We start from the raw sequence: 62570 nt of genomic DNA, 5'->3' as shown, positions 1-62570 counted from the left end.
TTACAAATAAAGGGTCTTTCAAAAGGTGTACCCATATATTGTTTTAAGATGAAACAAGTGAACGTTTAGCTTATTTTGGGATTCACTACTTTTATTCAATTTGCAGGTTGTGAGCAATTATAAGTGAAAAATCACATCTTTCAACCCACCGAGAGCACACCTACGGGCAAAATCTTAATTGTTGAGAACATCGAGATATCAATGTTGAAGGTTGTTCAATAATACTTTGCGCTACAGCAGCAATAACCTGAACAGAACATCCAGTTTTTTGGTCTGCCAGTCTATCTGCCTTTTTCTATCGTCCACAGAACCAATTTCTTGAAACTTTTTCGCCAACATTTGAATAGTCAAACTCATTTGGCCAATTATCTTCCCAAAAAATTACGAATTTTGCGATATGTTGTTCTAAAAGATGGACAATTTTCGTAATAAGTTTTAATTAATTTAGTGTGTTTTTCTGTCGTGTAAAATTGTTATTTGTCTACTTGATAATTGTCAAAGATGACATGAAGAAATTACCGTCAACGAATTATTCATTACTGACATATAGGCGTCACTTTTGAGATACCCTTTATTTCTCCATTTTTTATTTGCAGAACTCGGAGAATGCTCATAGAATTTAAATGTAAACTCAGTACGCACATGCCGTTAATTTCCAACAGAAAAACGAAAAAGGCATACGTAAATTCGTTAAGATCTCGGTTAGTATAGATCTAGTTTATGTAACTAAACTCAATATTTTGACCAGCCTGTTATACGGAAAGCTGTGCTAGTGGTTAGTTAAGTTCGTACTCGACCATTTCCCTTTCTTTGTTCCGTTACTTCGGGCACCGAAAGGTCTCCATAGACCCAGCTAGGGTGCTTTAAATAAGCCTGTTGAAGTTACAGGGCATGAGTTCTTAACGCACGAATGGCAGCCTCACTGCTCAGGTGTCGACTTTGTCGGAGTCACGACTTCAGTCAGCGCCCCTTTTACAGAGATTACATCTCACTCACAGTTCTCCAAATTATCGAAAGGAGCACTTTACGAAAACATATTGTATTTCTGGATAACTGGAACCGGGTTCTAATGGATCTCTGTAAAGTCTATAAGGATGCACTTACGTGATTCCCTGACTTGGCGCCAGTTATTCGGCATGCCAGCTGACATCGAGGCCGTGTGGTCAAGAGGTCAAGAGTTACAAAGAAACGAGAGACTGAAATACCTAAAAACGAGGCATTTCGCTCTAAAAATTGACAAATTACGTAATTCGAAGGGTAATTGGGAAGTGAACTTCGAATAAGAGAACGAATTAGGAATGTGAGAGCTTACATGCCGTAGGAACATAGCATTACATATTTTCCCGTTTTCACTAACCGCTAACACAGATTTCCATATACAGGTTGGGCAAATTATTATGTTAAGTAAAGTTGCGTAATTTAAGCTTAGACTAAACGATATCTTAGTATAATGTGTTCTGTGCGTGTTGCCACATGCTTAACAATTATAGTATTCGCTTCGAAGTTTACTAACAGCGAACTGCGGAAATGTTGAGACGACGTATCTTATAGTGTCCACACTCACCGACGTAAACGTATGTTAATGAAAACTTCCCATGGTTTACGTGTGTGTAATGCGAGAAATTGTGATTTTTCCCATGAAGCCGTGTCAGCTGGTTGCCCTCTCCCACACAGTGTTGCCAAACAGTACATTTTACAATCATTAACCAAAAACTTAAAAAAATTTAAATTTGTATGTAAATAATTTAAAATCGATGTTTAATAATGTTAATTATAGCTAAATTAACTCTTTGCATTTGTTGGTTTTGGGCTTTGGTTTATTATACAATACAATAAAAAATTCCTATTGATAGAATAGTCATACGATAATGTAATACTTTAATTTCAATGCAGAATTTTTAAAATTAAGGAAATAACTTAAAAAATTGTTTTATATGATAAAAATGTAGAAAAATTCATGGCAATATGTATTATCACATTTAAGAAGAATATGAATATTTATTTTACATAGGGAGGTTTTCTCGCATTTTGTAGCTTTTATTTATTTTTTATGAGTTAAGACGAGTCAAATGTACAAACATAAAAAAGTTAATTTACATGATAAAAGGGCTAAATTTAAAGAAGCACGTGTCGCCGTGCAACAGCAACAACGCCTGAAAATTCTACCAGTAACTTAGGCGGCTTATAGACGGTTTTAAGACCGGGGTGTTTTCCTATAAGAACAAGTACGGCGATCTAGTGGCTGACATCCAGATCTGCATACTTAACTTAACTTACTTAAATTATAGAGAGAACACTTCTCGAACCTATTAAATAGTGACAGCTGCGCATGCAACAGAGAATGTGAAGATCTTGATACCCCAATCGTTGACGACGGAATTGTCGTTCCGCTACCCGATCATGACGAGGCGAGAATAGCGATAAGGCGCCTAAAGAACAACAAAGCCGCGGGCACCGTCAACCAACTGATTGGACCTTATCAGTGTGGCTTTAGACCTGGAAAGTCCACAATCGTCCAGATATTCACAATACGCCAAGTCTTGGAAAAAAACCCACGAAAGGAGAATCGACACACACCATCTTTTCGTCGACTTCACAGTACGAAAAGAAGTTATCTGTATGCCGCGATGTTTGAATTTGGTATCCCCTCAAAACTAACACAAGATGACGTTGCTCAACGCCAGCAGAACCATCAGAATTAGGAAGGACCTCTCCGAGCCATTTGATACCAAACGAGGTTTCAGAGAGGGTCGCTCGCTGTCGTGAGACTTCTTTAACCTGTTGCTGGAAAAGATCGTGCGACCCGCAGAATTTAATCGCTTGACATCATCGGCCTTAACAACCGCGATGTTAGTTCTCCAAACTGGAACGAGGACAAAACAAACAGTCGGCGCACTTGTCACTGTTGATAGTTATGATTTCGAGGCTGTAAAAGACTTCGTTTATTTAGAAACCAGCATTAACACCCATAATAATGTCAGCCTGGAAATCCAACGTAGAATCTCTCTTGCCAACAAGTTCTACTTTGGTCTAAGTAGGCAACTGAGTAGTTGAGTCCTCTCTTGACGAAGAAAACTAACATTCTACAAGGCTCCCATCGTGCCCGTCCTAACGTATATCGCAGAAGCGTCGACGGTGGCAACATCGAATGAAGCGACGCCTGGAGTGTTTGAGAGAAAGATTCTGCGCAAGATTTTTGACCTTACGATTAGATTAGACGAGACAAAGCACAGCGAATAAATATCCAGCGTCTTTATTGGCTGGGTCATGACGTCCGTATGGATTTAAATACTCCGGCGCAGAAAGTATTCGATGTGGTACCAGCTGGTGGTAGCAGAAGAAGCGGAAGGCCTCTTCCTCCGTCTCAAACGATGCTACTAGGGAACGACCGAACAGCGAAGGGCCTTAATCTTGATTCAATAATTAAAGGTTTGCTCATGAACCACTTTCTCGTTCTCTCTTGACAAATCGGCTCCCTCTTTCAAAAAACTGACTTGCTAACTCCAGAAGTGTTGGCTAAAAAAGGAGGAAAATTTAAAATTTTCGGAAAAACATTTCGTTTTCAAAAGGCTTACGAGCTAGAACTTGTACAGGGATTTGAAGCTTCAGGGTGTTTAAGTTTGCTTAGAAGGGGTTTGGATCAGATAACTCGCTGTTCTCGTGTTTGCTCCAACATATGTAAACTGGTTTCTTCGCATACAGTAGGATTTATACCGGCGATGTGTTAATGGACAAGTCGATGGATAAGGTGCTCAGAAACGTTAAGCTCCTTCACAAGGCCCTTCATTGAGCTATATACATACTACTCCCTTCCTCATAAAACCAGATATTTTTTGTTATTTTTATGAGGAGCTTTTTCATGGCAGAGATACTCTCGGAGGTTTCCCATTCCTGCCGAGGGGCGACCGCTATTAAAAAAAAAATTGTTCTTCATTTTGGTATTTCACCGGTTTAGAGCTCGACAACTTGGGGTATTTGCAGGAATTTTTTTTACAAAACAAAAAAGTAAAAACCATATTTAATTTGTTTTATGCTTTTTATTTTACTTCTTTTACATACAAAAATGAAAACAAAAATATTTTGTTTTTTTTTAATTTTAATAAAAAAAAAATGGCGCTGAAGTTGTCCTTCCCGAAAAATTTGACTTGGACGGTGTTGCCCATTTCGGGTCTTCTATTTATCTGAAATACAAAAACCAAAAAAATTATTAATCAGTATGACTGTAGCTACTGTAGCCTTATGATCTGAAAGTACTGGGAATGTTGAAATAAAACAAACAAGATTTAAATTTCAGGCAAATTTATTTTATCTCCTTCAAAATATGACCCGTCTGAAGCAACACACATGTGCCAATGTTTAACCCAGTCCTCCATGCCCCCTTGGTAGGCCGACGAGGGGATGGCCTTCAGCTCCTTCGTCGCATTCTCTTTGATCTCCTCTATCGACCGAAATCTCCTTCCACGAAGTGGTAACTTCAACTTGTTAAACAAAAAGAAGTCGCACGGGGCCATATCAGGTGAATACGGTGCTTGCACGTTGGTATTTATTGGTGTTTGGTCAAATAATCCAGCACAACTTGGGCTCGGTGCGATGGTGCGTTATCATCATGCAAAATCCAGTAATTGTTTTCCCCATATTTCCGGCCGTTTGCGACGTACAGCAACTCTCAAACGCTTCAAAACGGATAAATAATATTCTTTATTGACTGTCCGCCCGATGGAAGGTACTCATGGTGCACTAGGCCTTGGCAATAGAAGGAAACAGCTTTGGCGCGATTTTTTCGGTCTCGGCGCGTCTTCGAAGTGCCACTCAGACGATTGTTGCTTGGTTACCGTGTCAAATTCATAGACCCATGACGCGTCGCCAGTAATTATCCATTTCATGAAGATTGGATCACTTTGGGCTTCAGAAATTACGTCATTACACCGTATTTTGCATAAAGATCTGCGTCTTAAGGCTTGTAAAGTCCAGTTAACACAAGAACTCAAGCCGGCCGATCATCAACAACGTCATATCTTTGCTGATTGGGTCGTTAAAATGCATGAAAATTAGCCGGAATTCCATCGAAAAATCATCTTGAGTGATGGGGCTCATTTCTACTTCGGTGGCTTCGTCAACAAGCAGAATTTTCGGATATGCGGCTCTGAAAATCCAAGAGTTATTGTTGAAAAGTCTCTCTATCTTCAAAGTGTGACTGTTTGGTGAGGTTCATGGTCCGGCGGAGTTATTGGACCTTACTTCTTCGAAAATGAAGCTGGAGCAACAGTTACTTGCGTGTAAATGAGTTTTATGCGGAAGGGAGGAATATTTCTAATTACAATTGAAGCGGTATAAATTCCCTACCTAATAAACAACATTCGAAGGAGAATTAGAAAGGAGATTACTAACAATCATTTAGTTTGCTAAGAAGAAAAAGCTGTAGAGCGAATGTTGTCTTGACAAAGAGTGCTAAATTTGTGACCACTACTGTATGTACGTATGTTTGAAAAGATAGCAACAAAAAAAAAAAATTATTAACAACAAATTATTTAATACTACAATTGAATAATTTTTTTTTGTTTGCACAACCAAAATTTAAAGATACGTTCGGCCCAAAGTGTATTAATAAAGTGTACCAGATACCAGCGTACCTTATTTCGACAAATAAAAAAAAAACTTGCTTTCAAAAAGTTTGTTTACATTTCTACCAAATGAACTCAAACGTTTTTTTATACTCACAACTAAAGCACGCACTTTTATACGCTGAAAAAACGAGTGGCTACTTTTTTTATAATCGTTTTGGCTTTAATTTTTCAACAAACTGGCTTTGAGACTTTTGAGTGGGTTAATTTTCAGAGAGCGTCGACAAAAAAATTTCAAATATTTTTTATTTTCCAGAAGAAGAAGAGGGCGAGGGCGTCAGGCGAGTTAGTTACACTTTATGGTTCGGCAAAAATACGGTTTTTTTTGCCAAACTGAACTTTTGTGGCTGAAGATGGCCGAAGCTGAAGTGCGGTCGTTGTTAAGATGCTCCACAACCTTTTTTTAAGGTCAGTATTTTATTCTTTATTCTCAATTTTAAAATTTAAATGTGAAACTCGTCTCGAAAATATCTAATGTGATTTCAACATTACAAACTAACATTTTTATTGACGAAAGTCATGGTTATTAAAAAATTCTAAATATCAATTTATTGCATTGCAATTTTACATGGCAATAGTATTTTTGGGTGCAAGAATAAGTTTTTTTCTTTGCCTTTGGCTTTATTTTGCCAATAAAGAAGATTAGATGATTTCATTAATTAGTATTTAAAGCATTTCGAAAAAATTTCACATTTCTCTGAATTTCCTGGAAAATCAGCCATATACACGAAATTGTCTATAATTCTTTACGCAACAAGAAATTATTGCGAGGGTAATTACGATTACGTGGAAAGCATCTAAACGAACATCACAAATAGGAGAGAAGCTCGGCCAAACACCCAATAGGGGGGGTGCAAAAACCAATTATATATATCGGGTGTTTTTTTAGCTGCACGAGAGCTATCGATAACTATGATTTGACAGCTGAGAATGGTAAACTGTATTTTGACAAAAAAAAAAAATTTTATTCATAGATCACTGGGCGCATTATCGCTCGTTATTTCTTTCGAAATGAGGAATGGACAGACTGAATTATTGTTTCCAATGATTAATCATTTTAAGTTCTCAAACCCTTAAAAAGCGCCAGATACATATATAATTGCGATTTTCATAGTTCAGTTCTCAGTTTAAGTTGTATCATTAAAGGCCATCTAATTTTCTCTAAAAAATATATCTTTAACTATATACTTATGTATGGATATAGGTTAAAATAATCTCCTAACCTATTTTCGACGCTCCCGATTACTCATTACATATGATCATCCTCATCAAGTTTGGTATGCTATTGTCGCAAATGCGCTCCTTCTTAATATGCAAAATTGTATGAAAATTACTGCAAGTGAATGTGCTGAGAGATGCAAAGCAACTTCAACGCGTAAGAGACGAGAAAGCCTACAAAACATCAACCATATGGGAAGCAGGGAAAAAAGAAATGGAACTAGAAATATGTACATATGTGTACCAATGGCTGTCAATATATGACAACCAAATGGCAATGGAACACTTATGATTAACGAAATGAAACACGCTGCTGCACTGTGATTGGTTGTTGAGCAGCCATTTTCCAAAACACACCATCTCCGCACACACAAATCATGACTCCGCTGAAAAACGGAACGAGAAACAAGAGGGTGGTCTTGAATAGGCACGAAACATATTGTTTGTTATATGCACAGTTGTGTATGTATGTTTTTCTGCACACCAACGAAATGACACATCGATTCGTCGATGCGTGTTGAGTGTTTTGGTTTACAGTTAATTAAAAGAAGAAGGCAGTCAATCGGAACCAGTCGAACGGCCAGTCCGCATCCAGTTTATTCCGCGTTTGTGCTAAAACAATTTGCAATGAATTAAGTACTGTACAAACACATGCTCACATGCACAACAATAGCGCTAACTTACGATGAAGCAATTTCGAGAGTGGTGATTAACTAGTCAAAACAGGTGTGCAATTAAAAAACAAAAGTAAAAAAATTATAATAACAACTATTCCTGTTTAAATTACATACATACATGCGTGTATGACACTCATAAGTGGATAGTGAAAAGTGTCAATCGAATGAACAGTGCCGTCACCAATTACCAACAACAATATGTTACAACACCAGCAACAATCCCAGGTGTCACAAGGATACTATGACTACAACCAGTCCAGTCCAACAAATTTCAATAATTCTGATTCTCTGAATACAACACCATTTTCCGTTAAGGATATTCTGAATTTGGTCAATCAAAATGAGAATTATGAGGTTTTCGGCACATTAGAGAGGTTAGTGTAAGATGAGATGTGAATTTTGAATTTTTTTTTGTTTTTGTCTACATAAAGCGCCGGGGGAAACACATTGATGCATGTGAATGATATGCACACTCAACTCTTTTAATCATGTTAGAAATACATGCGAGATGTGATAAATTAAGGGGAATGTTCTGCAACTTTAAAAAATCGCGTAAGATGAAAAATTTTGAGAATTTTCTTAAAAATACGCGAAAAAAGTAATAGCTCTGTCCGAAAATAATTAAATTGTATTACAAAAATAGTTAAAAAGTAAAGTTAAAGCTCGAATCATAGATACAAATAACGTGCAATCGTGTCTGGATATAGTGAACTAATTACTACAAGGCCTGTTCCCTATAACAAAGTTAACATTTTTGGTTCCAGAACTTGCTTTATTTGCCAAAAACAAATATGTGTGTATGTATAGGGTGGGCCATGTAAAATTTGCTTTTTGAATGGGCTATAAATAAAACTATTCAATATTTTTTCAAACCTTTTTTTTTTATTTTGAAGATTGAACATTTGTCATTTATGAATGAAAAATAATATAGTTCAAATGACTGCCACGACTGGCTTTACAGTAGGCCATTCGATCAATCCAATTTTTAAGCACATTTTCGATTGTTTGGGCTCCAATTTCATGAATGACAACATCGATTTCGTGTTTTAAAGCATCAATCGTCTCTGGATGGTTCGCATAGCATTTGTCCTTAACGGCTCCCCACAAAAAATAGTCCAACGGGCTTAAATCACAGCTCCGAGGCGGCCAATTGATATCGGAATTCAAAAACGGTAGCCAAAAGTTCGAGGGCAACTTTGGCAGTGTGACAAGTTGCACCGTCCAGTTGAAACCAAATGTCGTCCATGTCATCCTCTTCAATTTTTGGAAACAAAAACTCGTTGAGCATGTCACGGTAACGCTCGCCATTTACTGTAACCGCGGAAGAATAAGAGGACTCACCACTTTGGAAATAGGTTTTCAATATTTCCCAATTTTGTTTAAGCGTATAGCGTCCCATTTCGTAAATGTCAAACCTTTAAGTAAATTATGAACACATTTGACATGTCTTTTGTGTTACCATTCTCAAAAAAATAGGTGGTTCAATAAGCAAACTCTATATGGCCCACCCTGTAAATGGAAGAGCTTACGAAAATGAGTACTCGCCGTTTCTAAGAGTCTTCCTCTAAGATGGTAAAATTGTCCGTTGAGAGTTAATAAATATTACGTCTTTTCTTGTTTATTTCCGAAATCGTTGTATTAGCTACTTCAAATATGATTTCCTCCAAGGATGAAACTAAAGGTAGAACTCCTTACCAAGCGTTCCAGGCGTAATAGCTTTCAGCGCTTTATTCAGCTGACAAATATTATAGCTGAATAAACCCTGAAAGCCTGAAAGAGTTCTAGCTTAACGCCTTTTCCGATTCCTTCAATAATTTTCCAATTTTTTCTTTAACGATCGGAATTTCTTGGAAGTCATGAGGGCTCTATGAGTTTATTAGCATACATAAACCTTTTTTTGGTGGATTTTTGGTTTTGTTGCTTTCTACTTCACATAAAGTTTTCAGTGTTCACTATGTCGACGATTTACTATATTCAGGCATGACTGTATAAGTGTTTAAATTTAAATTTGGAATACAAATAAGTTTCGCACTATTCATCGCTTCGAGCGCTTGATGGCAAGCGTGCACTTTTTTGCGCAATGGATTAAAATTGCTGTCATTCGTAGATATGCCAGATACTAGTCACATACATACTTATACAAATGTACATAGATATGTATGTCCAGCCCATCTGTGGAGTTTGAATGAAGAATTTCGTTTCTTCTGCTCATTTTTCGTTGTTACAAAGTCTCTTATTAGCGACTGTTTTATGGCTTCTCAAGTTGGTTATGCAATTCCTGATATCAGGCCACATAAGGCCTAAAATAAAAAGGTCATAAATAAAAATAATGAATAAATACAATATAAAAATCGTGAAGAAATATTTATGTATTTCCTAAAAAAGTAAACTTTCTTAAAATGCTTTTCAAAATTCTGTGTGGTTTTTTATTATTTTTGCAACACAATTAATCTATAATCCAGTTTTTCAGTCTGAGTTTAACTAACGTTCACAGGGGTACGCCGTAGGGTGGTGCCCTTTCGACCCTACTTTAGCTAGTTGCTACGAAGTTCTGATAATGCAAAATAAGGGTGGGGTTAAGGCAGTAGCATACGCCGAAAACTTGGTCCTAATGGTGTCGGGACCATTTCCCTTAGTCAAGACTGAGGTTTTGGAAAGGTTGTACTCAGTCGCTGGACTACCACTTGCGGCCTCCGAATCAACTCTGACAAAACTAAGCTGGCGCTATTTTCCAGAAAATATAAACCTCCGACTTGAAACCCTTTCGACTTCCCAAATTAAACAACCACGTTCTCCCGCTCTCATCGGAAGTTAGGTATCTTGGAGTGATACTTGATTCCAAACTCCATTGGAAGTTACACATTGAAAATCGGGTAAAGAAGGCCAGTATCGCGTTCTACTCCTGCAAATCTAAGTTCGGTAAAAAATGGGAACTCAAGCCACAGGTCGTGCTGTGCATGTACAATGTAGTAGATTTGCCAATTTTAACGTATGGATGCCTGTTTTGGCGGGAAGCTCATCGGACGGGCTATATCACCAAACTGGGGAGGGTGCAAAGGACTGCATGCATTGGCATCACCGGAGTGTGTAGAACACTGGGTCCTTAATATCATTTGGCACTTTCACGTTATTTTCATCGCTACTTAAAGTGCAATCAGGTTAAAGTCGGTTTGTCTTTGGAGAAAAACTCTTAAGGAATATGGTAGCATTTTTGGCTCATCGTATTTCTCTGAACTTCATACAGATCTCTTTATCCGCAAACTGGAGTTTGAGGGTGATGCCAGGGTAATCTTTCCAAGTAGGCAGTATTGGAACGAGCTGAAAATCTGTACCGAATCTGGTACCACTATCTTCACTGACCCTCTCTCAAGATGGTGACGGGAGCTGGTGCTGGGATTTTCGCTAAACAGCCAATTTATCTATTTCCTTTAAACTGCCGAACACTGCTAGTGTTTTTCAAGTCTTTGCGATACTGCAGGCATACAAAATGCTTAGGGAACGCGGGAGCGAGGAAGATACATTAACATTTTCTCCGAGAGTCAAGCCGCGACGACACCATAGTGCGGAAGGAAATTAGTAAACTCCTGTAAGGAGGAGATCAAATCTCTTGGGCGTGCAGGTAACATTTCTCTGATCTGGGTTTCAGGACGTAGGAACATAGAGGGAAATGAAATTGCCGATGAGGTTGCCAGGAAGGGGAGTAAATTGGCCTCAGAGACCTCCTACCCGGTCATCGGCATCCCTCTGACAGTTGTTAAAGAGGAACTGCACAAATTTTTTCTCAGGAAAGCGCAGAAAAGATGGGGCTCCATTTCTTCATGTGCTATTTCGAAAACCCTTTGGCCCCATACGATATACGAAAGACTCAGAAAGTCCTTTGGACTCCTCGTCATTCAATTTCCAAACTCGTAGCTGGGTTTACTGATCAAGGAAAAGGAAAGAAAGACAGGAAACAGTGATAACTGTTAACCAAATAACTGTGGGATAATCAGAAGATCTTAAAAGAAAATAGTTGATGGATATTTATTATTGTATTTATTTCATATTGGCCTTGCAGACCGGGTTGGGCCGCTGTTTCCTTTATAATGCGCCTCCACTTTTCTCTACATTCCGCTGTCGATCTATGTTGAGGCACGATCATCTTTTGTACATCATCTTCTACGTCTTGTGACCATCTTCGCCGCGGTCGGTCTCTCTTTTTCGCCCATTCTGGTTACGTAAACTTTGCGACTTTATAAGCTGCCTTCCATTTCGCCCCCATTAAAACACTGAGATCGTGGTTATACCGTATACAGCAAGTACCGTCTTCTAATCGTGTAGAGCCCAATGGTTTCCTAAGAATATTTCTTTCAAATCGCATCAGTAAATTTACGTCATTACTTTTAAGGATCCATATTTCACAATCGTAGGTTAGAACTCGTCTTATGATAGTTTTGCACATCTCAAGAGTTCTATAAGTTTGATATGCCCAAAATATGCTCTGTTAGCTGCCTGAATGCGATCTTGTATCGACGAGTCCGAATTATTATTTATGCTAAGTACTACGCCGAGATATTTAAATTTCTGTATGAGCTCAAAATTATAACTTCCGATTCATATGCGACTATCTTAAAAGGATCGTGTCATGTACTCGGGGTTTTCTTCATTCATCTTGAGGTCCGCTGGTCTTGTAAAATTTTATATTAGTTGTAATAGAATTTTTCGCAATTAGCTCTTATACCTAGTGAAAGCAGGGACCCAATTTTTGTTCTGGTCTTAATGAAAAATGTTCACACTTCAGGCCCAACCTCTATTATCGTTTCAGTTTAGAATAAACATTCATAATTTGTACTCATGAGAGGCCGGGAAGGAAGTATATAATTGGCGCTCACACCCTTTGTTTGGTATTTGTCCGAGCACTTCCTACTATTTGTGGCGTGCGTCTTGATGTTGTTCCACAAATGGAGGCACCAACAATTTTAAGCCGACTCCGAACGGTAAATGGATTTTTATGAGGAGCTTTTTCATGGCTAAATACACTCGAAGGTTTGCCATTGCCTGCCGAGGGGCGATAGCTATTAGAAACAACTTTTTTTATCATTTGTTGTTTCACGCACTGAGTTCCGAACCTGCGCTTTTAATTAATTACTTTTAAATAAATATTCAAAACGCAGCTCATTATAAACTCATATTTTTAGCTCACTTACGAGTATCACAGAAATTTCAAAGTCAATCTACAATAAGGAATATACACTGATAGCTTTTCTTGATATTGAGGAGGCTTTTAACAACGTCCTACCGGAAACCATATTACAAGCACTGACTGATTTGGGGATTTTTCGAGGCTCTGGTTGATTTTATCAAACAACATGCGAATGAGCAGATTTGTTACTGCAACCCTCGGAGCCTCAAAGATTCGGAAAAAAAGTTAGCAAAGGAACAGCTCAAGGATGTGTGCTCTCCCCTCTTCTCCCCTGTTTTGCTAAAGGGACTGGAGCCCACATCGTTGCCTAAGCGGATGATCTTGCTATTGCAGTAAGAGGAAAATTTCGAATTTTCCAAATTCGCTATGTGAAATTATGTGAGGACTATTAAATTTGGTTAGAAAATGGTCGAAAGCAAACATGTTAAACGTAATGCGAAACAAAACTGAATTCGTTCTATTTACTATGAAACAAAATAATACGGAGGTACAGGTAACCCTCCTACAACGCGGACAATAGGTTCCTGAAAAACTCCGCGTTGTAGGAGACTTTTACTCCATACTGAAATCAGGTTTAGGTTCTTATATTATAGGTTCCAATCATAACACCTTCATATAACCTACATAATCTTCTTATGCTGGAATCTGGTGCTGCAGACTACCATGTTTTGGGCCACGGCCAAGTCGATCAGCCTCTGCCCGTTACCGGATGTTTCGCTGTGCAGGCTGAATTTTCCGACTGTGGGACCAAAAATTCCTTCCTTGCCCACCCTGGCGTTGAAGTCGCCGAGCACGATTTTTATGTCGTGGCAGTGCTCATAGGAAAGGTCCAGGCGCTCATAGAAGGAATCTTTGGTGGCGTCGTCCTTCTCTTCCGTCGGGGCGTGGGCGCACATGAGCGAGATGTTAAAAAATCGCGCTTTAATGCGGAGTATTGCGAGACGCTCGTACACCGGAGTGAACGACAGTACTTGGCGACGAAGTCTCTCTTCCACAACAAATCCGACACTGAATTTAAACGGCAGCAGTAGTAGACGTCGCAAGGTCGTATGTTTTTCTTGCCTTGCCCCGTCCATCGCATCCCTTGAATGGCAGTGATGCCAGCCTTTACTCTCACGAGGACATCAACCAGCCGGTCAGAGGCACCTTCCCCATTAAGGGACCGGCCATTCCAGGTGCATGCCCTCAAATCGTAGTCCTTAATTTATTTGCAGGTGTCGTCATCAGTATAGGAAGTTCTCATCCGAGGCTTTGTACATCTTTTCATTAAGGGGGATTTTTAAGTGGCGGGTCCCAAACCCAGCGCACAACTAGCCATTCTGGGATGCTTCGCCTTCTCACGTTGGCTCACTCCCGAATGGGTGTTCGGAAGGTACCCAGAGGATACTTGAGCTAATCCCGGAAGTTGTGAGCCGTTTGAACCATATGTAGAAGAATTGTCCTGGCCACTCCCAAGTGAATAGCGATCAGTAACTTTTCCCACTTGCGTGGACTTCTACATATGGAACCATTCTCCTCGGGATCACCTATTATAATTTAAGTGTGTTTGAAACATTTTGCTCGTGGTCGTCCTAATTCAAAGTCAGAGCTTGATCCACCATCTGATTTATCCTTTTAGCGATTACTGGTTTTAAAAAATCTCTTATTGATTCTGTTTTCCCTTATTTCATAAGTCTTCATAGATTTCTTGGTAGGCAGACAAATTGTTTTTTAGATTTCTTTTGATCATTTCTGCTCTATCCCTTAGAGGATCGTTTTCTAAAACATACTCTTTCAACTCCTTCCCGAGATTTAAAAAAAATCTCCTCACTTTTTAGTGAAAAGTTATTTATTTTCTACATCGGGAATACCGTCAGAGCTATCTTCAATCGATAATGCTTCATTTTTCATTTCTCATTGCCAATAAATCCGCTTCATTTATTTCGTCATCCGTAAGTAATACTCGAATATCATCCACAGAAATTTCGTCAAATTCACCGCCTCTTATTACGTTCGCCAGTCTTGCTACGTTTCTATATTCGTCTTCTACTGGATTATCAACAGTTTCCTGAACTGCTATCTCCGGCAATCAGTTCTAAAAGCTTTAGATAGCTATACCTACAACTCAAAAAACCCTCTTAGAATGCCACAAGGCACTCAATAACCTGGCATCCAAAAACAATGTCTCATTAATTTGGGTACCAGGACATGAGGGATATGACGGCAACGAAAAGGCAGACTTTCAAGCCAAAAAAGGAGCAGATGTAAATTTCATCGGACCTAGTCCCATGTTTGGATTTAACAAAAACAGCCTAAAACAAAAAGTAAAATACTGGGCCAAAACTCTATTAAATCAGCATTGGAACAACGTTGAGCGTCTTAGACACTCCAAAAAGTTCCTAAGTTTCAACGCTAAAAGAGCTAACATGGCCCTCACGTTAAACAAAAAGAGCATTCGCACTCTCACAGGTGCCCTCACGGGTCACTTCACTTGCAACAAACAGGTACATAAATTAGGCATAACTAACACCAGCACCTGCAGATTTTGCTGCGAAGATGAGGAGTCTATAGAACATCTCATCATCGAATGTCCGGGGTTGACGAATAGAAGGAAAAGCTTTTTAAACATGCTTATAGATGAAGACCTTCAATCACTCCCTCAGAAGGAGCTGGTACAATTCATAAGCATACTTAACAGTCAATAGACAGTATAGGGTGCACAATAGATCAATATGGTCGCAGTGCTAAAGGCCCAAACCTTAACCCTTTACTGCCATTAACCATTAGAGTTGTTGTAGTTCTAAATGGCCGAAAATCAGGATAAGCTATCAGTGCACACTGTGAATTTGCACGTGTTTTGGATTGCGTACTAAAAAGCGTTAACAATTACAACTGCTTCTGCTGTAAAAATAGAGCAAAATGGGAATAAGATTCCATATGCGATTATTTCGTTTTGCTCTTTTACGACATCATATGAAGTCTGTTTCGCCTTAGACCCGTCGGTATAGATCAGTTTCCAGCCCATGGATCTGTACTTCGCTGCGATTTCAGAAAAAAATGGATTTATATTCTTCACGCGATGTATTTGCTTTACCTTTTAGTGCTAAATTGTTAATAAAGGACGTTCTTTAAGTAGCCAGGGGGGTTCGATGTTTACTGATTTGAAACCTTTGCAGCGGTAAGTCATTATCTTTAGCAAATTTGAGACAGAGGTGGATGGTTGCCGGTATCTTTGGAATACGCTTTCGAAGTGTAGCAAGCTGTATATCTTTTCGAAGTGCGTTGTTCGATGTTGTTATAAGCTTAGCGAAGAGGTTACCAATACAGTCTTCTGCGTTATCTGCGATAGAAGTTAGTCCACTTTCTGCAAAAATATTCTTCAGAGGAGTTGTTGGAAATGCTCGTATGTAGTTTGCTTTAAATGTTGCTATTATTCCTTGACCTAAAGGTTATAATAAAGATGTAGTGTTGTAGGTGTTAACTTGAATAAAAAGATGGCATGAATCAGTTGCATGAGTTGGAGTATTGTCTAAAAGTAGTAAAACTTTAAATGCCTAGTTCTTTTTTTTTTTAATAATTTTCTACGTCAGAAACAAAGCAGTGATGAAACCATGCATTAAATAAACTGGCAGTCGACTACGCTTTTTTGTTCGCTCTTCAATACACTGAAATATTGTTTTTGTTGCATCCTTCCAACCATACATAATGATAGGTTAATAAACATTGGCGCGGCCATGAAATCAGCAGATGCATTACTGCAAAGTAAGAATGTTATTCGGTGCTTAGAAACCTTAAAGTTAGGAGCTGTTTTTTCGTTTTTCGAAATAAAAGTTCTTGACGGCATCTTTTTCCACCATAAACCCGTCTCATCAGCGTTAAATATTTGATCTGGTAAGTAATCATGTTCTTTAACAATTTTTGCGAACCCTTATGGATGTTTTCTGCTGCCTCAGCATCTGCTCTTTCACCCTGTATTTTCAAACTGTGTAATGCATGTCGGTTTTTGAACTTTTCAAACTTTCCTTTGCTAGCCACGAACTGATGGATGTCGTCATCGATTGATGGTTGTCCTGCTTCCTTTAAATAATTGCATATTTTCAAAGCTTTCTGCTTAATTACATTTCCATCTAAAAGCAATCGCTTTTTCGTCATATCTTCTATCCATACCTTTAGCGCTCGCTCCATTTGTTCCATTATCTTTGCTCTTGGACGAGATGTGATTTTTGCGAGTACTGATGTTCCAGATGACATCGAACATCTTATTTTCTCTTCATTTTGTTTTATTGTTGATTCATTTCATTTAAAATGTCTAGCAATATTAGCTACCCTTTCTTGAATTTAATGAATACCAAAAACTTAAATTTTGGTTTCCATTGTGATACATTTTCGTTTTAACGACGTACCTTCCCTTCCTTATGGCATTTTTAGGGCTTAAATTACAATTTAATTTAAGCTACAATATATAAAAAAAAATGAAAGAAACTTAAAACAAACTCTTTTTCAAAATTTCATTTTCGGGAAGTCCCCTTTTTATAAATAGAAATACGGGGGTAAATATTGGAAAAAAATTGCGTTGTAACTTTGCCTTTAAGGGGTTACATGGGTTTCGTTGGTTCAAAAAATCGATTTATTTTTTTTTTGCTTATTAATTTCTACAACTTCTCAGGAATATTATCCAAAATTTTCAAGTCGATCCGAATAATAAATTCGGAGATACAGCCTTTGGAATGTGTGCGCTCCAAGCCACTTTTATAGAATGTCAAGCAAATTTGACCGAAATTTTCATTTTTTTGCAAAAATGTCTGCCAAAATTCCAATTATTACTTTTTTTTTCTTTCCTTCGTTCAAGCACGAGTTTATGGTCTTAACTAAAGCACTTAATTTTGTTTTTTCATTTTTGATGACCCTGTCAGGAGATATGTTGACAACGCGGACGCACCTTTTTTTCGAGGGGTCACCGAAAATGACGTCACAATGGAGGAGTTTAATTTTTTTCTTTGTAAATTTCAGAAATTATTCTTTAAATATGTATCTATAAGACAGAAAAAAGTTAGAATTAAATATAGGAATATGAATAAGTTCGTGCGGTTTTTTTGAAATTTGAAACTTTATTGACGTAAAATGGTTACAAATTTAATATTCAAAATATTGTCCATCGCTTACTACTACTTTTTCCCATCTTTCTGGCAATTCACGGATTCCCTTTGTGAAAAATTCGGTCGGTTTTGCCGCAATCGACGAATCGATCCATTTTTTGACTTCATCGTAATTACGGAAGTGCTGGTCAGCCAGGCCATGTTGCATCGATCGGAAGAGATAGTAATCGGATGGCGCAAGGTCTGGACTATACGGCGGGTGGGGTAGGACATCCCATTTGAGCGTTTCTAAGTATGTTTTGACCACTTGTGCAACATGTGGCCGAGCATTGTCATGTTGCAAAATAACTTTGTCGTGTCTATCGGCGTATTGCGGCCGTTTTTCTCGCAGTGCTCGGCTCAAACGCATCAATTGTCGTCGGTAGACATCCCCCGTAATCGTTTCATTCGGTTTCAGTAGCTCATAATACACAACACCCAGCTGGTCCCACCAGATACACAGCATAACCTTCAGGCCATGAATATTCTGCGCCGACGTCGATGTTGAAGCATGGCCAGGGTATCCATACGTTGCCCGACGTTTTGGATTGTCGTAATGGACCCACTTTTCATCGCCAGTCACAATTCGATGCAAAAAACCCTTTCTTTTGTGCCGTTGAAGCAGTTGTTCGCATGCCATAAAACGGCGTTCAACGTCTCTTGGCTTCAATTCATACGGCACCCAATGGCCTACCTTTCGGATCATTCCCATGGCTTTTAAACGTTTGGAAATGGTTGATTGATCAACTCCCAAAGTTTTTGCAACCTCTTCTTGCGTTTGAGCCGGATCTTGATCGAGCAATTCCTCCAATTCGGTATCCATGAACTTTGGCGGCGCACCCTCGCGTTCTTCGTCTTCCAAGCCAAAATCACCACTTTTAAAGCGTGCAAACCACTTCTGGCACGTTCGCTCAGATAGAGCATGCTCACCATAAACTTCCACCAAGATACGATGACTTTCGGCTGCTTTTTTCTTCATATTAAAATAATGAAGAAGAATTCCCCGCAAAAACACATTATTTGGCACGAAATTCGACATTTTCAAGTGTGGTAAAAATATTGTTGTTTACGCTTCAAATAAAAAACTTATACTGACGTTTGTGCCTTACGACAGTAGCTCTCCAATGAATGTTTGGAAATGTGGATCGATGGAATAATAATCAAGTTACGCCATCTGTTGTAAAACCGCACGAACTTACTCATAGTCCTATAATTTTTATATAGTAAAAACAAATATTGAAAATAGGCCTTTTTTTACCCGACGAAGCCCATGTAACCCCTTAAGAAAATCGCGTTGTAGGAGTACCGCGTTGAAGGAAATTTTCCGCATTTTCCGAACCGCGCTATAGAAGTACCGCGTTATAGAAGGGTTATCTGTAGTTCCTCAGTTACAAATGGGACGGTACTCTCGATTAATGAGGAAGCCCGCTACTTGGGATTAATACTAGATATGAAACTAAAATGGAATACAAATGTCGAAGGTAGAGTAGAAAGTAAAGTAGTAAAAGCCACTATAGCACTTTACTCCCGTAAAAGATTAATAGGATCAACTTGGGGACTTACCCCTTACATTGTTCATTGACTTTACACAGCAATACTCGTAGTAAGACCAATCTGCACAGACCTGCACAATTGCACAGTTTTCATGTGGCAGCCTATACTTTTGAAATAGTACAGCATTTTAAGTACCTAGGAGTTATGTTCGCATGTAGCGGTAATTCAACTTCCGCAAAAACAGGGATCGCATCAACACCGCCAACAAAGCGTATTACGCCCACCTTAACTTGTTCAAGTCCCAACTTTTGTCTAAAGCTACAAAGTTAAATATGTACAAGACCCTTATTCGAAACTGAGGTATGAACTCGTAAGGTTGATGACTGCGCGTAGATTGCCAGCAAGGAAAACAAATTTTAAGAAAGATCTTTGGCCCAATAAGAATGGATGATGGTACTTCAGAATTCGATTGAACACTGAACTGAACGACCTAACTCAGAACGAGACAGCTGTACGTTTTATTAAAGAGCAGCGCATAACATGGCTAGGTCATGTGATCCGTATTCCCGCTGACTGTACCGTAAAGAAAGCCTTGAGGCCAAAGACAGACCGAGGAACCGTTGGATAGACGTAGTAGAATACGATCATAAGAAGTTGGGAATAAGTAACTACAAAGCAACAGCTCAAGATAGACCGCTTTGAAGAGCACTTTGCAGAAAGCTTTGACGCACTCCGCGTTGTAACGCTATGAAAGAAGAAGATGTAAGACCAATCCTAACTTACGGCGAAATACACTCGAAGGTTTGCCATTACCTGCCGAGGGGCGACTGCTATTAGAAAAAACCTGGCGATGCGACTTGCATTATCCCCGGAAAACTTCCTGTGGATATATTTATACATGCACGAGAAATGAGTCATCTCTATGACAGACAGAGAGCAAGCCCATGAAAGGAGAAAAAAGCTACAGAACGTCTTCAATCCATAGAAGAATTGCTACATAGATGGGATCTATCAGCCAACTGCCGTTGGACCCTGAAGTCACACCATGGGTGACCAGGAAACATGGCGACGTTTATTTTTACCTAACTCAGCCGATCGGCGGACATGGATGCTTTCGGTCGTATCTCCACCGTTTTAAGAAGGCAGTCAACCCCTACTGCCCGTACTACTCCAACACGATCGAAGATGCAGAATATGTCATTTTCCAATGTGATCGTTTTCAAAACGAGAATCAAACGCTGAAGGTGCTAATTGGACATGCGTTGTAGGTGAACAATCTGATACCAGCCATGTGTGCATCAAATAATAACTGGAATACTGTTGAGACATATGCAACAAAAATAATGCAGGGTAGGAACTCTTGAGTAAGGAGGCACTAACTGTTTGACTGACGAACGACGCTCACGAACGCCTGAGGTAACGCTCACGACGATATCAGACGGAAACAAGTCGATATTAACAAATTTGGTATCGCTTTCTTCCGATGTTCCTTTTGCTCCAAAAAGTGCGGCAAAGGAGACTATCGATGATATAAAACCTCCATATGTAAAAGAAGATGATCCTGGATGCAGGAACCAATTGTGGTCAGTATGCACAAACGCGGCACAGATAGAGACATGAGAAGACAAGCCCATAGCTACAAACATGGTGGATCCAGACACGGGTGCATAGAACTGGTCCACTTCAAAGACGCCGTTCTGGGCCTTCCCGAAGTAATGCAGAAAGTAGTTCCGGGAAGAGAACGCGGTAGACGACAGTCGTTGTAAGTGCGAAGGCATTTTGAACCCTACCTCAGCCACCAAAAAAAGAGCGATATTTGCGGCCGCCGCAGCAGAATGGGTTGGTGCGTAACTACCATTCCGAAATTCACAGAGAGAACGTAGGTTCGAATCTCGGCGAAACACCAAATTTAGGAAAAAGGTTTTTCTAATAGCGGTCGCCCTTCGGCGGGCAATGGCAAACCTCCGATTGTATTTCTGCCATGAAAAAGCTCCTCATAAAAATATTTGCGGTTCGGAGTCGACTTCAAATTGTAGGTCCCTCCATTTGTGGAACAACATCAAGACGCCCACAACAAATAGTAGAAGGAGCTCGGCCAAACACTCAAAAAGGGTGTACGCGCCAATTATGTAAAGGGTTTTCCAATAAGAGGTGTTATTCCCGTAAAAGATCAATGGTTTCGTTGCTTAGGTGACACGTAGCGCCGTCTTGTTTAAAATAAACAATACCATTCCATTCCGCCCATAAAAAATCGTTAGTCATCTCTCGGTAGCGTATCATCTCTTATTTTCGTAAAAGTTGAGGATAGAGAGGCTTTTCAACAATAACTTTTGAATTATCTGAGCCCCAGATCCGAAAATTTCGCTTGTTGACGAAGCCACCGAGGTGGAAATGGGCCTCATCACTCAAGATGATTTTTCGATGGAATTCCGGATCATTTTCATGCATTTCAACGACCCAATCAGCAAAGACTCGACGTTGTTCTTGAGTTAACTGGACTTTATAAACCTTAAGGCCCAAGTCTTTATGCAAAATACGGTGAAATGACGTTTGTGAATGCCTAATTCCAAAGAAAGGAATGGAAGAGGAATGACAAACCTGGGTTTTCTTCAACACTTTCGGCTACAACAGCAATATTTTCGGCTGTTCTTGAGCGACTCGCACGGGTTTTATTCTTCACATCACTAACTTATCCCAACAGCTCGAATTTGTTCACCAATTTCTGTGATACGGTCCGACAAGGTGCTGCACAATGACCCAAAAATGTTCGAGTTTTACGAACCGTCTCTGCCAAATTTTCACCATTTTTATAGTGAATTTTAATAATTTCAATGCATTGTTTAAGCGTGTATCGTTCCATATATATTAAATGACAGCTTCAAAAGTGACATCTATCGAAATGGCGGGCTATTCAAAATAACACCTGTGACTGGAAAACCTTTTATATAGTTGCCATGATCTATCCGCACCGGCCCAAGGATGCGGCGTAGGATTTTCCACTCAAATATGTTAATTTTTTCTTCATCCGCCTTACGCATCCCACAGGTTTTAGAAGCATAGGCAACGAGAAGCATAACTGATTAACTGTGACAACTATCAAAGGAAATTCTATAAGATTTGAGTTCCTATCGTAGCTATTATTAAACGACCTGGGTAATGGGAACTTTTTCCAAATCACCTCGAAATTTCATACTTTAAGATATTAGAAAAATTGCAAAAAATAAGAACGCTCCTAATGCGAATACATACATTTTTATGTATTTAAGTAAAAAAAAAGTATTTAAGTAAAAAAGTGTATTATTATTGTTATTCTTTCTCTTAACTTTGAGCCACATTCATCAGCACACAATAATACTTTTCAAATATTTAACACTGTCAGGTAACGAAAGAAAAAACCAATCATCCAACTCGGCCGTTTTCTTCTACATATTTATTTACATTTAATACCGCCTTATAAAAAACAATTCTGACCGATTTCCAGTGAAAATACATACCAACTCAGTCTGTGTTTTCATAGGCAAAACGGATGCAATGCTCACAAAGATAAATCAGACGAAAATCAAAAATATGTACGGGAAGAAAGGCCTGCTAAAGAAGAGCGGTAAGGAAAACATCCTACGCAAATATGTGTGTTTGTCTTTATGAAGTTCTGATCATCACTATGCTGTTGCAGACGTCGGAGAAGAAAATTTGTTATTTTTTCATATTCATGAAATTTTTCTCTTTTTTTTTCTTGGACTCAGCAAATTTTGTCAAATCATCGCCATTGTTTTTTTAACCAACCTTTACGACTGCGCACGTTATATACGCATACATATGTACATAAATACACACAAATGTAATACATACGTGCACATACATACATACCTACACATACATACACATAGACAGACAAGGCATATGCGCTCAAATGCAAATACGTACATACTCGTATATGCGTGGTTAACTATTTTTTGTCTAATAATATATGTGCGTATATATATATGTATGAAAGTATGTTGCTGACATATTTTTACAGCTATGGAGTGATAGAAAGTTGGGTCGCGGGCGCCTGCGTAGAAGATGATGACCGTTTTTGTCCGTTTGGTCCATTGTAGCAGAATGCAGCTCAGATGTAGGTAACTGTTCACGTGTTTTTTTTTATATGTTGCGTACACATATACATATGCACGTATTTTGAATTTCTGAATGTCTAAGCAAGCTTGTCCACTTAGCTCGTGTTCTTTGGTCTGGCACATGTGCGCATTGTATGGCATCGAATTAGACTACCGACTGTGCCAAGACGTTCTATTTTAGTAGGGCTGCTTTGCATTCGATCTCGGTTGGAAGGAGTGCGGCGGCAAGCGATGTCACCAAGTGGTCAGCGGGATTTGCAAAATTTCAAAACTGCTTGCCTTTGCGCTGTTCCCCGTATGTCGATGTCTTGCTGTGTCCACATATGCACCCACATACACATACACATGCATGGATGATGTTGACACATGTGTCGCATTAATTATGTCAGCGGGAGGTGATGATAAAAAGGGTCCTGTAATTTGTCCTTTAATATAATCCCTACTAAATGCTTATTTCCGCTTTTTGATTTTTTCCTTCTCTCTCTCTCTCTCTCTCTCTCTTTCGCACAGTGTTCCGACGCCCGCATCTTGCGTCAACGATTACGATACACAAAATTATCAGGAGACGACGCTCAGTTCAACGCCAGTTATGCCACAGCTTCAAGTGCCATCAATGACCGCGGCGGCGACGATGGCGGCGGTCGGTGCATCAACTTCCGGCTACCACTATCCCCATCATCATCCTCATGCTCATGCAGCTTTCGGCGAATATCCCTCTGCCCCACATGCCCATGCGGTCGCCGCAGCGTATCCATCACATCTTCATTCGCATTCGCATACACACCCACACGCACATCCACATAATCCCCCGCCTCCGCCACCACATCCGAATCCCCACACACATACACAGCACGTACCTCCTTACCAACATTACGGTGCGGTGCAATGGTACATGTCGCCACCCGCAGTAACCAACAGCAATTCCATGTGTGCACCTGCTAGTAGTGTCTCGCCAAATGCGTCCGCTTACGGCGTGACGTTAGCCCATCCAGCAGCATACAACTACAATTATCAACACCCAAGTGATGCTTACATGAATGGCGTAAATGGCGTCGGTAGCATAGAAAACACCAGCAGTAGAAGCGAATACAATTCCACGCCATATGTGACGCCATCGCCCACCTTGGATCTGAATAGTTCAACAGAAGTGGGCGATCCACATGCGGCATCTGGGCTGACAGCGAAATTGACGTCTTTGCTGCCGAAAGGCAGTAGCGGTAGCTGTAAAACGGGAGGTGTGTCGCAACAATCTTTGCATAATCTGCTGGAGACCACCAACAATAGCGCATCTATGCAGCAAATATCTAATAGCGTAGCCAGCGGTATGAATACGGTTAACGGAAGTTTGTGTGGGTCAAAGAGTGTGGCGGACAATGTTCAGAGATCAAGCGAGAATGCTGCCGGGAATGCTGGCGGCGGCGGGGACGGTGGAATTCCTAAACGCAGTAAGTACAATTCGATTTGTCAGTGACTAAATATGATATGTATGCACATACCTCTTAACTAGAAGTATTAACTACGAGTATAGAGATAGGTGATAATGTATCGATATCCGTAAATTCTCACTTTTGCTATAAAATAAAGAACTTTTAAGTGACGGAGTAATAAACTTTAGGCAATCATTTACATAAGTAGAAAGAAACATTTCGAACCTATTTCTTATAATAAGTGAAAAATAGAGTGCATGAATCTTATATCTATCACATTGAATCTATACAAGGTGGCGCAAAAAAAATATTTTGTGTGAAGGAAATTTTTATTTTCCCCTTCACTCTCCATTTCTTTTCTGTTTGTATACGAGGGTCCTTTGAAAAGTCCGCGCAAAGTCAGAGAGATGGCACTACTGGTGCGTATAAAGTTATGTTTAGTTAGTAGCATCTCTTGGCGGCCAATGTAGCGAATAGTGTTGGTGCGTGACTACCATTCGGTAGTGTGTAGGTTCGAATCTCCGTGCGTGAAACAGCAAAATGATAGAAAGAGCCACTCGGCAGGCAATGGCAAACCTTCGAGTGCATTTCTGCCATGACAAAGCTTCTTATAAAAAGCATTTGCCGTTCAGAGTCGGTTTAAAACTGCAAGACGCACGCCACAAGTAGGAGGTGGAGCTCGGCCAAACATCTAACAGAAGTGTTCGCGCCAATTATTTATTGTTTTATTTATTTTTATCTCTTGGAAGAATACACACCAAGTTGCAACCAGACGGGTTATTTCTTTGTGTTTTGGCATTCGTTTGAATAGAGGAAGTCGAGTGAGTTTCCTTTTCCATCACGACAACGCACCAATTCACGCCTCAGCAGTTGTGGTCGCAGAATTATTGGAAATAGGGTTCTAACTCGTTTCACATCACCCCATTCTGCAGACTTGGCTCCCTCGGATCCCTCGGATCCCTTGTGCATTAATTTGAAGAATTGGATTGGAAAAGATTTTATTCAAACGAGGAGGTGATTGCCGAAATGAATGGTTATTTTTCTGGGTTTACCTCAAACAATTAAGCAGTTTTTATTTTTGCACGGAAATTTTAAACGACTTTCATTCTGCAGCTGTCTAGTTCGCAAGTGCAAAAATGATGTATGTATATATTTTCCAATAGGGTGATTAATTTCGCACCACCTCGAATATCTATCAAATCACTCCAAACGTTTTCTATTTAAACTTACTTATATACAAGTGTATCACAAATATATGTTCACAATATATTTCGAGTCTAACTGACTTTATTGTGACTATACGAATATGCGATTTGGACCTGGTTCATTCCCGGGCCTAACAAAACTAGCTTTACTCCTCAACGTAATTTCTATCAAGAACAACGCAATCATTCCAGCGGAACTCTAACATTTCAATACCATTTTTGTAGAACGATTTATCTTTTGCCTCGAAATAGGCCTCAGTTTCAGCGATGTCCTCTTCATTCGAGCGAAATTCCTTAACGGCGAGCATTTTTTTTAGCTCTGCGAACAGCTATTAGTCGCTGGGAATCAAATCTGTTTTGCCATTGGTTTTACTGACTTGTGGCGCGGTGCGTTGTCTTGAAAATGAGCAAATGCGGCTCTTTTAACAGAGCTTTCTCATAGTCCAATGCTCATGCAATATAATCATTTCGATATCTTTACGATGCCAGCTAACTCACGTAACTTGATTTCTCGATCATTCAAATCGATATTGTGATGAAGAAGTGTTGTTGTCAAGAAGCAGTGTAAAATTTAAACACGAAGCTCTTTTTGATCCACTGTTTTGAAAATAATGAAAGTAGCTCCACTCTTAGCACAATGACTCACGCACTAATAGTGCCATAGTTAGGTTATAGCCAGGTTGCTTGTCAGACACTCGATGGCCGTAAGGCCTATTGCGATACCTGAATTGGATTCCTATCTCTTAACTAAGTTGCTTAAACTCTTTTAGATATTTCTAAGAAGGTAACTAGCCCTTCTGTGAGAAATTTTGCAAATTTCCCAGATCTTCAAAGATATAATCGCCAAGATATAATATTTGAAGTGTAAGACATTTACAGAAGAGGTATTGCACCGATTCAATTTCTTCTGCATCTTCCCAACTCCTGCAGTAGTCATTGTGTGGTATACCAATTCTACTGGCTAGGGTGTCAATAGTGCAGTGATCCGTTATAAAATCTGTGAGGACGCTAGTAGTTGATCTGTTGAATCCAAGCCGATATTTTGCCCTTTTAAGATTTAGTGTTGACCAGAGCGCTTTGGAGACCCTGCAATTAGTAGTTAGAGGCCACCTTCTGCGGTTTCTGCCATTACGCTCAAGTCAATCGTACTGTATTGTTCGTTTAGAAGAATGCTTATGCCCTCTACCACTCGCTGAAGGTCAAGCTCAGAGCCTTTTCTTGCACACACACATCCGCTATTTCATTTCCCTCCACTCTAGAGTGGGAGGGGACCCAAAAAAGTGTGGTGTTGTTGGATAAGCCAAAGCGACCTCCTGCATTCTTTAACACATCTTTAATTAATGCACATTGAGGCCAGTGCCTTGATCGCTGCTTGACTTTGGACAAAAATGCTAAGGCTTGCTGGAGATAAGTCCATCAGTATTATCGTTTTTAGGAAAGACGTTCGGTTGGTGGTCGGACACAACCCATGGGGTCAGCATATGACCGCCATTGGAATCATTGAGGACCCGATGTGCCTGTCTTGCTTGGAGGAGGTGGATAGCACTGAACACTTTCTCTGTGAGTGTTCTGCCATTGCTAGAGCAAGGCTACGAGTTTTGGGTTCCGATGTCGTGAGCATAAGTAATATTCGTTCTCTAAAACTGGATGATATTTACAGATTTGCCAAAGAAGCTGCAAAATTCTCATATGACTAATTAATTACCTTTTGTCTCTGTCTCTATTCTTTTCTCTCTTTTTCTCTGATACTTTTCTCCTTTCCTATCTACCCTCCTTGACTATCTACCCTCTTTCCAGAGCTCCAAATACAATGGGCTTTTTAGCATAAGTGTTTAAGGAGCCACCAAATTTCGTTTTTAATGCTTTGTCTATCTCAGCTTGGAAGACGCTAAACCAATCTGGGAGTCTAAAAGATTAATTTAAGTATAATTGTTCCGAGTACACCCTCGATCCAGTGCCTTTGTTCATTTTAGATCAGTGGTCGCCAACCCGTCGATCGCGAGCTACCGGTAGCTCGCAAAGGCAATTCTGGTAGCTCGCGCTTCTCACGTTGCAAAAAATCCAAAAGTATGAAAACCATACCAGTATTAGCAAATTTCAGAAATTTTCATAATAAATAGATAAACAGCGGCAACACTGCGGTAAGCGATTTCGCGCCGACAAACACGACGCGAAGTCGCGTCTCCGTTCTAGGATCGGTTCGAACCCAAGAATGATATAAACAAGATTGCGCCCATCAGAGCGTACGTGTCGTCACGTTTGCTGAGTTGTGCAGTATTGCCAACCATTTGCTCTTCGCAATAAATTTAGTGCTTTTTTATACCGAAAATGCGAAAATTTTGAAGTTTCGTGTTTGTTTCTTTTTGCGTTTAATTTAAAGCTACCGAATGCTTCAATGCTATCACTAGTAAAATGCTTCATACATATAAAGCTCGTTTTTCGATTGAAGGCATTTCCTCGCCGGCAGAAATGCATCCACTGTTTGCAGAGCGCCTCATCCTTTGGAAATATAATATAAAAAAGCTTATATCACACGCTTTATTGAGGTTCTTACTAGCACAATTTTTCACTGCACATTTCATGTTTTCTTATTTTTCACTTATACGAGTACACTTTCACGAAATATCTTATTTTTGCGTAAATATTCACTAAAACGTTTGTTACCGTTTGTTCTTATTAACGCACATTTCAAATAAGAAACGAATATTCATAAACATCAACAATAACCGCAATCATGGGCAATGTGACCAGATCTCTGAGAAGATTTTAGTGCTAATGAAAATTTTTTTACTCTTATAAAATTTGATAATTTGAAAGTGCAAATTTAATTTTTGGCTCCATTTAAGGTTATGCAAAAATATTATTTGCCCCGCTCCCAACTCTTCTTAAGATTGAAAACCCTTTTACACATTTTAAAAAGCCTTTGAATTTATTGAATGCGAATTAAAACCTTAGATGTGTAATTGTTTCTTCCGGTCATAAATCTTTAGTGAGACATAGGACATTAAGAGTTGTATTCATTGTAAAAATAAGCCACAAACTACCAGAAAATACTAAAGAAACCATACTGACATTTTTACAAAAAGAGTACCTTATCTAGTTACATAACTTCAAATATAGCAAAAAAGCCGTTCCCTTAACAAAAGAGTCTCGTTTAAGAAAAACCTCATAAATTAAATTGTACATAAGCATGACATATTTATTTAAAAAAACCCACATTTTAAAGACAATTTGTCACGCATACAAAGTTCTTTAAGTGATTCAATAAAAATTTGTTGGGTTATTTTCTTTGAATGGGCATTTTAATGCGTTTTTATATCCAAAGCTAGGCAACACTGCAGTAGCGAGAGAGAGATTTGACTGCCGAAAGCAGAAGAACACCAACAACACCTGCACTCGCGGGCAATGCCACCAGATGTTAAAAAAAAGTAAAGCTAAATAAAACTGAGTGAATTATTTAAATAATTATTAAAAAATGCATATTTTACAAAATTATAAACATGACATTTTAATTAGAACAACTAGAAAAATGTCATGAAGAAAGAACTAAAACTCCGAGACACAAAATAATAAAAATAACAAAAAAAAAATCATAAATCAAGTTACGAAAATGGTAATCTGGCCATACTGGAGCTAAAATCACGTAACTAGTTGTCAAATTCGCTGAGCGCAAAGTAACGGGACCACGATGGGCGCCATCTCATTATTCTTTGCATCATGGGTTGGAACCGATTAGCGTGTTCGAGAATTTTTTGGCTTTATATATACGCAATGCACGTCGACATTGCGCTCAGTTTAATACTGAACGGCATTATCAACGTTCTGCGTGCAGCGGTTGGGTTAGAGTTCGAAACATTATGGCAAGCAGTAGTAAGAAGGCGAAGACATACCATTTCCATTCGGAATGGGAAGAACAATACTTCTTTACAAAAGTTAAAGGCAAAAGTGTTTGTTTGTTATGTAATACATCTCTGTCAGTTCCTCAAAAAGGAAATATTGAGAGGCATCATAAAACTGTACCTACATTCAAATTTTGAGAAGGCATTCGCGTTAAAAAAAACTGAAACATTTAAAAATCCAGTTAATTGGACAACAGTCAATATTTTTGAAAACAATCGAGAAAAATAAGGCTGCAACTGAAGTATCTTATCGTGTTTCCCAGATAATTGCACAAAAGAAAAAAACCTTATGAAGACGGGGAAATCATAAAACAAGCATTTTTGGAAGCTGCAGATTCTTTATTCGCCAACTTTAGAAATAAAGACGAAATAGTGTCTGCTATAAAATCTATGCAACTTTGTGCTAATACAGTGATGAGGCGAGTAGAAGTAATGAGCAATGATATTTTTTTACAGTTAAGAAGTGACTTAGATAACTGTATTTATTTTTCACTGCAACTGGATGAATCAACAGATGTAGTTGACACCTCACAGATGGCCATATTTGTCAGGATGGCTTTTAGTGATTTTACAATTAAAGAAGATCTTTTGAAGTTTATTCCACTCAAAGGACATACTACTGGGCTAGAGCTGTTTTCTCATTTAAAAAATCTCATCTCTTCTGAGAAAATTCCAATATCAAAAATGGTAGGCCTGACAACTGACGGCGCTCCAGCTATGGTGGGTTGTGATAAGGGGCTCGTGGCGCTATGTCATAAGAATGAAAGTTTTCCACAATTTCTTAGTTACCACTGTATTATACATCATCAAGCATTATGTGGAAATTTTCTAAACTTGAACAACGCTATGAAACTGGTGGTGAAAATTGTGAACAAGATTAGAGCTCAAGCGTTACAAAGAAGATTATTTAAAACCGTGGCTGATGAAATTGACTGTCAATACGGAGAGCTACTTCTTCACTCTGAAGTGCGATGGTTAAGCAGAGGACGAGTGCTCAAACGTTTCAATGATGTCCTGCCTGCTATACTCCAATTTTTCAAAGAACGCGATGAACCGATTCCTAAACTGGAAAATTCGACTTGGCTCAGAGATTTCGGTTTTCTTGTGGACATTACAGAGAAATTAAATGAGCTTAACTTGCAACTTCAAGGCAGGGATAAAGAATTAGCGGAAATGATTTCTGATATAAATGCATTTATTACAAAACTTGAATTTTGGGAACAAAACCTAAAAAACCGCGATACTAAGCATTTTCCTATTCTTTCCGAAAAGATATCCAAAAATCTATTAGAGCCCTATGACAGTAAATATTATATGGAAATAGTTTCTAACTTGAAGGAAAACTTCAAAAATCGTTTCAAGGATTTCAGCAAAATTGCTGTAGTGACGCAATTTGTTGTTTCACCCTTCATGGACATTGATATACAACAGTTTGCAACTTGTGTTATGAAGTGACTTGACTTTAAAATCTTTAGGTTCAAATACGAAATGTAAATGGACTTTAGTAAGTAAAGATAAGTATTCAGTTTTATGTCGTGTTGCGTTGAAAGTGAAAGCGTTATTCAGTTCAACTTATTTGTGTGAATCTTCTTTTTCCAATATGAATTTTATTAAAAATAAATAGCGCAATCGGCTTACAGATATACATTTGGATAACTGTATTCGAATGACTGTATCAAATTATACTGCAAATATTAAAAAAATTATCGATGAGTCAGAATGTCAACCTTCTCATTAAATATGCTCTTTTTATCTGCCCATATTTTATTTATATAATAATGTACTATTACTGTTTTGTTGTTTTTTTAAGTCGCTTGTGATTTGCCATTATGACTGCAAAAAATTTTGTTGCGATTGATAGGTGTGAACATATATGTAGTTATGCATAAGTATAAGCACTATAAGTCATAAGTTTATTATATATAGAACGTATATTAGCAAAATAAATAAATGTATTGTATGTCGAATATAACTGTGTATTATTTAATTTATGTTGGCTTGTGGAAGTAGTTCGCTGTTTATTTCAAAATCTTGAAAGTAGCTCAACACATTGAAAAGGTTGGCGACCACTGTCTTAGATATTCATGCATTGGCCTGCACTAAAATATTCGCAGGATTTTTATTTCTAAACACGAAACCAACATAAAATTTCATTAATATTCAAAATAAATTTTAGCTAATATATAAAATACGTGGCTTTCTCCTATTGTGCCATAAACAACAGCAAAAATAATATTGTGCAGCACACAGGACAAAATTAAACCCAGCCAAATGGCTACAGCTTTATAACCGTTTTACTTAATTCATAGGCACTATTTGTCTCTCGAGAAACTCTAATGCAATTTTTCGTCTAATACCTTGCCGGGTATTAGATATACAAATTTTTTAGAAATTACAAAAAAATAAGTATCAAATCCACCTATTTCAGGGGAAGGTGATGATTTAAAAATATCTCTAAAAAAATACTCCATTAAATTTTACAAGGCAGTATTAATTTTAAATGAAGTTTTCGAAATGATTTTTCAAATAATTTAGTTCAACTGCTGAGCAGCAACTTTAGAGGTAAAATATTAGAATGACAACGAACTTTTTTGAAACGGCAGTGACCTCTATAAAGCCAAAAGTCAACCTCCGACGGTATTTTTGCCATGAAAAATCGTATCAAAAAAGCTGTATGCTGCACGAAGATGATGTAGGTAAAATTGTATGGTGTGTATTACACTCTTGGCCAACTCTTGCCAAAGAGCATCACCATTTTTCTAAGGATTAAGGGGTTAGCAGTAGTCAGAGGCCCGAAAAAAATGATGATCTTCAATAAGCTTTTTTCCCTAGTCAGTTGCTTTATTTTACCAAAATAAAAACATAGTATTAATACATCATATTTCGACTTGACTTTAGCAAAATTTCAAACAAAAAAAAATTAATAATTGTAAAAGTTATCGCTGTTTTTGGGGAGCCCATTTCTCCAGAACCTCCTTGCGGGGGTCACAAGTCCTTGGAGATTTATCTAAAATCAATCGGACAAGAGAAATTAGTTTTATTTATAGATAATCTTGTGCCTGATCGAGGCTGTTTTTTTTCAATATTAACGGTCTCAGAAAATATTTTTCAGATTTCCGAGAAAAAACTGACAATTAATTGTTAAAAAAAATCGAAATTTTTGAAGAAAAAAATTCTTCGATCAGGCATGAGCTTTTATGTTTCTCAAAAGCAGTATAAATTTTATTGAAATCGACCAAACGGTTTTTGAGTTACAGTGAGCACCAGTTCAAAAAACATAGTTTTGAGAAAAACGCATTTTGCTATCGATTACCGGAGCGCCCGATTGCCCTTTGTTAATTGTTGAATAACTCGAAAAGTATTTGTCGGATTCACTTAAAATTTTCACTCAATATTTGTGAGATATTATACTTTAAGAAAATATAAAAAAAAAAAATCTTTTTAAGTTCTGACTACCCCTAACTCCTTAATTTTATTGTTTATTTTACTGATAAAGTGAGTCAATTACCGCGGTAAAACTATTTTTACCCTAAATATTTACAAAGTATTCCTATTTAAGATTTACTAATTTTGTTAATTTGTAAATTACCCAGCATCGCTTAATATTAAACGTTCCTTTTCTGATTGTAAACTTAATTTTTTTTCTATTTTTCTATTTTTCTCTTATATACAGGAGACATTTCTCATGTCACTTCGTCTCGTTCGGAACTTCGTAAAAATGGCAAACCGCGTTGTAAACGTAAGCCACGCGTTCTTTTCTCACAGGCTCAGGTGCTGGAATTAGAGTGTCGGTTTCGTTTGCAAAAGTACCTGACCGGTGCCGAACGCGAAGTCATCGCTCATAAGCTAAATTTATCGCCAACTCAGGTGAAGATCTGGTTTCAGAATCGACGTTACAAGTCGAAACGTGGAGAAATCGATGGCGACACCCTCTCGGCTAAATTGAAAGCAGACAGCACATCGGGTGTGATGGCGGCAGGTGGTGTAATATGGGGTCAATTGCATCGCCAACATCAATCACACCCACAACAAACGACGGCGCAAGTGATGCACCACTCATAACACACCGTAAGATGCAAATGCCTACAAAAGTGTACACGTGTACGTAAATACATATACGAGTATACTCGTACTTTCATATCTTTGGCCTTTTGATGAAATCAGTTCAAACGATTTGCAGTATTTAAAGTATTCATCGATGACAGTCGTAGCTTAAGAATGCATTTTAATCAAGTTTTTATGAGAAAAGTCAATTCTTCTGTAGAAAAGCTTTGATCTGAAAGCAAAAAATGTTAAAATCCATTAAGCTGGTTTGCCAAAAGCCCACAGTTATGTGTGTATGTATGTATGTGTGTAAAAGATTGTGTGCATATACTTTTTAATTATTTAGTATTTTATAATTTAGTTTTGACATTCGTTGCCAATATAAAGAAAATTTGCTTTGCGCCAAGTACCTTTGAAATAATGTTAACAATCAAAATAGAATAATGCGAAAGGTCGATAAAAACGGAGCATCTTCACACATTACATATTAATAAAATTAGCTGAATAAGTGAGTTGTAAATAAAATGACAATAATTGACTTTGGTCGAGAAAAAAGAACAATAAAGTGCCATTAAATAAATAAATAACCGCATTTTACTTCATCGGCTATGGGGGAGTTAAGCACCTGCTAACCGAAAAAAACTGGCACACAATGGATTCAATCGTTGGTCTATTAATAAAGGGTAGACCATTGACTAGTTTCTTCAACTCCTTGATACGAAAAAATTCACTTTGCACTTGAACAAAGTTTCGAAGTATTGGAAAGATATTTCCAAATGCAGTGATATGTTGTCCAAACTGTATGTTTATACAAAAGAAGTTTTAGACGAGACGCCTTTTCAACTTGGCGGCGCTTGATTGCCTAGAAGCCCATGCAACTGAAAAGAGGCATAGTTTGATGTGAATCCTATGTCTTATTATTTATTATTGTCAAAACGCTGCTGGTTACGTCAGTTGATTTAAAAAGCCATGATTATCATTATTTTGTTGGCGGAACACTTTGTATGATGGTTGATAAAGATCCCTATTAAGCATATAAAATGCATATAGAAACGATCCACATGATCCTTAAGATGAATACCAGTCAAACCATTTGCCAGAAGAATGAGACAGAAATCATCAACAAGGTGTAGGAAATTTTGGCTGTTAGGAATGGGCTCCTGCTGGGCCAGCCAAGACAGTTTTTTATTAATTGGCGTATACGTCGTTTAATTGATGTTTGGCGGAGCTCCTTCTCCTGTTTGTGGTGCGCGTCTTAAAGTTTTTCCACAAATCGAGCGTTCTATTGTCTTGTGCCGCCTCTGAACGGCAGATGGTTGTTTATGATGACCTTTTTCAAGGCAGAAACACACTCGGAGTTTTGCCATTGTCTGCCTAGGGGCGACCGCTATTAGAAAGAAACCTTTTCCATCATTTGATGATTCATGCTTGCCTTTTCAAAGCCCCGGTAGTGTCCCGAAAAGTAGTACACCAACCCATTCGGTTACGCGGCAGCCGTCATTTATGTGGAGTTATATTCCACAGGCCCTATGCTCCACGAGGAGATCAGGACTGCAGTAAGTAAGTAAGTAATATTCCACAGGCCTATGCCGATGTAGCCACGTGTGTTTGAGTCCGGCTGCCATTCGGTGTATCCGGATTCGAGATCCTCTGTGGAAATGGAACAAAAAATATCAAAAAGTTTTCTAATAGAGTAAAAATTTTCAAATAGTGAACCATTAAAAAATAATCGCTTTAAATTGCTGCTTTAATCAATTCAACTTTGAGGGGCTTGTATTTCGTTTGAATACAAAATCATAGACGCCCCATTGAAGAACGTCATACGAAATAATTCCATTCAAAATAGAAGAAGAAAATGCGGTAGTAAGAAAACGGACAAGATGTTGCGGATTAATTAAAGATTTTTTTGGGATCAAAGAAGTGGAAGAAGAAGATAAATAATAATATGAATGGGGCTATAGGATGTAATTTGAAATGGATCTGAAAGTCATAGACGTTGCGGTAGATCTTAAGATGTTTAATATTTAGAGGACACCTCCCGTCTTCATCGAGAAAATATATAGAAATTTTATGAATCTTATAAATCGACTAACTTGGTGTCTTTAAAATAGCAAGAAAAATAAATTCTGAAATAAGACTGATGTGTCCGACGTTCTATAACCTAAACATTTAGACGCTGCATTGAAATCGAATTGCCTACTCGAAAATGTCAAAATTATTAATACACGTAAAATAAATCGTTCAGATTACATTATTCGGTTTGCAGATTTGGAAAAAGTTTTCACGTAAATTTTTATTGCAGAGGCGTCTGAAAATCAAAGAGTTCGGAGGCAAAGTAAATTATGTATTTATTAATTTATTAATCGCCAGTCAAAATTACGTTACAGACGAGACAATAATATAACAAGCCAAATTGAGCAGAAAGGTTTTTTTCCCTTGGTCACACGGGCACCAGTCTTCGTCAATGATTTTGAATCGCTTTAAGTATGCCTTATTGAAACCATGGCCAGTAAAGAGCTGTGTCAATTCGAATGATATCCCAAAGAGTTGTCTTTATAGCGAAATATCTTCAAGAATTGGGAAGAAAGTCTTTGTAGTGGAGCCAGTGGTATCGTCGGCATACTCCTGCTGCCATGACTCGAATATTTTTAGACGTATTTGCCGTATAGCATAGCTTAAAGGAAATGCAGTGTATACTAGATCGACCCCTTGATTTGCAGCTTCTTTTGCCTGCTCATCGGCGCGCTCGTTTCCTTCAATACCGATGTGTGATTTGACCCAGTAAAAGTCAATTCTGTGTTTCTGGCACAGAAGGCCTGACGAATTGATGCAATTAAGGGATTAGGATTGCTCCGATTTTGGATAGCTTCCAAACAAGACTACGACTGTCGCTATATATGACTAGTTCTTCCGTTTTCAATTCTTCTGAGCCCACTTAAGTGGAGCGTCAATTGCTAAAGCTTCAGCCTGGAAGACAGTGCCTATGTCTTGTAATTTAAATTTACGTGACGTCCAGTCGTCATCTTGTTTATGAACGACAAAAGCTGATCCACAAGCGCCTGTTTCAAACTTGCTTAAATCGGTATAGAAGTGGGTCGCATTTGCATCGATAATATTGTCAGCTTCCTATTGTGATGCTATACTTTCAAAACGTATAGACTAACGCTCGGAAGGATGTAGTTGAGTTTTTGGTGCAGTACATCCTTTGGAGCAGTAAGGTTAGGTTAGGTTAGGTTCGGTGAGGTTAGGTTAGGTTAGGTTAGGTTAGGTTAGGTTAGGTTAGGTTAGGTGGCTGTCATCCGACACACTTAGGCCTGAATAGTCCCATTCAAATACCACAGATGCTCATCCTTTAAACTCCTAAGTCTTCCCTGAACCTGCCTGTAATGGATTTATTAATTTTTGTTAATTTCGGCAACCCTATTTGTGAGGCCTCTTCAATACTGTCGAGAAAGGCGAATCCGAGCGTGGAGTGCCTTAATCTGTATAGACAATATATGTACACGGGAGGTGTTCCACACCTCAACAAAAGACATTATGTGGTACCCCAGTCCGTTTGTATGCCTTCCAATTAGCCAATGTGCTCCTGTCGTGTTTCCTAAGATTCAGTAGCGATTTTGTGCGGCAGTGGTACCATTCTGACCAAGTTTGCATACTTATTTCGCCTCCAAAAGGCAATCGCCTCCATTGATAGAGTGTCTGTCTATTAATGATTTGCACGTAGCTAAGGCAATCGGTATTAGTACACTATCTGGGTGAATGTTTAGTGTCGTACCTTTTCTCGCAAGCTCATCTACTTTACAATTACCTTCTATATTTCTATGGCGGCACAGGTTTATTTTAAAATATTGCAATACTTCGCATAATAATTTGTGGTATTTAACAAAAAATTTGTGGTTTTATTGAATCTAACGATTTCAGAGCTGCCTGACTATCCGCGTAGACTTATATAAGTACTTCGATTGTAGTTAGGGGCCTCTTCTTTAAGAGCAATAAGCCCTCTCTTATGGTGATAACTTCTGCATGAAGGACCTACAGTGATTAGTCACGGGAAAGGATGCATTGATGGTTAGCTTTTCCTCCACTTACCTATTCATCAAGCTTAGATCCGCCCAGGCCCGTGCGCACGGGGGGGTTTGTAGGGTTGAAACCCCACCCATACGAAGTTTAAAAACAATTTTTGTTTGTTTGTTTTTATTCAAATAGTAATAAATGTATAGTATATGCTCAATTACTTCTATAAAATCTAATAATAGCTAATGACATAGATCGATTAGATGTACAGAGAAAACAAATTATATACGAATAAAGCATGAGAACATTGAAGAGTTATTATAAAGCATATTATAATAAATTAATTTCAATCTTGTTTTGATTATTATTTATTCTGATCACCAATCAATGATTCATCATATCCGAAACTGTGACTTAAGCGTGTACTGTGCCATAAATTTACAAACACAAGCAAAGTTATTTCAGACTGCAACAAAAGTTGGAACCCCCTCTAAATCTGAGGGTCTGCGCACGGGCCTGGATCCGTCAGTCAATGTACTGACTCTACTTTCATCATCTACCATACCACTTTTGAAGTTACCATAACAGCAGTCCTCTTTTGAAGGGAATATTGTGGTAAAGAGTTTACCAAAATGAATCCCTACATTGTTACCTAAATCTATGGTGGCTGGAATGTAGTAGTTCAATGTTTTTAGATGACAAGTTCCCTGAGCTTTAGTGCTGACTTGGTTGCTAGTTGCTTACTATATAAATCAATTGGTAATAAGTATAAAATTACGTTTTTTACTTCTGTGGAAGTGGTTCAAAGATCTTCACTCATACATTAGCTTGCTGCTCTTTTTCGGGCCGTAAAAAAAATATTAAGCAATCCAATTTAGACTTTTTCAAACTTTCACCTTAAAAAAGCAAAATCAAGCATGAAATTCCCCAAGTGCACGAATAATAGGTGCAAATTTAGTCTTAAAGTAACCCATAAAAGGGTTAAAATTGCAAAGACTTTTTTATGGAACATTTAAACGTATCCGCTCAGGTAAAACCAGACAATCAAAGGTTCCATTGAAAATGAACGGAAGTGGAAGGATTATCCTTTTCTTTTCCAAAGAGTCTTTATTAATTATCATAAGCCGAGAGTCATAGGATGGAACAGAAGCCTCAAATCGTGAAGAACGTATTGGAAGTTTAAGAATTATTTTCTGAACGATTCTACTTAGTTTTGCCATAAATTCTGTAACCACATTTACAATGTATACGGCGATAACAAATTCGCAGAAAAAAGTTCCGTTATTTTTGCTTTTGTTCGTATGCCTTGTCTGTTCATAAATTGTACTCAGTTTTTAAGAATGGAGTGGGGAATTATGGATAATCACACTGCGTTGCATTACAAAAGTGATAAAAGTGCAAGTGCGATTTACGAATTGCTGAAAAAACTTAATATTTCGGGAATGTTTGTTTACCGTACGATCGATCGTTTTTCCCAAACGTCTGAAGTGACATACAGACGAAGAAGTGATCGGCCCCGCGTGGTTCGATCCAATGCGAGAAAGAGATGGCAGAAATCCCATTGAAAGCAGAAAATCATGTCTAGGGAAATGGATAAATCGACCAGAACCATGTCAAGACTAATTAGAGATGATATATATTTCATATGAAAGTCTTCTGTCGCTCAACTGATCATCTTTTGATAACGCGCGTAAGGAATATTAGACTCGACAGATGCAAGAGCTTCGTTGGTGGCACGCGGTCAACGGCTATGAAAATAATTTTTTTACAGATGAGAAAATTTTCATTTTGGAAAGTTTTTAATAAGCAAAACTAGAAAATCTATGCTAAAACTTCTAAAGACGCAAAGATGTTCAACGTGCCCAGCATCCAGCCTCCGTAATGATTTGGCTGGCAGTGTAAAGGCGTTACATTTCTTCATTTCTGCGAAAAAGGGGTAAAGACCGAAGCAAAAGTTTACCAGGAGGATGTCGTAGAACGCGGTGGTGAAGAAGTAGAGCAGTACTCTCCACAATGAAGAGTGTTGGATCTTCCAGCAAGATTCTTTGGAGTGGCTAAAAAACAAAATTCCTGAGTTCATAGCCCTAGAACATTGGCCGTTTGGAAGTCCAGTTCCGAATCCATTGGACAATAAGTATTTCAAAGAAGATAAGCTCGTATTTTTTTTTTATTATTTCTTTTAAATGTCGATCGTTACGTCGGATACACTCTTGGAATCTTGCCTCCGTGCCACTCGAGGGAGAAGGGATGTCGGGATGTTATTAACCTCGAGAACGATATTTGCTTTTATTGTCCATAGGCGAGGGAACGACCGGGATGGCCAGGGCATACCACCGAAACGACTTATTCACTTCGTTAGGGAAGAAATCACGCAGTATCGTCTTGGTCTATTTGGTCTTGTGAGGCGTGGCGCCATTTTGCCGAAAGAAGGATGTTTTCTTATTATTGGCAGAAAATAGCCGTCCAGCATGCTCTGATAAGAAACACCGTCCAGAGAAATATCTTGCCCTCGATGATTTTCAAAGATATGTGGTCCAATTATTCCACTGCTTGGCAATGCACACCAAATCGTCACTTTGGCCCTATTTTTTTTTTTGTAGCTGGTGTTTTACCAGTGAGTATAGGTGACCAATAACGGCAGTTTTGCCTACTTACACTTCCATTTAAATGAAAATGGGCTTTATTACTCTTAGATATGGCGTTTACCGTACGTAGTCGCTCCAACATTGTCTCGTAGAAATGTTTAACCAAATTTATTTGGCTTAAGAGCTTGCACGACTTGAATTTTCATATGTCATCATTCATGCACAACAGTTTTTGGAAGTCCCTGGGCAGCCACTCTCTTGCTCACGGACTGACGCGAATTATCCTGCAAACTTGTAGCGACAAGTACAATATTTTGATTCGTTCTCGTTGTTCGGCTAGGCCCCGGCCGTGGACTGTTTGCCACCGAACTTGTTGCCTGGAACCTTCGCACCCATGAATGAATCAAATATTCACTTGGATCATCGCGTAAACGTGGAATATTGTAACGTCCACAAAATCTCCGACGAGCAATTGCAAACGAATCATTAGCCTTAAAATAACTCACACTCATAAGGAAGCTAACGCTGTTCCCTCCTGCTCCTACGCCCGGCGGTTAGGGAGGCACTTTAAATTTAAAACCAAATTCTACCACCAGAAGCCCTGTACTTAATTTAGCGCTCCTTAGCACTGTTGCTAAACTATAGAGACTGAGATGAGATATGAAATGACAGGTGCCAATTTCAAGCTCTGAGCACAGATCTTCAAACGCCACCGGACGCAACACTTTATGGTAGTCCTGAGTTGAAAACGATATATGAAAGGTACTAGGCAAGCCATATATTTTTTTCTTTTCTGAACGAAATAATTTATTAGTTAAATGAAATAACTCAGTCCCGTACAAATATAAGCAACGTCAAAAATGTAAAAATGTAGAAAATCGCAGGTGCCTTCAATTAGATGATGAAACGAGATCTGCGGCAATGAGTAACAGTACAAAGTAAATACATACGAGCAAATATATGTTTGTATGTATGCGCATACGTGTGTACATATACAAGATATGAATTCGTAATGTACTGGTAGTTTGAAAACAGCACACGGATGATTTAAACCGATTTGGCATATTGAACTGGGGGTCTGTTATGTGATTCCAAACAGTTTGCCAGCCTATCGATCCATTAGCAATCACACAAAGAGCAGACTGCAAGAACAGGGAAGCAGTAGCGGATATGAGTAAGGCAATATAAATTAATTTTTATCAAAAAGAACGATCAGTTTTCGAAAAATGAAAGGCAACAAATTTATAGGCAGCATCGCCACTGATGGCCTCTGCGATGGCAAGAACATGCAACAGTTCTATTTAAACCTTTTATTTAACAATTTAGCTGATATGTGTGGAATTGCGGCTAATGTTGGCAGCGCCGCAGTGCAGTGCCTACGAGAAGGAAGATAAAGTTGCAACAACAACAGTTGCATTTTTTTAAATTCATTTTGAAACCATAAATACTTCCCCCTAACAGTTTCTGTGCCCTTTCGATGCAGTGGCATGCAACTGAGAAATCTGTATGAAGTTTAAAAACGTATGAAGAAGGCATTCATAAATAAGTGAATACTCAATTTAGCCGACATTTATGACAGACCAGCAACAATATGACATCAGTAGGAAGATGGGAGACGAAATGGTATTGGTATTGGAATGGCAAAGAAGAGGCGTAGGGGCGCGGTTTGTATATTTTAACGGCATACGCGTGAGTGGCGTATCAATTACTCAATAAACATACGCCACTCACTAACACGCGCACCCGCATACACATCTACTCTTGCGCTTCTAGGCATACTCGTACATGCATACACACATACATGTGAATGTATAGAATTAAATAGACACTGTGGCATTTAGAGTCATCCGTATGCGCGTCCATGTGCCGATGTCAGGGAGTCATCAGTGCGATTGCACTTGCCAGACAAATAGCGAGCGCTGTACTGTGCCCGATTGGGGGTAGAGTTGGTAGCAGCTGATTACACTTAAAGATCGTTTCCGATTTTGTTTGACTTGCTTGACACCCTCCCACTCCGAGTATAAAGTTTCAATGTGTTTGATATATGTACATGCATATACACACATACATAAATAATTTTCTAAACTGTGAATGGGGTGGAAATATAAATCAGAACGCCTACAGGTTAATCCTAGAAGGTTAATTTAATAGGAATTTTTGAGTGACAATTAAAGCGATGTTTTGCCATCAGATTGTTGGAAGGGCAAATAGAAATACTATAAGCCCAGGAAAATTGAAATTCAATGCTTCACTATTCCGCCAGAAAATTTTAACTTTTCTTACAATAATTTTTTTGGTTCACTCCAAATAACACGATTTCTGAAGAGCCTCAAAAAAATTCTTTGTTCCATCGTAGACCTCTTAAGTCATGAGAAAACTCTTACTTTCGAGCCAATTCTTCATGCTCCTTTGATCATTATAACAATTAGTTTCTATAGAGCCATTCGGTGGGCGCCTGGTGCCTTCACAAATGTTTTAAAATCGCTTCGATTTTCAGTCTTTGCTTTGACTTGCGGCCACGTTGTATTAAGTCGGGTTGCACTAATTTCATCATTAAGACTGTGTTTTCATGAGCTTCGAGGTCGCCCACTTCTGCGCGATCCGCTTGGATTCTAATTAGGGGCCATTATTCTGTTTCACAGAATATATTAAAAAATTTAAATTTCAATACAAGTTTATTTCTCCAAAGTGATATTATAGTCTTAAAAGTACTCCCTATCAACTGTAACGCACTTATGCCAACATTTGATCCAGCTTTCGAAACATTTCTGGAAATCTATTTTCGGAAAAGCCAGCAGAGCCGTTTTCGATTTTTCCATTTCTTCCTTTCCGCTGTTAAAATGCATTTCCCGTACCCCGTGATGGGCTTTGGACTCGATATCAGGTGAATTCGATAGCTGTTGGATGGTATTTGCTTCGATCTTGGTCAACAATTCACGGATAACGTGCGACGGTGCGTTATAAGGATGCAAAAACCACGAATCGTGTTCCCAAAACTCTCTTTTTTTGGCGAATTGCTTTACGTCTTTATTAACTATGTTATCTAATCTTTTGGCAATAATTCGTGGCGCACGTTGTTGGGTATGATTCAGCTTTGGAAATCATGCCGTTGGCCGTTTTTGCATGAAATTCAAGTCTTTGGGATCAACCTTTCAGTAACACAGTGCAAACCCGAATCACCAATTAAAATGCCCTGAGTGGATCCATAATCAATGTTCAACTCCTCTGCCAGCTCTCTGATGGCTTATTTGCGGTTGTCGATCACCTTTTTTCACTTTATTGATGCATCCGTTTGCGATGTCGATGATCTGCTACTACGTACGTCATCCTCGATGGACTCCCAATCTCTTCTGAAGCTTTCATGCCACTCGTAAACTGCTGATTTCTTTAGAGTCTCGTTACCGACACAGTTTCAATAAAACCTTTGTACGAATGTTAATGACAGATTTGACAACGTAATAAAAGAAAAAGGGAAACGCAAATCAATTGATTTAGAGAGTCTCCTAAATTTTTTGTTCAAGGTGGTATTACGAAAACGGAGAAATAGTGGCAGAGGGCTAAAACTGGAGAATATTTAACTATGGCATTGCGACTCCGGACTTGTATAGTCGCCCTTTTTAAGGCCCTTTTTCTTAAACCTGATGGAAATGCCTTATATGCATCAGTGATCGTGTTACGCTCCTCATGTCTATGTATCGACACCGCGCATATCTCGAACACTCAACACTTGTAAACTAGACAACTGCAGGTTATAAGCAGAAATGCAAAGGAACTCTGTACTCCGCAAGAGCGTGGCATAACTGTGTCGGATGTTTTGGCCAATAATGAGCGGTGGCCATTTGTTGTCGACTCGAATAGATACTAACCACACGAGATCTTTCATGGCGTGCCACCACTAGACGGTATAACAATTAGAAATCCAAAGTAGACAAACTATGTATTTCATGACTTTTTCCATTTTTATTAATATTATTTTCCTCACAAAATTAATAAAAAGTTGAGAAAACTACTCAGCTGACTTTTATTCAGGGCCTGTCGTACGACAAAGGTAACAATTGCCCGACTTTTGCTTAGTGTGGCAATATATTGCTGTATTTTCCGAACAAATACTCCCTCCGGACTTTAGACCTTAAACTTATTATATACTTTGGAAGCCACCTTGTAACATGTCCATGTACGCCATGGGTCAGTGCAAAAGCCAGAAATATGATTTTTAATTAGATTTATCTATACAAATAAGGAAATATATCTATATGCTTGTATACGCAGTATGTATGCATGTATTTGTGTAAGGATATCTCGAATATAAACAAAACGCCTCTACGTTCTATGCCTCATGTCAATACAACATTTTCCAACCGGCGCGTAATCACTGTCTACATGTTCTCGTAATAAATTTCAAGGATATGCGCACTTAACAGCACGAAGATTTGCCCACTGCAGGTACACAAACACATAAAAGAACTTTAATATTGTACATATGTATGTGAGTATGTATGTATGTTAGAATGAATGACATACTAAAAAAGCCAATCACATGTTGACCACAAGAGCAGACGCTGTGGGTTCGTATTACAAGTCGCCATGCCCAACTTACTACACACATACACACATACATAATAAAGATTTCCGTTCGTCTCGTGGCAAGAACTTGCCGGCGAAGGCAACAACCACTATGCCGTTAGTCGTTAGGTGGCCGCTAGTCTCGTCAAACTGGCGCTGCAAGGAGTCTCTATTCAGGATAAAAGATCGAGAATCGACAGCATCCACGCATGCATTTGATATTTTGTTGGTGATTTAAAGCAAAGTGTGACAAAAACATATGAAAGTACATTTACGATTTACTCCCATGAGTTTATGCGTAGGCTACTGTTTTATATTAGGGTGGGTCGAAAACCTCGTGATGTTAAGCCATAGTCATTACATCCAATGCAAAACTATCTCTATCCATTTGTAGAGTAGTAGAGTATATGTCCATTGGTCTATATTTTCACTTAGGTACTCAAAGGCCGTTAGAGGATTGTTGTGACAGAATGCCAAATGCAGAGAGACAGAATGCCAAATATGGCTAGGCGACAATAAAAAGTCTCTAGGATGGATTTAGTTCAATATTTTTTAAGAAAAGTATAGATGCCTTGCATTTTGAGGCTTACGGGCGTGATACCGGGATACAAACGGTGTCCGGGGTCTCATCGAACTTCCGTGCCTGAGGTACCCAAATATGTTATTTGTTCCATCTTATGCAACTTTGGATATTACAGACCTTGTAAAATGAAATGGGATCGCTGATTCGGACGTAATACATTCACCGAGAAGCATTTACCTTCAGCACCTCTCGCCCCCTGAACTCTAGTGAGATCCGGGTGAGGTTAGGTTAAATGGCAGCCCTAGCTTAGGGAACACTTGGACAAATATTCAAAAATGGTCTGTTGTAATGCCATACAGCAGAGAGGAGAAAGGAGAAGGGAAGGAAGAAGGAGCCTTGGGATTAGAGACGATAATGACCATGCATTTACGACGACGCCGACGGTGGCTGATTTACGTTCGTAATTAGCCACAACAATACTCATGAACTTCACCAGATTTGTGATATTTAGACCCGCTATATCCGCAGGCGTAGTGAAAAAATGAGAGCCTAGATGCCAAGAATCTTTGCCAGGCGAGAGCAGGGCAACTGAGAAGAAGGTGTTGAGACAGCTTCTGCAGAACGGGCAATCCCAAGTCTCACCGCATGAACACCTAACGGACAATGTTCGGTAAGGATACCCACCAAATTCGACAGCTGGGGCTTTGTTAGCCTTAGGAGTTCCCTCGAGCGTCCCCGATCTACCCAAGGCCGGAAGGATCTCGCTACCTTGCACATTTGTGCACTAGCCCAGCGCTCGCTGAGTTGACTCGAGGCCCATCTTTCCAGGAGTAGACCACAGGTTCTTAAGGGAACCCCAATCCTCTCATGTCACGACGAAACCGTCTCCAAACTTCCTTGTCTAGACAGCTCATCAGCCTAGCAGTTTCCCTCTATGTTGCTGTGACCGGGAACACAAATGAGCCTGATGTCGAAGTATTCGGATGCAATCGAGAACCGGGTTACTCTGGTAGTCTTACGTTGTGAATACTGCAGCAGGTTGAACTGAGCCTGCCGTTAGATGACATTGATGACGACGACTGACGGTTTCAAGGGTTGGTAACCTACTACCATAACAACAGCGTCGCTAGCGCTGTAACGGTAACACAATTTGGTTTTAAGTTTAAATTTCTTCTTAACCGCTGAGAGTACCAGGGAGAGGTCCCCATTAGTTTCGTTATTCGCGTGAGGTATTTATTTATTACGTCGCAGTGGATGCATGAACAACTTGCGTTTGCAATTTGCAATTTGACAGCAAACTTCGAATGCCGATTAAAAAAAAATTCGAACTAACATAAAAAAACGGCGCGATACGGGTCTTCTAATTTCGCCTCTATTTTCACCCGCCACTCTCAGAATGGACCTAATTTTTGCTAACCTGAATTTGTTGCACAGTGTAACCGCAACAAGAAAAATAGCTTATTTTCATCAGCTAATTCACAGTCTCAAAGTTTGGTGTGCATTGTCAAGGAGTGGAATAATCATCGAGGGTAAGCAATTTCGGGTCGGCTTCTTTCTGCCAATAATAAGAAAACGGATGTTCAGTGCACACGCATGGTTTCAGCTAGATTGTGCCACGTCGCACACTGCCAGAACGACCATGGCGATACTGCGTGATGTCTTCCCTAACAAATTGATAGGCCGTTACGCTGACATAGCCGTGGTCGTTCGATCTTAGACCTGGGGACTTTTTTCTGTAAAATCTAGTGACTATCTCAGCACTATAAGAAAATATCGTTCGCGAGGTTAATGTCATCTCGACACCACTTCTCCAGCGAGTGACACAGAGTACTAAGTTCAGATTCGAAGAGTGTATTCAATGTAATGGTCAACATTTGAAGGAAATAATTTTTCAAGATAAAACCCACACTTGTCTTCTTTGTAATAGTTATTGAAATAAACTTTTATCAATCGAAATTATTTTTCAATTTAGCCTTGATTTCCTAATTCTGCCGCCGGACACCCTGTATATGAGTTGGAATCTATTCAATTATTCTATTTTAAATTAACATTTTTATTTAAGTTGGGATTCCTTAACTTACTACAATTATATGTTTGAGCATTAAATATTTAGTTTTTAGATATTTTTATTTTTTTTACTTTACAGGCATAGTAAAAAGCTCAGCCAAAAGATCTGTTTTAAGACTGAAGATGTCAAGGCTTTTTGGTCACAGCACCACTCTGGAATTAAACGGAAGGTCACTACGTGATTCCACGAGTTAAATTTGACTAAAAGGCTAGCGTAATTATAGAGCAAAATGGATGGCAAAAAGTTCTAAAATCCACATATCAGGCGAAAGGATTTCCTAATTACAGTAGTATATTTCAAGTTAAAATATGTGCCGCAACAAAAGCAGCTGAATTGACTCTGAAATTAACCTCTCTTAATACTCGGACAAACATTTTCATTGATAGTCAAGCGTCTATTAAAGCAGTTTTGGCTCTTTGCATAAACTCGGAATGTGTCCAACAGTGAAGGTCCAAAATGGATGAACTTTGCGGAAATGGACAGGTCACTATTCACTGGATACCAGGACAAAGGGATAGAAGGAATTGAGAGAGCGATGATCTCGCTAAGGCACGCATTCGCTTGTCGAAATTGAGCACGTCATGCATTTACCCATCACTCTCCTTTCTTAATATGGAACTAAATGAGGAACTAGCTCTGGAAACGCAGTCGATATGGGAACACTCAACTTCGTACAAAACAACCAAAATTATGCTAAGGAATATGAATACGAAAACTACAGACTTTATTTTATGACTCCCTAGAAAAGACTGCAAAATATTGGTTGGAGTACTGTCGGGACACCGTCTCACCTCACATCAAGCAGCCAAAATGGGATTAGTTCAGAGAGATGATTGTAACACATGCAACGAAGTTAATGATAGAGGTATTTTGAAATACCTACTTTGCCACTGTCCTGCTCTCTGTAGGACCCGACAAATGTGCCGAGAATCAACATATTTTGCATTATGAATTATAGGAAATGATATCGTTGACTCCATATACATGGGATTGGCAACACAATGGACTCTAGGGGTCTATGTGAGATCTTTTTACAGATCAGCCAGTACTATCTAACTCACTTTCAGGCGACTGAAATCCAAAAATTCTTTTCAAATCATACATTTTTTAATTATAAAGGGTAGTTAAGTTTCAAGGCCCGGTGTTGATTTTGAATAAAATACAATTTTTTTAAAAAATTATTGTCATTTTTCTTTATTATGATAATATTGGTATGGCTCAATTAAGTATGGAACAAAATATCGGCCAAATGACCGCCGCGACCTCGGCGGCACACCTCCATCCGATGGTCTAAATTTTCGATGACGCTGAGGCATAATTGAGGTTCTAGGGCGTTAATTTGCCGAATTATCTCATCCTTTAGCTCTTGAATTGTTGCTGGCTTATCGACGTACACCTTTTCTTTCAAATAACCCTAAAGAAAGAAGCCCAACGGTGTCAAATTACATGATCTTGGCGGTCAAATGACATCGCCGCGACGTGAGATTATTCGGCCATCAAATTTTGCGCGCAAAAGAGCCATTGTTTCATTAGCTGTGTGACAAGTGGCACCGTCCTGTTGAAACCACATATCATCCACATCCATATCTTCCGATTCGGGCCATAAAAAGTTCGGTATCATCTCGCGATAGCGAACACTATTCACAAATACGGCCCAATGTTGCCGCCGGTCCATAAACCGCACCAAACAGTCACTCTTTGTGGGTGCATTGGTTTTTCGGCAATCACTCTTGGATTGTCATTCGCCCAAATGCGGCAATTCTGCTTATTGATGAATCCACTGTGGTGAAAATGTCCCTCATCACTGAAGATGATTTTCTTCACGAAGTACGCGATATGCATTTTGATTTGAACGCCTGAATAACTTTAACGCGTTGCTCGATTGTGTATCTTTCCATGGTTAAAATTGAATTAGTCTGAAATTGAAAAATGAAATGCAGAAAAAATTTTGACGTTTAGGTGTGGTTCACATTCAATCCCTTGAAATTTAACAACCCTTTAGTAACATTTAAAAAAAAAATTCCGAAAGAAAATCGGCCTTCTTATAGCTTTTCTATTTTCCTCTAAGTACACTACTACTAATATTTTGACTGCAACTGTATGCGAGGCTGTCGAGGCTGTCCCGCAAGGGGCTTATATGTATATTCCTTTTTTTGTGTGCGCTAGTACATATCTGGAAGCAGTAGTCCTTCTTTGGCCTTGCCATTATAGTTGCGTTTGCGTAACCCCAAAAATGAAATATTTTCTGCTTTTACTTTGGTAAACAAAAAATGATGCTCAATTATTTTCAGCTAAAATAAATTTAAAAAAATTATACATATATATGTGCATATATATGTACGTACATATGTAAAGAACTACATTAAGGAATATTTCAAGTGGTGAAATTTGTCATTTACATAACTCACTATCGGCAACATCAGCCCGATCGGCAAGGAGAAAGCATTTTTCAATTATGCGCCGACGCGACGTGATAACAAGTGTCACACACACACGCACATACACACATAGATAGCATATGCATGCTTGTTAGCTGGCGTCAACAAATAGTCGCGCAGAGTGGGGGAGGAGCGTCCTTTTAATGGCTCATGTAATGACGTTTCTAAGCGAACGAAACAATCTGTCGATGCAGTTTGAATATTGCGACAAAGGATCAAAGACTTCGATTGCCGACGCTGAATTGCCATTTAACATTCCGCCCACGCTATTATCCTTTCGATGAAGGATAATAAATGTCTCATGCAAATGGAAATGGAATTGGAAGTTTTGTTATAAGAAAATTAAGATTTATTAATCGGCTTCTTTTAATGTAGCAGTCAAAGGCAGCGATTACCAAACAATTTCATTGAAAATTGCTTTTGCTCATATGCATTTATATTCATGTATGTATGTATGTATATAAGTAGCATTTATTTGTGTGTCGTGAATGTGTATAAAGTACAAATGTATATTATGTTTGCATGAACAGCCACATAGTGCACAATAAATGTAAACAATTTAATATTTTTTTACTTTACTTGTAAAAGAGTAAAACCGAGTGTTCGTTTTTATAAGTAAATCGCTTTTGATTTCGAATGTGGCTTTTTAGGTTTTTAACTTATGTGCATACATGTGTATGTATGTATGTATGTTTGGGGATATCCATGCGTGGTTTGACATGCTGGCGTCAAGATCAAATTGTTGCCCAATTTGTGATCGGAAGATGTCAAGTGGATTTTACTCATGTTTCCGCCTCAAACGTCCCACAAACATAAAAACAAAGCAAACAATTTATAAGTGAAACACTCATATACCCACACAAGCACGCACGCACGCACGCACGCATACATACACAAGTGAACTTAAACATTTGCATTGTGGGACGTAAGAATATGCATTCGAGTTTTATTACAATTTAATGTGGGAATCTGTGACAGTTTGTTTGTGTATTTTTATTTCTATAAAATTTTGTTGATTCTAAAGAATTTCAAGTGGTAACTCGATGACAATTAAAGTCAAATTAATTAGCAATCAACGGAGTCGCCCAAAGGACTTAAGGGATCAAGAGGCATTTCAATGGGGACTGGAAAGGGAGTTATATTATTTTTATACGCATCGCGAATAAAATAAATTGAATAAAATTACTGCTTACTCTGCCTACCGGATGGGTAAAAATATACGTTCCAGAAACAAACAATTATTATATAACAAGCGATATAATGAACCGATAAGAGCGTTAACTGTCATTTCTCCTAAAAGCTACAGTAATGGAGGATTTGGTTCCTGGGACCAAGCTAAATTATTCGATTTTTTATGTACCTTGTTTAAATATAAAATAAAGAATTTAAAGTTTCATTAATACCGTTCAGGATACAAGGTGAAGTCCAAAATAAAAAAGACTGGCGTCATAAAGTGTTTTTGATGGCGGCATCTTTTTAATGAGTTAGTGCGTTGGAAGTTACATCCCTGGCTGGCCTCCGGTGAAAGCTTGGTGACATTCGGTTCAGTGGAAGCGGAGTTACTGCGTCTAAAGTGTCAGTATGAATGCGTCATGGGTACAAAAATGAGTTTCGAGCAAAGAGCTAACATCAAATTTTGTTTACCGGAACATTTGAATTGATGAAAATGTTTATGGCGATGATTGTCTATCTCGTGCCAGATTTCATGAGTGATTTACACGTTTCAGAGATGGTTGTGAGGACATAAATAACAACGAATATACGAGCCACCTAAAATCAGTAATCACTGAAAACTCCATCGAAATTGTTCGTAAATTTATTAAAAATGAACCGAAAACATCGTTGAAATTCATGGAATCGGAGTTGAATATCTCCAAAACATCGATTTATCGCATTTTAACTGATCATCTGGGCTTACGAAAGGTCTGTGCACGTATGATTCCGCACAAGTTAACTGAGGACCAAAAATTGCTCAGAATTCAACATTTAAAAGGCCTCACCAAAGAGGCGAGAAAAGACGAGAACTTCCTTCCCAACATTGTAACTGGTGATGAAACGTGGTATTTCCAACATGAACCTGAAACTAAATGTCGAAGTGCCGAATGGAAGGTCCCAGACGAGTCACCACCCAAAAAATCGCGTTTGGAGAAGTCAAAAATCAAGTCGATGCTCATTTGTTTTTACGATTACAAGGGAATGATCCACACGGAGTTCGTGCCAATGAGCCAAACCGTCAATGCAATTTTCTATCTTGGCGTTTTTAAGTGTTTGTTGCATCGCATTTGTCGAATTCACCCTGAATGCCGTGAAGGAGGAAGCTGGCGCTTATTGCATGATAATGCACCATCGCATCGATCCACTCTTGTGACTGATTTTTTTACTAAAAATCACATTTTAACCATCAATCACTCACCGTATTCGCCCGATATGGCTCCCTGTGACTTCTACCTATTGGGTGAATTGGAGATATTCAACTGCGATACCATGCATTTCAATTATGATTTCGGTTCATTTTTTCATAAATTTACGAAAAATTTTGATGGAGTTTTCGGTGATTACTGATTTTGGGCGGCCCGTATGTGCATTGCCATTTATGCCCTCACAACCATCTCTCAAACGTGTAAACTAACTAACTCTGAACTCTGACATGAGATAGACAATCATCGCTCTAAAATTTTTTCTTGAATTCAAATGTTTCGGTAAACGTTTTACCGATTTTAAAACAAAATTGGATATTAGCTCTTTGTTCGAAACTCAGTTTTGTACCGATGATACGAACATACTGACACTTTAGACGCAATAACTTCGCTTCCACTGAACTGAATGTTACCAAACCTTCATTGGAAGTCAACTAGAGATGTAACTTCCAACGCACTAACTGATTAAAAAGATGGCGCCATCAAAAACATTTTTATGACGCCAGTCTTGTTTATTTTGGACTTCACCTTGTATTAAGGTTTTTAGAACGCATTTTGCCATTTTTGTTTCCTTTTGCTTGTGCGTTTTAGGAAGCAAAAGTTTGTATTATATTTTTCATGGTAGGGCAATTAACAATTAAGTGCAAGCAACTCGACAATGGCATTGGCACTATCCATATGTATGTACATATATTCGAACTGAATTATGAATTGCCCTAATATGCTATTAAAAAAAATGTACCTGATAATTTCAGCCAGTAAAAAATGTACAGATTTTTAATGTGCTCTCGATGGATGCATATACTTCTCCTAACAGCTTCAACTCAGCATGATAACGCTCGCGAAAAGGGTGAGCGCATGCCTATATACAGGGTCCGGCACTGGAAGTGTAACCAATTTTAAACTGCTCGCACAGCTGATACACGGGCATCGATTGGCCACCAGGAGGCAGCACCCGCCACAGGTAATGGCTTGGACCGCTGTAACCTCAGATAGGCGCTCTCCAATTGTTTTTATCGAGCCTGGCGTCAAGGTAAATGCGAAATATTATCGGGAAAGTATTCTCGAGGTTGCTTTGAAGCCATGGGCAGACACACATTTCGGTGGCAGACCATGGACGTTTCAACAGGACTCGACACCATCTCACAAAGCTCGAGTGAACCAAGAAAGGCTTAAAACAACGTTATAAAGTTCATAACATCTACACAATGGCTCTCAAATTCAGCAGACGCGAATCCGATGGATTAATCTCTTTGGGCCATTTTGGAGAGCAAGTTCCGAACTAAAAGATTCACCAGTCTCGAGGCGCTGAAAAAATCCATTGTCAACGAGTGGGCCAAAATACTTGCAAGCCATATTCGGGTAGCTTGCGATTCGTGTCTGGACTGTCTCAAGGCCATAATCAAAGCAAAAGGTGGTCATATCGAGCAAAAGCAAATTGATTCTTAATTTTGTATTATTTTCATACATTTTTTACTTTGAATGGAATAAAAGTTATTTTCGTAACTAAATTTATGTCCTTTTTAATTGGTTACACTTCGAGTGCCGGACCCTGTATAGGGTATTTTTTTAAGAGCTTGACAACTTAAAATCAGCATAAATGGAATGATGGTCATTTGGCTTCAATTCTTGTACGAGTTGGCACGTAACCCAAGAATCTTATGTAGAGTCAAAGGACAAAAGCCAAAAAGTTGAGAATGATAAAGAATTGACATTTCAGTGTCTTCCACAATACTTCGCTCTATGAACTTAAATTTTCACAATTTGGAAGCATTGTTCCGTCCCATGATTCAATGAAAAAAGGTTTGCTCAGTAAGCAGCTTTCTCGTTCTCTCTTGACTAATCGGCTCCCTTAGCAAGACACTGGGTTACTAGTTCTAGAAATTTTGAGTAAAAGTGGAGGAAAAGTAAAAGTTGTAGAAAAAACATTTCATTTTCAAAATGGCCTGCTTACGAGCAACAACTCGCTAAAGAGTTTTCATCGGTATGTTCAGGACTATGCTAGTATGACATACCGCTTAAGTCAGGAGAATTTACAAAGCTTTATTTCTTGCGATGTGTTGATTTAGAAGGATTCCATGCTTTGCAAAGAGCTAGCATTTCCCAAAGAGTTACGACAGAGAGAATAATTGGATAGTCCCGACGCGACCGATAACATTGCATATCTCATTATAAAAAAGTTGGGATTGAGGGAACTAGTTTCCAATGATCTGTAGGAACAACATTTGTGGAACAACACCAAAACACGCGCTACAAATAGGATATTGGCCAAGAACCTAACAGAATTGTACGTGCCAATCGTTTATTTCTTTTTAACAAAATAGATAGTTTCATATTGGCGACGCTTCGCAACTTCGCGATCGGTTTTAAATTTAATTATTAATTCACAAAATAAAATCTGGGATTAGGTGAAATAATTTCTTGTTTTAATATTAGACTTGGCAATTTCCGCTAATAACTTCTATTTGCACCATTATTTACATTCAAATATTAATTAAAATTTATTTTTTAAACCGTTCCATTTTTACCAAAAAGGATTTAATTTGTTCCCCTTTGTTCACCTTCTTAAATACAACATTTTGTACGGGAGTGTCAAAAATCGAATGCCACTAGTGAGCAAACCTGTAAAAATTGAGTCATGGTTTCGACAATAAACAATTCGTGATGACTTGCCAAACCTTACTGAACAGAAATATCAACACAGTTTGCCATTCTCAGCTGTCAAACTATACTTGTCGATATCGATAGTTCTCGTCAGCTAACAAATACCCCATACATACGAAGAAACACTGCTCGCAGCTCAGTCCCCGTCTGCTCTGTCTGATCCAAGGATGACTGAATACATCGTGTGGCCGATTAGCATTTTTACTCTTATGAAGAAGTCTAAAAATGGATGAATTCATTTCATCCGGTCAACTTTGTAAACAAAAATCAAAAAACAATATCCTGTCTGAAATTACAGAAAAAAGACTCCAGCACCCAAGAAAAGTTCATATCAGATGGATTTGTGAACATTTGTGAAATTTTAACCTCGATGCGGTTCGACTTGAAATTAAAATTTAACAAGTAAAAAAATGCTAAATTCAGCCCGGACCGAATTTTATACAGCCGCGTATTTTTGTAAAATTTAATTTGGTCTGGCCGTTTCCCCAGAAGTTCCTTGCGGTGATTATCACAAGTCCTTGGAGATTCATCTAAAATCAATCGGACAAGAGAAATTAGTTTTATTAATAGATAATCTTGTGCCTGATCGACGTTTTTTTTTTTCAAAATTAACAATATGGCGGTCTGAGGAAATATTTTTCAGATTTTCGAGAAAAAAACCGACAATTAATTGTTAAAAAAAAATCGAAAATTTTGAAAAAAATCTTCGATCAGGCACGAGTTTTTTAGTAAAAGCAGTATAAATTTAATTGAAATCGACCAATCGGTTTTTAAGTTACAGTGATCACCAGTTCAAAAAACATAGTTTTGCGAAAAACGCATTTAAAGTTTTTATTTTTGTTTGTTTTTGGCTGGGCGCCATTTATTGTTGAATAACTCGAAAAGTATTTGCCGGATTCACTTGAAATTTTCAGACAATATTTTTAAGATATAATAGTTTAAGAAAATGCAAAAAATCCAATTTTTTTTTAATTCTGACTATTCTTAACACCTTAACATATCGATTTCATCCGATCTCAAAAATATATTCTTACATACACCAATTTTGGGCGAGTTTTATTAAGTCGTTAACAAGATTGCGCTGACATCTTTTATTGCGTATTTGACCGAGCTACTCCTCCCATTTGTGGTGTGCGTTTTGATGTTGATCGACAAATGGAGGGACATAATGGATTTTTTATGAGGATTGATTTTTAGCAAAAATACACATGGAAGTTTGCCATTGCCTGCTCAGGGACGACGGCTATTAGAAAAATACTTTGCTATTTTTTTTGTGTTCCACAGCAGAATTAGAACTTTAACACATTCTTCGTGTATTATGACTATTATCCAATCGACGAACAAATTTGTATTAATATTAAATATTAATATTATTAATATTAATCTTTCGAAAAAATCATTTGCTTTAATTTTTACCTGCAAAATTCTTTTAAATTCTGGTGAAACAGAGCAAATTTACGTGTAATATTTGCAGTCGAAAATGATAAATTCCGGTATTCGATAAAAATTTATTTTTTCAGTTGTACATTAACTCGTTTTGTTAATATCTGAAGAAATGGTGAATACCGCTATTTCATTGCATTTAGCGAAGTCACACACGAAACATTTTCTTTGTATGAACTACTGAGCGGTAGAGGGCGCACCCAAACCGAGCACAGAGTGCCCCTCAGCAAGTAACATAATTTAAAAATATTAACTCATATACAGGGTGGGTCATCTAACTTTTGAAATTTCAAATAGGAAAGTAAGAAACGGGTGATTTTCTTTTCAATGTGGATTTATTTATTTAAAGGTACAATCCTTACAGTAAACAATCGACCGGTTGAGCAACGGTCTCACCATTCCCCTAAGTGGCGAAAATTTACATAAGTGAAGTTCAGAGGCTGTCTTATTGTATGTACATGAAAAAGCGTACGTTAGGCCCAAATTTCAAGTAAATTGATGAGATATTTCACTGCTGGTAGGAATTTATGCAACTTTTTGAAACTAAAGCCAGTTTTGCTTGTCTTGTTACTTCTGCCGTTCGCTTACTATATACAAATTTAGTTTCTACTGCGGCGAATCACCAAATAAGAACAAAATTGTTCGATTAATTTGATATTCTTGTATTGACGTGGCGATAGAAATTCGAAAAAGGAAGTGGCAGTGGATAGGACATTTAAAGAAAAAGTGATGACAATGTTGATAGGCAGGCTCTGCGTTGTATCCCCTTCCAACCGGCTAACCGGGGAGTGGGCAGGCCACGTAACACCTGGAGACGCTCAACAGAAGCTGAAATGAACTCCGTTGGTCTTACGTACAGCTCAAAACCGTGTTCATTGGCGAAGAGGCATTGTTAATAACCTGTGCTCCTATAGGAGCTACTGGACAAAAATAAATAAGTAAATAATTGTCCTTAATAATTGTCCTTAAATTACCCTATACTTAAATAAAGCAGCTACTTCTGTGGAAAAATCTGATGTGGGAAAAATACGGGGATTGCGAAAAAGCACAAAAACAGTATTGAGCTCATTTTTTATTATATGACTGAAACTAAAATGAATGAAATGGTTGCCTTGGTGCGCTAAGAGCAGATTTTCGGTATTATTTTTAATTCATGATTTTTATTTAACTTATCTTAATTTTTACCAATTATATGAATAAATGTTTGAAGTAATACATCCTAACTGCCTTTAGCTGCAAGCGCTGCTTTCTCGCGTCGAGCAAATACTGCCTTGTAGCCACAGACTCACGCTCTAGCCCTAGACACCGGAGTTTCATTGGGGTCTTCTGGTTCAGTGAGATCTTTTCCCTTTGGAATTTATGATGGTTTAACCTCGCTACTAATATCTGTGCTATAAAAATGATTTGAGAAATGATACAATTTTTGAGAGCTGAGATGTTAGAGAGCTCTAAAAATAGCGACTAATATCTAGTAATACGAGGATCGTTTGAAAAGTTCGTGCAAAGTCAAAGAGATGGCACTTCTAGCACGTATTGAGGTTAAGTTTAATTAGTGGCATCTCTTGGAAGAACCCGCACCAAGTTTCAGTCAGATTGGTTATTTCTTTGTGCTTGGCATTCGTTTGAAACGATGGAGTCGTGTGATTGTCCTTTTCCATAACGGCAACGCACCAGCTCACGCCTTAGCAGCTGTGGTCGCCAAATTAATGGAAATAGGGTTCCACCTCGTGTCACATCCCCCCCTATTCTCTAGACATGGCTCTCTCGGGTCCCTCGGGCTACTATTTGTTCCCCAATTCGAAAAAATTGCTAGCGGGAAAAATATTTTATTCAAATGAGGAGGAAGGGATCAACAAACTAGAACTTGCACTGTTATCAGTGAAGTGTATAAGTCTAAAAGGAGAAATTGAAATTTAAATAGGTCAGGACAAGGAGCAGCAAGAGCAGCATTTGGTGGCTCCTTAAACTTTCAGGCTAAAAAGTCCATGGTTGTTAGAGCTCTGGAAAGAGGGTAGATAGTCAAGGAGGAAAGCAGAAAAGTATCAGAGAAAGATATGGGAAAGAATAGAGACAGATACAAATTTAGTTAGGCAGGTAGGTGACATGGTTGAAGTGTCAGTCTGGCACTCCTCAAGTAGAACTGAAGCGCCGTTTTAATACCATTACGAGACCTCCAATAGGCAGATATCTACAGCCAGTCAGAGCTGTTGATATAATGGAGAAGATTGATGGGACAAATTTAGTTAGTCCAGTGAGAATTTTCCCTATTCTTTGGCAAATCTGTAAATATCCTCCAATTTTAGAGAGTGAATATTATACATTCTCACGACATCGGAACCCAAAACTGGTAGTCTTACTCTAGCAAAGGCAGGACACTCACAGAGAAGGTGCTCAATGCGATCCGCCTCCTCCAAGCAAGACAGGCACATCGGGTCCTCAATGATTCCAATGGTGGTCATATGCTGCCCCATCGGTTGTGTTCTGTAATAATACCGACCATCAACCGAACGCCTTTCCTTCCAAGTTTTACTAGAAAGTTTGACAGTTTTCTGTTCGGACTTGTCACAAAACACTTTGCAGTTCTGCAGCGTTCTAGACCGGACCATCGCTCTTTATGTAGATTGCATACATAATCGCTTATCCAAATCATGATTCCTGCGGAACTGATTCCGATTATTGGCTCTGGCCCTTATGGGAGAACCGCTGATCCACGGTTGGCCAATTCATTAGCAATTTAGTTTCCTTGAACACCGGAGTGTCCTGGAACCCATATAAGTACAAACCTGTTCGGTCTTGCGACAGAATTAAGCTTCTTCTTACATTCTTGAGCAATCTTTGAGGTTTGCTTCGCACTCTCCAGGGCCTTGAGGGCAGCCTGACTGACACTGAAAACTCCAATCTATTTTCTGCTCCATCCCCTCTTGATTATCCACCCGGCTACTTACAGGATGGCAAAAATTTTCGTTTGGAAAACAGTTGCCAATTCCCCCATATCATTAGTACATACTATCGTTTAAGTACCATCCATCTCCAGACTTTATTTCATTCTTGGACGCATCGGGAAAGAAAATATTCGTCAAACCTCCCTCAATGCATTGTGGAACGCAATGGACATCAAATTTCCTTTCGAATGAAACCATGGGTATCAGGTCGTCTTTAGGTGCCATAAAACAGAGTCTAAAAGGAGACATGCCGAAGAATAAAAAAGTGCACCAATTAAGTAGTTTTTATTTTTGTACGGACTTTTCAAATGACCCTTGCAGGTTATAATAGAATTCCATCAATGACAACATTTTCCAATTTTATGTAGAAGATGTAATCAAAGAAAGATATACGCTTATTTCAACATTCTGAAAAATGGGCGTGGTACTGCTACTTTCAACTACATACAGGGTGCGACATCTTTTATGTCGGTATGAAAACATTGAATGACTTAAAAAAACTGATTTGTATAAGTGAGGTATTTTTATTTGGTTTGGTTATTTACAATTTATTAAAACTATTTTTTGAATAAAATATCAATCCAGTTATTTCATTAGTATACTGGGTAGTGCATTAAATGGCAAAAACAAAATTTGAAATGCTCCCTTGTTTATGAAAATAAAAACAAGTTATTTAAGGGGGGAGCCTGCTTTAGAGGCTTCAAAAACGAGAAGAGACTATGGGAAGGAAAGAAAGATTCGATTGAAACGGAACCTTCAGGTTTTATTGTTATATATTTCAACACTCTTCTCAAATTTTTTTATTAAAATATATGTCATATTATGCCTGGTACAAGCATTTTGCCGAGGCGCCTCGAGTGTGCATGTGTCGTGCGGCAGGAAAGATGCAGGTCGCAATTTTCATCTGAAACAAAAAACTCAAAAAAAAGTTTATTTTAGTATAGTATAGCTTCTAGTTAAACCAAGAAAATTTAACAAAAAGTGAGAAATTCAACAATTTTTCGCTAATTATATAAAAAAAAAACATTTTTTTGGAAAAACAAATTCACTTTAGATTGTTTAAAAAGTAAGTTAATCATAACTTTCTTAAAGTTTTAAAGGTTCAACTAGAAGAGAATTTAATTCCGAATACAATCAATGTTATCTCGTTTCGATAGGACGTTTAACTTTTTCCCTATCTTTCCCACCATTCAGGAAAAATCGGAAAAATAAAAAACCGAGAAATCGCCCGTCAAAGTTTTTGTATATATCCGGCCGCTCGTATATCTGCTCGACACTTGCTCACAATTTCTTCTGTAACTCCGAAAATATTTTGAATTTGTCTTTAAGAAGACATTTGTGCAAAAAAAATCGATTTTTTGAAGCCTCTAAAGCAGGCTTCCCCCTTAACAAGTGGCAATTTTCCACGCAAAAGCCAAACTCGTACAGTGTTAATTTATCAGGCAAAATTGATTGCAATCACTCCTCAGTTCACGATATTTTTAAAGTCGGTCTCAAACATTAAACTCCTTGCCGTATGTTGACTATTGTGTCATTTGCTGATAAAGGATAATAAAAAAGTGAAATGGGCAGACAAAGAGGACAAACCAGTGCGTTGAAGTGCGAAAATGAGTAATTCATCATTACGAAAATCAAAAATCGCTTCGGGAAATATTTGAAATTGTAAATCGAAGCCGATCGACCGTACATCATAAAACGGTACAAAGAGGAAAGAAGTGTTAAAAATAGATTAAAAGTTGCAAATAACAACATTTTCTCTCCGAGTGCTGAACAATATATTCTACGGCAAGTCAAAAAGGATCCATTTGTAAGTGCACCGAAATTCGCAACAATTGCCAAAAATTATTTGGGGAAAAAATGTTGCCACAGTCATATAAAAATATACTCAATCATGCTGATATCAACGGCAGAAGAGCGAAGCTTAAACCCCATATCAACGACAGTAATCGAACGCAATGCTGCGATTTACCAGAAACATCAATCAAAAGCTTGCTCATTTTGGCGGAACGTGCTATTCACTGATGAAAGCAAGTCCAACCTTTTTGGTTCAGATGGCAGACCCTATGTAGGGAGAAGATCAAATCAAGCGTTACTTGCCAAAAATATGAAACCTGCAGTTAAGCACGGTGGTGGGTCAGTAAATGTGTGGCGTTCATTTTCTGCATCTGGGCCGGAAGAATTGCATTTTATTGAAGCTATTATGAATCAGGCTGTGTATCTTAACATTTTAAAATAAAAATTGCCACTTTGTAAAGAAAAACTTAGTCTGGGGGAAGAGTTGCATTTTTATCAGGACAATGGCGCAAAGCCATAATGTGCGATCGTGGTTGCTATATAACTCCGCGCATGTCATAGATACACCAGCCCAGAGTCCAGATTTAAACCCCGTTGAGAACTGTGGAGCTATCTCTATGGGGAAGTTCATAGCATAAGTTCAAAGGATGGCATGAAGAGGGTCAGGGTAAATGGCAAAAAATTGAGTCCAGCTTTTGTGAAAAACTTGTTAAAAGTATGCGAAATAGATTACAAATGGTTATCAGAAACAAAGCCATGCTTTACTTTTATAAAGGGTGGTTAAATTTCAAGGGCCGATATTGAATGTGAACCACACCTAAACGTCAAGTTTTTTTCTGTATTTGGTTTGCAATTTTCAATTTCAGACTAACTCAATTTCAACCATGGAAAGATCTACAATCGAGCAACGCGTTAAAGTTATTCTGGCTTATTATGAAAACGGGCGTTCAAATCAAAATGCATATCGCGCACTTCATCTTCAGTGATGAGGGACATTTTCACCTCAGTGGATTCGTCAATAAGCAGAATTGCCGCATTTGGGCGAATGATAATCCAAGAGTGATTGCCGAAAAACCAATGCACCCACAAAGAGTGACTGTTTGGTGCGGTTTATGGGCCGGCG

General features: G+C 38.5%; 1 protein-coding gene across 1 annotated transcript; it reads left to right on the top strand.

Annotated features, from left to right (window-relative positions):
* Positions 1–7418: 7418 nt before the first annotated feature.
* Positions 7419–34556, top strand: LOC128855388 (muscle-specific homeobox protein tinman). The gene is made up of 3 exons (XM_054090249.1): positions 7419–7890; positions 23932–24866; positions 33626–34556. Exons 1-3 carry the CDS (start codon positions 7715–7717, stop codon positions 34012–34014), a joined length of 1500 nt encoding a protein of 499 aa, XP_053946224.1. The 5' UTR covers positions 7419–7714; the 3' UTR covers positions 34015–34556.
* Positions 34557–62570: the final 28014 nt, after the last annotated feature.

The sequence above is a fragment of the Anastrepha ludens genome, chromosome 2, assembly GCF_028408465.1.
Source record: "Anastrepha ludens isolate Willacy chromosome 2, idAnaLude1.1, whole genome shotgun sequence".
Classification (NCBI taxonomy): domain Eukaryota; kingdom Metazoa; phylum Arthropoda; class Insecta; order Diptera; family Tephritidae; genus Anastrepha; species Anastrepha ludens.
This window is presented reverse-complemented; position numbering and strand designations above follow the sequence as displayed.

Bases quoted from the DNA above. Each gene is read 5' to 3' on its own strand.
- LOC128855388 (XM_054090249.1), top strand. From the start codon at position 7,715: ATGTTACAACACCAGCAACAATCCCAGGTGTCACAAGGATACTATGAC. The intron at 7,891-23,931 runs GTTAGTGTAAGA...TCTTTCGCACAG, and splicing joins GTTTTCGGCACATTAGAGAG to TGTTCCGACGCCCGCATCTT. The intron at 24,867-33,625 runs GTAAGTACAATT...TCTTATATACAG, and splicing joins CGGTGGAATTCCTAAACGCA to GAGACATTTCTCATGTCACT.